The sequence below is a fragment of the Strongylocentrotus purpuratus genome, unplaced genomic scaffold (assembly GCF_000002235.5).
Source record: "Strongylocentrotus purpuratus isolate Spur 01 unplaced genomic scaffold, Spur_5.0 spur5_contig_823, whole genome shotgun sequence".
NCBI classification, from domain to species: domain Eukaryota; kingdom Metazoa; phylum Echinodermata; class Echinoidea; order Camarodonta; family Strongylocentrotidae; genus Strongylocentrotus; species Strongylocentrotus purpuratus.
Window position 1 is genome coordinate 15539 of NW_022145528.1, and position 72089 is coordinate 87627.

Sequence of the window (72089 nt, forward strand, 5' to 3'; positions counted from 1 at the left end):
GCTGTAGAACCAGAAACTCACTATTACCGGTACTATTAAAATTATATTGTTTTACAATTAGTGGCCAACAGCTAAGTGTACCAAGAAGCTTTTGTGATTTGCAGAAATTCAGTGTTGTGTCCGTCGCGATTCAATTGTTTCACAGCGTATAGACAATTGCGAAATTCATGATAAACGTTTCGCGCACGCAACAAGTGCTTGCGGTTCTACAGTAGGTCCATGCCAAAGGAAAATGAGATTCACTGTCGTGTAAATCTCGTCATTTTCTCGTGTTCGAAACTTTCGTGAAATTCACAAGAGATGTTTACCCAATAAGAGGTGCTGTCAATCACCAAAATTAGCGGTCAGTTTTATGACCAACAGGCCTTATGTAATGTACTGCGTTTTCCACCCTATCCCCCACATGGTAAAGTCATTATCTCACTTTTCCCTCACCCAAAGACTCTCCGAGAGACAAGGGTGGTATTTCTTGATTGGCCTACTGGTTCGCTGTGTGCAGTACTAGTACCTGTACACACTTCAAAGATTTGTATCCACCAAGTCTGGTGTCAGCGAATTATGGCCTTCTGCACATGGAAACTGACGAGTGACTCCCTTTAACCATGCCCCTCAAAGATGACGATGTTTGTGTACATGTACTATCACAGTCTATGTTCTTGCATTGTACAGTACTTAAATCCTGAGGACGGCATGTTGAGAATCTTAAGGAATAAGTCCTGTATAGATTGACTTCATACAAAATTACAAATTCATCTCTTCATAGGAGATCACAGATACTTGTACTCTAGCATTCTGGTTCTCCGTAGGGCAAAGATGGTCATTCAGCAATGCTGAATCCACTTGCAAATTATTGGTTTTGTAATTCATTCATTTTGCTTGATGGAGATTTCATTAATCTCAACTGGTGTATTTTGCGAAAGATTCATACTGGCAAACTTTTCAGGTCTTGCCATTCATTCATCAATATGGACTTCATGAATGCACGATAGTGAATTAGTACCGGTACATGATTACATCGTTTTGAAACTAATTCTCAAGTTAATAGCCATGTCTAACATGTTTTGTGAAAATGAGCAAAGGAGCTTTTAACCCTTACTGTACTGGGGGGGGGGGGGGGCCTGGGAGGCCCCCCCCTCGACATTTTCGGAGATTGCGCCGCAACCGCTTGGAATTTTTAATTGTCGTTTCATGACTTTTTTCCCTCAACTCTTACGCACATTTTGATAACATTTTCGTCAAAATCGGATATACCTGTGAGGCATTACATAACAATTAGTATGCGCATGTCATCAAAAAAACAAAAAAAAATGAAAATCGCATCAAAATTTGCATAAATTATCATTATTAATTACATTAAAATAACTTTTTGTGTTAGAAAAGAAGTTTCATATGAATAATGAGTTTTAACATTCAAAAAGTGGAGTTTGACACGTTTTCGGTAAAATGCATAAAATTAGCGCATTTTGCATAATTAATTAGGCTAACGACAAAAATTTGCATATTCGGAAAAAAACTAATTATACCATCTTGTTCCTTACATAAATATCTACAAACATGCAAATTTTCGTGTTCATCGGACAATCAACGGTCGAGATCATAGGGGGGGGGGGCCTCCCAGGCCCCCCCCCCCCCCCCCCCCCAGTCAGTGGGTGCTCAAAATAGCCCAGTACAGTAAGGGTTAACATATTTTCAAGGAAAGTGCCACATCATCTGTTTAGAAATTGAAGCAGCTGCCAATGACCCGTATTTCATCGCTTAAATTTATTTTATTTTTTTCACTGTAGTCTATTATTTCATTCATTGTGTTTAATCACACTTGGCTCCTACTATAGATTTTAAAAGTATATATCTGTATAATTATGTATGTGGTGAATATATAAATACATCGATTGTCAGGTAATCACGAACCACCTCATGTAAGGTTTGTAATCATGCCATGTATATGTGTATGTGGTTATATGAATACATCATTGTCGATCACAATATACATGGACAGTATAGACCGCCCTCTGTAAAATGTTTTTGTATCCATATACAGATGGGTCCGAAAGTTTGCACACACTAGGGCCCTGTTGCATAAAACTTACCATTGATGCTAACTTTGCCGTCAATGGCAACTACCATGGCAACAGGGCTCAACAACCAATCAAAATCCAGGTTTCCATGGTAGTTACCATTGATGGCAAAGTTACCATTAATGGTCAGTTTTGTGCAAAAGGGCCCAGGAAGGAAGAGAAAAATGTAATCTCATTTTCACATCTGCACTCCATCCTATCAGGGAGATGTTTCATAAAGCTGTTCGTAAAGTTACGCATGACTTTACGAACGACTTGTATATGAAGTGCCAGATAGGACGACCAAAGTTTTTTTCTGATATTTTCAATAACCTCAATTAAATTATGGCAAAAATATCCTTTGCATTAGAAATGTTTGTTATCATAAGAATGTTAATCTACATCTGCACAGTTCAACTTTAGTTGATGTATTTAATAATGATTGAGCATCCCATTTGGCTTTTCATATACAAGATGTTTGTCAAGTCATGCGTACCTTTACGAACAGTTTTATGAAACACCTTTATGAACTTTATGAACAGCTTTATGAACAGCTTTATGAGTCACATAGATAAATCTCTCAGAGTGATTAATGATGTTAAAGTACACTTACTACATACATTAAACAGGGGGTGTTTCACAGAGCCTTTTTCGATGACAAATGACCCCCAAAACAGTGACAAATCTGCTGATAACCAATCAGAAGCAAGGATTTCAGTAGCTTATAACAAAAATCGTCATTTGTCACTGATGACAAGTTTTGTGAAACAGGGGCCTTGAAGTGAAAATTTGGCAGGAATTGGTGAAGTTGTGATAATGTATATTGTTCGGGCCAAACTGTACATGTGTGTAGTTTAACAGTCAATGATCAGTAACGGCATAGACTCCTTGCACTTTAAAATTGGCTTTCCTGCATGTAGCCAGATCTTAGTCTGCAAGCACAAACCCTGGTCAGTCGTAAAAGTGAGTCTGCACTATAAGACTACCATAGGCCATGAACTGTAGCTGCTCCTGATTGAAACAACCAGTAGGTAGGTAGCTGGGCTAGACTTCTCTCAAGGCCCATTATTTTTGATAAAGTGTCAAATTAGGGTCTGTGCTTGCAGACTAGCCAGACCTTGTAATAACAATTGCTGGTATTCATACAAACTGCAAACTTAAATAGAGGTTTAAAACCGTGACTGATGAAGTAAAGTTAAGCCTTCTTCAGATATTAAAGGTACTATGTCCCATTTGCAGGCTAAAAAAATGAAAAGGTTAATTTCCAACGGCATTTTAAAGATATTACTAATTTAGAACTTCCCTAAAAAAGTTGGGACTCGGAAATGTCTTCAAGTGGGAAAATAATGACTATTAGTTGTCAAATCGACTTTAGGGCTATAGAGCCAATAAGTAATAGTCTTGATTTTCAGACCATTGTACCGAATGGTCATACGTTTTATGCTGCGCAAAGATTCAATCAGTTAATTTTTGGCCATCACAAGAAGTGGGTTATTGATGTAGACAAATGCTCATGTACCCTTTACAGCTCATTTTATATATGTTATTACCAAAGAAAAAAAAAAGCCAGTCGGTCACTCAATAGTGTCTGACAGTGAAGTCTAGCAAGTAACGGGTTTCCTTGCATAATTTGAATATTAGGACACTGCTAACGTTTAAATTTCACAGATAGGACATACGTGACATATTCATAATTCCTGCAAAGTTCTACAGAATTTGAGGTTGGCTGCAAAAGGGACATAGTACCTTTAAAGCCATAGTCAACTGTAGCATTTTATGTTTGTTTTTGTTTTTAAATGACACGAGTGTAATATGCATCACATTTTTGTGTCTCGTAACGTAGAGCTAGGTAAATATGCATAAGAACTTCAATGTTAAAAAAGTCTTGGTTTACTGCGGAATATGTGAAAACGTCTTAAGTACCTAGTTTTATGGTTCGCCAAATGTCAACCTCTTACTGTAAAAATAAATCACCTAAACCTGCCTTAAGTTCATTATTTATAGAGCACAGCCACTTTTTCTAAAGAGCGCATCCATTTATTACACGATGCATAGGATGATCTAGAATGGGCACCTATAAATCTCCAAGTCACAAAGATTGATTTTGGGTAGGGGTATAGAGGTCGATTGATCAAAGGTTCACCCATGGCCTTTGTGGCCTTTAATTAATAATTAATTAAAGATATCATAATACATGTTCAAAATTCACAAGCACATGAAGCTCACGTAATGTCAATCTTTTTATTTAATTTCTAATTTGTATTTAATGACAGGATTTTGTTTTGATTATTCATGTAATCAAAGAATAACATGTAGAGTAAAATTTGTACAGTTAAAGACAGTTGATGCTTGGTGCTGCATAAATTAACCAGGTTCAACTTTGTTTGCCTCTGTGACACTATGAATATGACGGACAAAGAAAGAGGACAAACTATACAGTTCCTCATTCTACCCTCAACAATTGCTGTGGTAGACAAAGGAACATCCCTTCACTGCTATTATGTATAAATGTGTAGAACAGGTGAATATGTATGTGACACCTGTTCTACACATTTTTACATAATAGCAGTGAAGGGATGTTCCTTTGTCTACCACAGCAATTGTTGAGAGTAGAATGAGGAACTGTATATTTTGTCCTCTTTCTTTGTCCGTCATGTTCATAGTGTGAGTTTCAGGTAATCTCTATAATTTTGCCTGGAATCATGTGGAATGTATAGTAATGTATGACTTTAATCTTGGTCGCCAATCCTGTATGTAAAGTTTTAGTCCAGTTTGTACATTATCCTTTTTTTATAATAAAAACAAATCAATTAATGGATACCTAAAGGAAGATGGTGTTTGTTTTATTGCATCGTTATGTCATCTGAATGTGTTTTTCCGTTTACCAATAGGCTATTTTCGTAATGTAACAAAATTTAATGCATAAGTCTTTGTGATGTGCCTCAATACAAATTATTTCATTCACCTGATAAGAATAATAGTATTTCAATAGTCAGAATGCAAACTGCATATATTAAGTGTTGCTAGGTAGGACAAGCCATAATGTTTGTCCTTCCTGGCAACAATTCATGTATGCAGTTCAGATTCTGTCTATTGAAAAAATATTATTCTTATGAGCTGAATGAAATAATTTGTATTGAGGCACTTCACAATGACTTATGCATTAAATTTGGTTACATTATGAAAATGGCTTATTAGACAGCAGAGGTTTTTAAGTTTGAGAGGGCCGGGGCATGATGTTGTGTATTAAGTCAGCATTATGGTGATAGATAGATTGTAGAAACTATAATTTCTACAGCACGACATGCTTTGGGGGAACTGAGAATGAGCGAAAGTCGATAGTGAAAAAGAGATGTAAATGAATTTTGGGGAGGGATCGAGAGGCAAAATGAAAGAAACTTAAGAAAGAATAGAAAACATGCGAAAACTACATTTTTAATAATAATACTACCGGGGTAATAATAATTACATTTATAGGGCGCTTTATACAGGTGTTTCTCAGCGCACATGTGGTGCTGTCTAACTTAGTATAATTATTTAACATGTTCAATAGCTTAAAAGCAACAAAATTTAAAAAAATATTACTAATACAATCTCTATTTTTTTAAAGAAATAAGATCAAATTGTTAAAAGACAAGATTTGAGGGGGAAAATAGGTTTAACAAATATTCGAAAGATGATTAACTAGAATAGAAAAAGAGAAATGATGAGGATGACTTCTTTTTCCTTCCCACAAAAGACATTTTCAAGCCCTTTCGTTTTGAGGGAAGTTCTAAATTAGTATTATCTTTCAAATGCCGTTGTAATTTAACCTTTTTCATTTCTTTGGCCTGCAAATGGGACTATATAGTACTTTTAACGAAGCCGCATGCCTCGATTTCCGTCTAAGAATATGGTACAAAAAGAGTTTTATTTTGTTTTTTTTACAAAAAGTGTTCCTTTCCCATTTCTATCACAGAGAAACAACAGTTTACGTTAACGTTAATTTGTTATTAAAATGTAGAGTACAGCCCTTGGGCTTAGGCCTAATTTAGGTCGTAAGTGTTACTGTTTGAAAATCTAAAGTAAAATTAGACGGTTTTCTCGGTTAGACCAAGTAATTGAGAAAAAAAAGTTTACAAGTCACTCAGACCAGGTCAAGCAATCTTCTAGATCCATTATTAGGGTCTAACGTTAGTAGATATAAGGTAGATGCAGGCGCGGATCCAGTGGGGCGAGCGGGCCTTTGCCCCCCCCCCCCCCCCCCTGCAAAAAAAGAGAGATAGAGAGAGAAAGAAAGGAAGGGAAAGGGAAAGAGGAGAGAAAGGGAAAGAAAGAAGAGGATGAAGAAAAGAAAAGGGGCAAGAAGGAGATCGGGGGGGGGGGGCGTCCCCCCAATCAAAAAAAGAAGAGAGCAGGAAGGAAATGGAAAGAAAAAAAGGAAAAGAGGAGATAAAGGGAAGGAAGTTTGAAGAAAAGAAAAGAAGGGGGATATCAGATCAGGGGAGGGGGCACTGGCGTACTGATCGGGGAGGGGGTTCGGGGGAAATAAAATTCAAACGTGATTTATTTCTAATTCCATAACGGGGGTTTACACATTATGCTGAAATGACATAATTTTCCGTGATTTTTTAGTAAATTATACTTTTTTTACGTGTTTGTTGTAAAATGACAAATTCCTAAATTTACAGCCAGGCAAGAAATATGCTTCTTGAGATGCCTACATGCCAGGGCCTGCGAAACAGCGGGGATCGGGAGCTCCTCGAGCCCCCCCCCCCTCCACTTTTGTTGAAAAAGGATATTAAGGAAACAAAAAGAAAGAGAGCAAGAAAGAAAGAATGAGAGCAAGAAAGAAAAAATAGTTGCCAGTGTCGCAACAATATAAGGTATACAAAAATGCTCATCTAACCGTAATTCGCATAAAACCCCTGAGCTTCCGGGGGCTCTGGCCCTGTACCAAACCGAGGGCCCTAAGGTGCGCCCCTTGATACTCATCTGACCGTAATTTAGTGCCCTTAAACCCTTGAGCTTCCGGGGGCTCTGCCCCCTGGACCCCACCAGGGGCCCTAAGGCGGTCCCCTGAATGCTTATCTGACCGTAATTTATTGCCTTAAACCCCTGACTTTCCGGGGGCGGACAAGGTATCAAAATATGTTCATCTGACCGCAGGCGCGTAGCCAGGGGCGGTGGGGGCGCCCCCCAAAAAAAGCCGGCCAAAAAAAGAGAGGAGAGAAAAGGAAAAGGAAGAAAAAGAAGTAGACAGAAATAATTTTTGAAATTCAGACAAGGATTAAGAGTCGAGAACGGTACAACAAATTTTTTTTCAAATAATTTAATGAAACGTCAAAACTTCCGCGCTTCGCGCAAGAGGGACTGGATTAAGACAACGATTAAGAGTCGGGAACGGTACAACGAATCGTCTTCTTTCTTTAATGATTTAATGAAACGTCAAAACTTCCGCGCTTCGCGCAGTAGGGGAGGGGGGAAACTGAATTCAGACGAGGATTATTTTCGAGAACGGTACAACGAATCGTCTCCATTCTCTATGATTTAACGAAACGTAAAAGCTTCCGCGCTTCGCGGGGGAGGTGGAAACTGTATTCAGACGTGGATTATTTTCGAGAACGGGACAACGAATCGTCTTCTTTCTCTAATAATTTAACGAAACGGCGCTTTGCGGAGGAGGGAGGGGTGAAATCGCCCCTCCCTGCACCCCCCCCCCCCATCCATTACGTCAATGCTGGTCACCATTACGTACCAATATTTGGGTCGCATAATTTCAAATTTGGGCCCCCCTCCCCCTAAGAAATCCTGGATCGGCGCCTGTATGTTTCAGAGAATATGGGACCCATGTGGGTCCCACATAGGCTTGCTACCTGGGTTATTATCCTCTCTTTGCATTTTGTCGCTCTGCAGTTTTATGATGCTGTTGATTTAATAAATTGAATAAATTCATCAATTCCTGATGAAGCCGTATGAGCGAGAATTCAATTTATTTTTGTCTCATATACGGTTGTCTCATTTACTTCGTTTTCTATTTATATATGTATATATTATTAAAATGAGATAGCAAAATGTGTATAGCGCTGGTCATCTTGCGAGTAATAACCATCAACTACTCTCATCGGGCTCTCATCATTATTGTTCTCTTCATTTTTTTGTTGATGGTGAATTATTGGGGGTGGGGGTGATTGTACAGGCCACCCCCCCCCCCCCACCTGAAATATTTGGGGGGGGGGGATATATCTCTATTTGATCTATCTCCCCCGTTCAATCTTACATTGCTCCCCAACTCTTAATCAGACACTCACCCACACACTTGCTCTTTCTCTATTTCCCCTCAGTCTCTCAACCTCTTTCTTCTTTAAAAAGCGTTCCATCCCCTTCTCTTTCTCCCTCTCTATATATATTTCTTCTTCCACCTTCCCTCTCTTAACCGATCTCTGTATTTTTCCCTCGCTCTCTCTCATATTTTTTTCCTCTCCACTTTTTCCACATTCTATTTCTATCAAAAGTTTCTCTCCCTCCCTCTCTCTCTCTCTCTCTCTCTCTCTCTCTCCCTCCTCTCTTTCTCTCTCCATCTACTTCGACCTCCTGAATGGATGAAGAAATGGAAATAAAAATGTAGACAATCGATATACATGTATGATAGTTTGTAGAATACAGGCGAACGTGAGAGAAAGAGAAAGCGAGGAAGCCTTATAGGGAAGGAGAGAGAAAAAGAGAATTAATGTTAGAAAGAAAGATATGAAGTTTAATCTAAAGAGATAGAAAGATAGAGAGGAATCAGACGGAACAATGTCGATGTATACAGAAACGGGACATTTCAGCTGATATATATCATACTACTTGATTTTATTCAGGGATAATTAGGCAATGCATGACACTGGATAATATTTCTCATATAAATGCCTTTTAATGAATGAAATTCGTTGATAAGCTTTTATCCCACAAGAATAGATAGATGTGATGAAGTTAGATGCCCCCCCCCCCACCCATCAATGCATGACCCAGTTAACAGACCAACATTAAACGTATGACGAATTGACTCTTTATAACCCTTCCTTTGTGGGTCGAAAACTACAAAATAATAATATTAATAATAATAGCTAGTTCTTATATAGCACTTTTCAAGACCGAAGGCCCTCTCAAAGCGCTTTACAGATATATATATTATTACCCCGATCATCGGATTCAGGCTTACCCGCACACAATGCATGCACATTCTCCACTCCCTGGGGAGCATTCCAGCCAGGCGTCATTTTTACAAGCGCACACTTGCTAATCTAAGCACATTAGCTTTCGCATCCTACCGGGTACCCATTTAACACCATTTGATATCATTAAATATTTAATATCTCCTCAGTAAATACCTTCAATAAGATGTACAAACAAGTATTTGGTTTCAGTAAAGTCGCATATGACAGTTTATCTCTCTGTTTTCATTGGAATTTATTATTTCTTTTTTAACTGCATAATATATGGTGACACCGTTTACATTGGTTGAAATTTGAATAGTCATACCCTTAGGCAATATCAATGACAGATACGAAATTGTGAACAATACCATATACCTAAATGTAATCAAATAAGTTGTCATCTATTCCAGACAAGAAGAAGAAGAAGAATAATGAAATTGAATTGCAATGTCAGATGATTGAGTTAAGTCCATTTAGTCCCAGGTGCATGTGCAAGTGTTTGCGTTTGAATCTCCAATACAAGATGCTAGCGCTCCTGTAAGATAAAGAAGATGTTTATTGGTTATCGTTTCACGGCAACCATGTCTCCACTCCATATTCATTTCTATTCGAGACATTATTCACATCGTAGTGATTCATTAATAACATTATTTAAAATAACTATTTGTCTGTTTTTGTTTGAAGAAGCATTCATCATTAGGTCTCGAAGTAGGCCTACTTAACATTTGTGATCATGTTTTTTTTAGCGAAACATTTCAAGTGTAGATTACTCTTTTAATCGAGCGAGCGTAATGAGCGAATTAGGAAAGCAAATTCATGCTTTAACGATCGAAAAAACAAAAGGCATTACTTTCCTAATTATAGTAACAGAAATAAAAAGGGATAAAAATAAATGGTCATTAAATCTTGGCAGGGGGGGGGGGGGGCAATAGCTTGCCCGGGCACTAAAATCCCTTGATATTATTTTAAGCCACATCGGCACTTGCTTCCATACCCCACCCTATGGCTTTATTAGTGGTTCCATGCTTTTCAATTATGTTTAATGTATAATTTATCGTTTGAAAGAACGTATAATTTAAGGATACCGGTCATCATTGTATTCCTGACAGAGTCCAACACACCAACATTACGTACGAATATCAAAGGGTTCAACGCGACCGTTATGGTTTACACGACCGTGCATGGTTGTCGCACGAGACAATTTTCAGGGCCTAGAATGTTAAATATTTTATATCTCTCACTTGTTAAATATAAACAAAGAGAACAAAATCATAAAGACTTACTTTATATCTCTTTATCAACTAACCATGAATGAAATCTAGCAAATTTGTGGAGCCTTATAACAAAACCGTACATGACTTTATAACTCCATCATTAAAATTCACATCATTAAAAGCTCACGTCGCCATAATACAAACGCAACTTTTTTCTCGTTGCAAATGCTATGTAGGCCTATGTGTTGTTTATTGCTTCCTAGCTATATCGCTCGTGAAGACTTAGAGTCATTACCAGAACATCTTTAATGTTAATACTAACATTCTCCAGGAACACTTATTGAAGCCGTATCAGCAGTCGTCATCAAAGCCGGCGTTCATGCATGATGGAGCTGTTGAATAATAATATTGAGGACAAAGTCGAAATTTGGTACATATGTGTCATTCCACAGTTTTAACTTAAAAAAGAAGCATAACTTAAAAAAGAAGCATAACTTGGTTTGATTATTGATTTTTATGTCATGATATCTTTTTACCAGTTGTGAAATCACGGGACAAAAGGAGTTGTTGCATTAAAGATGGCCTGTGCGCGCATATTTTTTTTACACAACTGTTTAGCCATTTTCGCGAAAAAATTCCAAGAAGTGCTCCGGTGAAAGAGTCTAAGTCGTCAACGTACTATAGGTGGAAGCACGTTCACCCAGGGAAGGGAATAGGGGAAAACAAGGATAGTTAAGAGGATGGAGCCGGAGGAAAAACAGGGAAATACATAAGGAAAGCGAAGAGGATAAGTCAAAGGAATAACATAGAAATACATAATTGAAGAGCAAAGAGGATCATAGATCTAGACTAAGGAAAAACAGGGAAGTACATAATAGAAGGAGAAACTGGAATCTATCAGAAAACAATGAGAAATAGATGACGAAGGAGAAAAGGATAGATTGAAGGAGAAACAAAGAAATACATAAAACAAAAGAGAAGAGGATAGATTGAAGGAGAACACAGAAATACATAATGAAAAGAGAAGAGAGGATAGATTTAACCCGAAACAAGATAACGAGTATGTACACATGTATAGCTCCAGCAATCCAACAAAACTGCTAAGGGTAATGCTAGACTCTGTCTCTAGTCGTTTGCACAGTATATTTGACTGAAGTGGCTAAACAGTTGTGTAAAAAAAAAACATATGCGCGCGCCCCGCGCCGTGACACAAAATAATGTGTGCAATATTATTGGTTCCGCCAATGTGCCTCCCTTTCCGCCGGCTGGATCCGCCCAAATAAGGGTGATAAAAAGATTGCTAAATCCAATTGTAGAAAAAGAAATTGTTGTAGTCGATTATGGCTGCACGGGAATGCAGTATCAGAAGTGTGAGTATTAAAAATGTATAGCTAATAAAATGTTCACAAATGTCTCTCCTTGATTATTATCTCCAAATAAAATAGGAACAATAAATAAAAGCAGTACGTTGCACATTAAATAAACTCATTCTTTCACCCAGTCTTATGAATTTATAATGAATTGTGAATTCCAAATTCATTGCTTACCAGGGTCAGAGTCCGGAGTCTCATCATCAAAGCCGGCGTTCAAGCTGTATGGAGCTGTTGAATAATAATATTGAGGACAAAGTCAAAATTTGGTACAGATGTGTCATTCCACAGTTTTAACTTAAAAAAGAAGCATAACTTGGTTTGGTTATTGACTTTTATGTCATGATATATTTTTACCAGTTGTGAAATCACGGGACAAAAGGAGTTGTTGCATCAAAGATGGCCTGTAGTTAAGATGTGGGCCCCGTGACACAAAATGTGCAATCAATTGCAAAATGGTAATAGCCAATCAAGATCAACGTTGCATGCACATATTGTTGACCAACAAGGCTGACTACTGACCAATCAGAATCGTTATTTCAAGTTTGAAATTGGTCTCAAACCTTTGTGCCACGTAGTGGCGGATCCGGGGGGGGGGTGGGGAGTGGGGGTGGGAGGAGCCCGGCCAAATAAGTTTGGTAGTTTGGTAGTGAGCACTAATTTTTTTTTTTTTTTTTTTTTGGGGGGGGGGGCCCTCGAAAATTTGAAAAATTGCACCCCTTGAGCGCCAGGGGGGGGGGGGGCATCTCCAGAAAAGGTAAAAATTAACGTTAAAAATGTAAAAATACACATCCCCTCTTGGTTCCGCCACTGTGCCTCCCTTCCCGTCGGCTGGATCCGCCCAAATAAGGGTTATAAAAAGATTGCTAAATCCAATTGTAGAAAAAAAGTGAATCACATTATTATATGCTCTCAATTCAGAGCGGGCGTGGGGAGGTGCCAATCACCACCCGCATATAATTATATACTTGAAATTAAATCAAATAAAATTAATTCCGTAAGCATGAATGAAAAAGAAATTGTTGTAGTCGATTATGGCTGAACGGGAATGTAGTATCAGAAGTGTGAGTATTAAAACTGTAAAGCTAATAAAATGTTCACAAATGTCTCTCCTTGATTATTATCTCCAAATAAAATAGGAACAATAAATAAAAGCATTACGTTGCACATTAAATAAACTCATTCTTTTACCCAGTCTTATGAATTTATAATAAATTGTGAATTCCAAATTCATTGCTTACGAGGCTCATCATTAGTCCCATCTTCATTCACCATGTCATCATCACTTGTGAGAGCCTCCATGGCCGTGCCTAACGCGTTGTCACTTTCATTCCCAGAGTTAGCCATGGCACTCGCCGCGGCTATGAGAGCGACGAGAAGGAGCAGGGCGGTAATGGTCTTCCACGCCATGATGAGCTTAGCTTAACGAAAGGGAAAATGATCGTAATGAGCTCTAACTGTAAGCCTCACGAATAATTCTTCAAAGTTGTCATTTTAGGCTTTGATCATTCTATAATGTTTAGAGCGTGTAATTTTTTCATTGTGAAAAATTACGGAAACCTGACGTAAACATTGTACTACAGAGTGAGTCAGAAAAAATGTCCTACTTTTTAAAAGTTGTATTGTCCCGGTACACACACACTCCTCCCGGTACACACACACACACACACACACACAAACTCACGCACCACCACACACCAACAAAATACATAGCCAACGATTGATAATGTACCTACGTACTGAGAAAGCACATTGGATTCATGTGCACTTCATGTTGATGATGTTCATGATGATGATGATGATAATGATGATGATTATTATGATGATGGTAGTGGGAAAGATTGTCAGGGAAATGCCACTTAAAAGTTCAGCGATCTTGATAAAAATGAATGCTTAATCAGAAAAGGGCAAATTATGAACAATCGTAATTACCGTGTGTGCTGTGTGTGTTTGGGTGCGTGTGTGCGTGTGTGTGTTGGTGTGTGTGTGCGTGTGTGTGTGTGCGTGTGTTTGTCTGTCGGGCTGTCTTTGTTGAAAACACTACGTCATTCCTCACCCAGCAACTTGGCGCAAGTGAGATCTGGCAGTCTTGTAAAGATTGTCTGATGTTCAGTCATGCATGCAGAGATTCAAATGAAAATGGTACCTAAATGTACCGGGAGGATAACTCTATCAAGACATAACATGAAACCCATTGTTAAATATTAATACTTCAAACAATACAACTTTTAAATAGTGGGACCTTTTGTCTGACTCACTCTGTATTTTATTGCTTTCCTCCATTCCTAGACAACTAATCACATTGTATTTTTGGATATAACGCCACCATTGATGTTATGTTGTTATTATGTTTTATAATCTGTATAATTTTGTACCTTTTTTGTAACACACCTGTACCAGCGAACAACGAATTTCCATTTTTTATGGACAATAAATCAATTCAATTCAATTAAATTATTCTGTTAAAGATATTTAAACATGCGCTCAGAAGTGCAGTCAAACGTGTCCAAGTGCAAATGATAAGTATGCTGGGACACAGGGTTAATATGAATAAGGAACTGAAAAGGGTTTTTGACAAAATCAATTGATATGTTTTAGCGTTCCTACATACAGGAAGAATTTTTTTAATGGATCATTTTTTGTTGAATATGCATGATTTCATCACGACTGTTGTGTTCGATAAACCAATGAACATCCCAAAATTGCAGATGTGAGATGCTTGAAGGATACTTTACAGGACAGAATGGGCATGTTGGCATTGAAAATGGCACACACCAGCGCTCAAAATACACGGGGGCGATGGGCGATTCGCCCCCGTGAGCTCCATAATCGCCCCCATCAGGTTGTCCACGGGGGCGATTGCAAAATTAAATATCGCCCCCGTGGAATTATAAAATAAAGATTTTCAGCGAATTGAATAATATTGAAAAGGATGCAATTCATGATGTACTCAATAATTCTCACTTAACATATTCTCTCTCTCTCTCTCTCTCCCTGTCTTGCATAAAGAAAATGTGAAAATAATATTTTGCTTGAAAATTTTATCAGTATTAAACAGGGAGAAGGAAAGGGGAGGAAATTAATCAAAACAAACATTGAAGAATCCAATTCAGTGTTCTTTCGTGATGCATAAGAATGAAAGTACATTAAAAGGTGAAATAATAAATTGGAGAGCAATTATGAATCACTTCTTTGACGTTGATTGATTGAATAAAAAATAATGAAACAATATGGTCTGAGGGTCACATATCTTCGAATATTAGAAAGTTTCATCCACCATCGTGTTGTTGAACACTATTTGCAATTTAATTTTAATGCGGTGACTTGTCAGTTACGAGCAGAAGGTCATATCAGGCTTCTATATTCTATAATACTATCAACAGATATCTGGATAGAGACACTTCGTCACATCAAGCTACGAGAAAGTATATCATCAACTCACAGAATTCTACTCGAACACCGCATCGAAATTCTTTTCACCCTCTTTTTTTCTTCTTCCTTTTTTTGGTCCCTTTTAGCTCTCCTTTTTTCCTTTTCCTTCCTTCTCTCTCTTTTTTTTAGCGGGGGCGGGGGGAGGCAAAGACCTTTTGCCCCATCCCCATCCGCAACTTGTTGGCGGGAAAATTGCAACTGCATGATATCCCCCTTCTTTTCTTTACTTCTTCCTCAATTTTCCTTCCCTTTATCTCCTGTTTCCCTTTTTTCTTTCCATTTCCTTCCTTCCTTCTCTCTTATTTTGTTTTATTGGGGGGAGGCAACGCCCTTTCGCCCCCCCCGATCTCCTTCTTCCCCCTCTTCTTTTCTTCTTCCTCTTCTTTCTTTCCCTTTCTCTCCTCTTTCCCTTTCCCACTTTTCCTTCTCTCTCTCTCTCTCTCTCTCTCTCTCTCTTTTGGGGAAGGGAGAGGGGGGCAAGGCCCGTTCACCCCTGCTGGATCCGCGCCTGCATCTACCTTATATCTACTAACGTTAGACCCTAATAATGGATCTAGAAGATTGATTGACCTGGTCTCAGTGACGGGTAAACTTTTTTGTTCTCAATTACTTGGTCTAACCATGAAAACATCTAATTTTACTTTAGATTTTCAAACAGTAACAGTTACGACCTAAATTAGGCCTAAGGCCAAGGGCTGTACTCTACATTTTAATAACAAATTAACGTTAACGTTAGACTTAACTTAAACTGTTGTTTCTCTGTGATACAAGTGGGAAAGGAACACTTTTTTTTTCCAAAAAAAAAATCTTTCCCCTCCCCCCCCCCTTTTTTCCAAGGGGGGGGGGGGCGGGAAAATTGCAACTGATATCCCCCTTGTTTTAATTACTTCTTTCTCAATTTTCCTTCCCTTTATTTCCTCTTTAGTGACTGATCCCTCAGAAACTAGTGCTAATCCAGTCACAGAGAAATCATGATTTCAACTGATGCCTGTCAGTGCATTGTAAATTTGATTTTTCTTCACATTTCATTTGAAAATCTTTTCATATTTGATAAATATGGTGCATTGGCATATGGGCTATGGTTGGAGCGTTGGATGCGTTGAACAGCGTTGGTGTATTATGTGGATTTATCATATTCATATTCTGAATATTTTCAGCGAATTGAATAATATTGAAAAGGATGCAATTCATAGTTGTACCCGATAATTCTCACTTGTATTCTCCTTCTCTCTCTCTTCCTGTTTTGCATAAAGAAAATATGAAAATAATATTTTGCTTGAAAATTTTATTGGTATTAAACAGGGAGAAGGAAAGGGGAGGAAATTTATCAAAACAAACATTGAAGAATCCAATTCAGTGTTCTTTCGTGATGTATAAGAATGAAAGTACATTAAAAGGTGAAATAATAAATTGAAGTGCGATGATAAATCAATTCTTTGACGTTGATTGAATGAAAAATAATGAAACAATATGGTCTGAGGTTCATATTTCTTCGAATATTAGAAAGTTTCATCCACCATCGTGTTGTTGAACACTATTTGCGATTTAATTTTAATGCGGTGACTTGTCGTTTACGAGCAGAAGGTTATTTCAGGCTTCTATATTCTATAATACTATCAACAGATATCTGGATAGAGACACCTCGTCACATCAAGCTACGAGAAAGTATATCATCATCTCACAGAATTCTACTCGAACACCGCATCGAAATTCTTTTCACCCTTTTTTTCTTCTTCCTCTATTTTGGTCTCTTTTAGCTCTCCTTTTTTCATTTTCCTTTCTTCTCTCTTTTTTTTTTAGCGGGGGCGGTGGGAGGCAAAGGCCTTTTGCCCCACCTCCATCCCGATCCGCAACTTGTTGGCGGGAAAATTGCAACTGATATCCCCCTTGTTTTAATTACTTCTTTCTCAATTTTCCTTCCCTTTATTTCCTCTTTAGTGACTGGCCCCTCAGAAACTAGTACTAAGCCAGTCACAGAGAATTCGTGATTTCATCTGATGCCTGTTAGTGCATTGTAAATTTGATTTTTCTTCAAATTTCATTTAAAAATCTTTTCACATTGATAAATAATTTATGGTGCATTGGCGTATGGGCTATGGTTGGAGCGTTGGATGCGTTGAACAGCGTTGGTGTATTATGTGGATTTATCATACTCATATTCTGAATATTTTCAGCGAATTGAATAATATTGAAAAGGATGCAATTCATAGTTGTACTCGATAATTCTCATTTAACATATTCTCTCTCTCTCTCTTCCTGTTTTGCATAAAGAAAATATGAAAATAATATTTTGCCTTGATTAAGAAAAATTGAAATTTTATCAGTATTAAACAGGGAGAAGGAAAGGGGAGGAAATTAATCAAAACAAACATTGAAGAATCCAATTCAGTGTTCTTTCGTGATGCATAAAAATGAAACTTATCTCAACGATCGATGATGTTGCTAGAATACTTGACCGGGGTAACTCGGTACACATGGCCATCTTGGACTTTGCTAAAGCGTTCGACAAGGTTCCACATGAACGACTACTGGAAAAGCTTCACTACTACGGGATTAGACACCATACACATCGGTGGCTTAGGAATTTCTTGACATTCCGAACCCAGAGAGTGACTTGTGAAGGTAGTATGTCATCAACAAGCAAAGTTCTATCCGGGGTGCCCCAGGGGACAGTGCTCGGGCCGTTACTGTTCCTGATGTATATCAATGACCTCCCAGACCTGCTGAAAAGCCAGACCAGACTATTCGCAGATGACTGTTTGGTATACAAGGAAGTAGAGAACGAGAGGCACACAGACTCCTTACAGGCGGATCTTACATCTCTGGAGTCGTGGCAAGATAGGTGGAACATGAAGTTCAACGCTTCCAAGTGTTCAGTGATGATCATCTCGAACAAGAAAAAACCTCGGACAAGGGATTATATCTTCTGTGGACAATACTTACAACAGACAAATTCTCATCCTTACCTGGGAGTAGAAATAGACAGTAAACTGACATGGGCGAACCATGTTGACAACACAGCCATGAAAGCCAACCGCACGTTAGGATTCCTCAGGAGAAATCTATGGTTTTGCCCAGGGAATGTGAAAGCCCTCGCATACAAGACCCTAGTGAGACCAGTGTTAGAATACGCAAGCTGTGCCTGGGACCCATACAGGATAGGGCAGATTAATAAACTGGATGCAGTTCAAAGGAGGGCAGCACGCTTCGTAACAGGGAACTACCAAAGGGACAGCAGTGTCACACAAATGCAGACCTGCCTTGAATGGGAATCACTCGAACGCAGGAGGGAAAAGAGTCGTTTGGTTATGCTGTACAAAATCTACAAGGGAAAGGTGGGCCTAAAGCAAGAGGACTACATACAAGTATCAACAGGGTCAAGGTTAAGAAGAAACCACCAACACTCAATAGAAATCCCCTTTGCCAGAAAGGACGTATACAAATTAATACTCCTTTTTTTCCAAGAACTGGACGAGCATGGAATCGACCAGCAGTCCGTAATAGCTACATCAGTTGATAATTTCAGAAACACACTCTAGCATGCATTACCTGCCATACAAGTTAGCGACATGCGGAACACCGCCCTGCTGACTACAATTTCAGAAGGTTCAGAAGGAAAGTACATTAAAAGGTGAAATAATAAATTGAAGAGCGATGATAAATCAATTCTTTGAAACAATATGGTCTGAAGGTCATATATCTTCGAATATTAGAAAGTTTCATCCACCATCGTGTTGTTGAACACTATTTACAATTTCATTCTAATGCGGTGACTTGTCGGTTACGAGCAGAAGGTCATTTCAGGCTTCTATATTCTATAATACTATCAACAGATATTTGGATAGAGACACCTCGTCACATCAAGCTACGAGAAAGTATATCATCATCTCACAGAATTCTACTCGAACACCGCATCGAAATTCTTTTCACCCTTTTTTTCTTCTTCCTCTATTTTGGTCCCTTTTAGCTCTCCTTTTTTCATTTTTCCTTCCTTCTCTCTTTTTTTTTAGTGGGGGCGGTGGGGCAAAGGCCTTTTGCCCCACTTCCATCCCGATCCGCAACTTGTGGCGGGAAAATTGCAACTGATATCTCCCTTGTTTTAATTACTTCTTTCTCAATTTTCCTTTCCTTTATTTCCTCTTTAGTGACTGGCCCCTCAGAAACTAGTACTAAGCCAGTCACAGAGAATTCGTGATTTCATCTGATGCCTGTTAGTGCATTGTAAATTTGATTTTTCTTCAAATTTCATTTAAAAATCTGTTCACATTGATAAATAATTTATGGTGCATTGGCGTATGGGCTATGGTTGGAGCGTTGGATGCGTTGAACAGCGTTGGTGTATTATGTGGATTTATCATACTCATATTCTGAATATTTTCAGCGAATTGAATAATATTGAAAAGGATGCAATTCATAGTTGTACTCGATAATTCTCACTTAACATATTCTCTCTCTCTCTTTCTTCCTGTTTTGCATAAAGAAAATATGAAAATAATATTTTGCCTTGATTAAGAAAAATTGAAATTTTATCAGTATTAAACAGGGAGAAGGAAAGGGGAGGAAATTAATCAAAACAAACATTGAAGAATCCAATTCAGTGTTCTTTCGTGATGCATAAAAATGAAAGTACATTAAAAGGTGAAATAATAAATTGAAGAGCGATGATAAATCAATTCTTTGAAACAATATGGTCTGAAGGTCATATATCTTCGAATATTAGAAAGTTTCATCCACCATCGTGTTGTTGAACACTATTTACAATTTCATTCTAATGCGGTGACTTGTCGGTTACGAGCAGAAGGTCATTTCAGGCTTCTATATTCTATAATACTATCAACAGATATTTGGATAGAGACACCTCGTCACATCAAGCTACGAGAAAGTATATCATCATCTCACAGAATTCTACTCGAACACCGCATCGAAATTCTTTTCACCCTTTTTTTCTTCTTCCTCTATTTTGGTCCCTTTTAGCTCTCCTTTTTTCATTTTTCCTTCCTTCTCTCTTTTTTTTTAGTGGGGGCGGTGGGGCAAAGGCCTTTTGCCCCACTTCCATCCCGATCCGCAACTTGTGGCGGGAAAATTGCAACTGATATCTCCCTTGTTTTAATTACTTCTTTCTCAATTTTCCTTTCCTTTATTTCCTCTTTAGTGACTGGCCCCTCAAAAACTAGTACTAAGCCAGTCACAGAGAATTCGTGATTTCATCTGATGCCTGTTAGTGCATTGTAAATTTGATTTTTCTTCAAATTTCATTTAAAAATCTTTTCACATTGATAAATAATTTATGGTGCATTGGCGTATGGGCTATGGTTGGAGCGTTGGATGCGTTGAACAGCGTTGGTGTATTATGTGGATTTATCATACTCATATTCTGAATATTTTCAGCGAATTGAATAATATTGAAAAGGATGCAATTCATAGTTGTACTCGATAATTCTCACTTAACATATTCTCTCTCTCTCTTTCTTCCTGTTTTGCATAAAGAAAATATGAAAATAATATTTTGCCTTGATTAAGAAAAATTGAAATTTTATCAGTATTAAACAGGGAGAAGGAAAGGGGAGGAAATTAATCAAAACAAACATTGAAGAATCCAATTCAGTGTTCTTTCGTGATGCATAAAAATGAAAGTACATTAAAAGGTGAAATAATAAATTGAAGAGCGATGATAAATCAATTCTTTGAAACAATATGGTCTGAAGGTCATATCTTCGAATATTAGAAAGTTTCATCCACCATCGTGTTGTTGAACACTATTTACAATTTCATTCTAATGCGGTGACTTGTCGGTTACGAGCAGAAGGTCATTTCAGGCTTCTATATTCTATAATACTATCAACAGATATTTGGATAGAGACACCTCGTCACATCAAGCTACGAGAAAGTATATCATCATCTCACAGAATTCTACTCGAACACCGCATCGAAATTCTTTTCACCCTTTTTTTCTTCTTCCTCTATTTTGGTCCCTTTTAGCTCTCCTTTTTTCATTTTTCCTTCCTTCTCTCTTTTTTTTTAGTGGGGGCGGTGGGGCAAAGGCCTTTTGCCCCACTTCCATCCCGATCCGCAACTTGTGGCGGGAAAATTGCAACTGATATCTCCCTTGTTTTAATTACTTCTTTCTCAATTTTCCTTTCCTTTATTTCCTCTTTAGTGACTGGCCCCTCAAAAACTAGTACTAAGCCAGTCACAGAGAATTCGTGATTTCATCTGATGCCTGTTAGTGCATTGTAAATTTGATTTTTCTTCAAATTTCATTTAAAAATCTTTTCACATTGATAAATAATTTATGGTGCATTGGCGTATGGGCTATGGTTGGAGCGTTGGATGCGTTGAACAGCGTTGGTGTATTATGTGGATTTATCATACTCATATTCTGAATATTTTCAGCGAATTGAATAATATTGAAAAGGATGCAATTCATAGTTGTACTCGATAATTCTCACTTAACATATTCTCTCTCTCTCTTTCTTCCTGTTTTGCATAAAGAAAATATGAAAATAATATTTTGCCTTGATTAAGAAAAATTGAAATTTTATCAGTATTAAACAGGGAGAAGGAAAGGGGAGGAAATTAATCAAAACAAACATTGAAGAATCCAATTCAGTGTTCTTTCGTGATGCATAAAAATGAAAGTACATTAAAAGGTGAAATAATAAATTGAAGAGCGATGATAAATCAATTCTTTGAAACAATATGGTCTGAAGGTCATATATCTTCGAATATTAGAAAGTTTCATCCACCATCGTGTTGTTGAACACTATTTACAATTTCATTCTAATGCGGTGACTTGTCGGTTACGAGCAGAAGGTCATTTCAGGCTTCTATATTCTATAATACTATCAACAGATATTTGGATAGAGACACCTCGTCACATCAAGCTACGAGAAAGTATATCATCATCTCACAGAATTCTACTCGAACACCGCATCGAAATTCTTTTCACCCTTTTTTTCTTCTTCCTCTATTTTGGTCCCTTTTAGCTCTCCTTTTTTCATTTTTCCTTCCTTCTCTCTTTTTTTTTAGTGGGGGCGGTGGGGCAAAGGCCTTTTGCCCCACTTCCATCCCGATCCGCAACTTGTGGCGGGAAAATTGCAACTGATATCTCCCTTGTTTTAATTACTTCTTTCTCAATTTTCCTTTCCTTTATTTCCTCTTTAGTGACTGGCCCCTCAAAAACTAGTACTAAGCCAGTCACAGAGAATTCGTGATTTCATCTGATGCCTGTTAGTGCATTGTAAATTTGATTTTTCTTCAAATTTCATTTAAAAATCTTTTCATATTGATAAATAATTTATGGTGCATTGGCGTATGGGCTATGGTTGGAGCGTTGGATGCGTTGAACAGCGTTGGTGTATTATGTGGATTTATCATATTCATATTCTAAATATTTTCAGCGAATTGAATAATATTGAAAAGGATGCAATTCATAGTTGTACCCGATAATTCTCACTTGTATTCTCCTTCTCTCTCTCTTCCTGTTTTGCATAAAGAAAATATGAAAATAATATTTTGCTTGAAAATTGTATCGGTATTAAACAGGGAGAAGGAAAGGGGAGGAAATTAATCAAAACAAACATTGAAGAATCCAATTCAGTGTTCTTTCGTGATGCATAAGAATGAAAGTACATTAAAAGGTGAAATAATAAATTGAAGAGCAATGATAAATCAATTCTTTGAAACAATATGGTCTGAAGGTCATATATCTTCGAATATTAGAAAGTTTCATCCACCATCGTGTTGTTGAACACTATTTACAATTTCATTCTAATGCGGTGACTTGTCGGTTACGAGCAGAAGGTCATTTCAGGCTTCTTTATTCTATAATACTATCAACAGATATTTGGATAGAGACACCTCGTCACATCAAGCTACGAGAAAGTATATCATCATCTCACAGAATTCTACTCGAACACTGCATCGAAATTCTTTTCACCCTTTTTTTCTTATTCCTCTTTATTGGTCCCTTTTAGCTGTCCTTTTTTCCGTTTCCTTCCTTCTCTCTCTCTTTTTTTAGCGAGGGCGGGGGGAGGCAACAGCCTGGGAAGCAAGGCCCTTTCGCACCCCCCCCCCCGATCTCCTTCTTTCCCCTTTTCTTTTCTTCTTCCTCTTCTTTCTTTCCCTTTCTCTCCTCTTTCCCTTTCCCTTATTTTTCCTTCTCTCTCTCTCTCTCTCTCTCTCTCTCTCTCTCTCTCTTTTGCGGAAAGGGGGGGGGGGGGCAAGCCCGCTCACCCCCGCTGGATCCGCATCTACATTATATCTACTAACGTTAGACCCTAATAATGGATCTAGAAGATTGATTGACCTGGTCTCAGTGACGGGAAAACTTTTTTTTCTCAATTACTTGGTCTATAACCATGAAAACCGTCTAATCAGGTCCCTGGTCTAATTTTACTTTAGATTTTCAAACAGTAACAGTTACGACCTAAATTAGGCCTAAGGCCAAGGGCTGTACTCTACATTTTAATAACAAATTTAACGTTAACGTTAGACTTAACTTAAACTGTTGTTTCTCTGTGATACAAGTGGGATGGGAACACTTTTTTTCAAGAGCAAAAAAAATCTTTCCCCCTTTTTTTCCCCCCTTTTTTTTCCCCCTTTCTTTTTTACCCATGGATCTGCCACTGATCACGGGGATAAAAGTATACAGCTATGTAACAAGTAAATTTCTAAGAGGGAAAATGCCATGAGAAGGCTCACGGGGCTCTTTTTTTTTGGGGGGGGGGAAGAGCCCCCGTGGACAAAAAACTTAAACTCACTGATAGACCAGTTTAATGAACACATGAAGAATGTATCTCTGTGGTTAAAGGTAAATAAACTATCGCTTAATTTAGACGAAACCAAATGCATTCTTTTTAGAACAGCTCAGTGCAACAAAGAGAATTAACAAATCAAGTTCCACCATTATATATTGATCAAACAATTATTGAAAAAGTCTCAAATATTCAATTTTTAGGTATTCTCATAGATGAAACACTGTCATGGAAATCCCATATTGCCGTGATCTCTACAAAGATTAGTAAAACTACAGGATTATTGTCAAAGCTGAAGTATTATTTACCAGGAAATGTATTGTTTATGGTTTATAATTCATTCATCCTCTCTTATTTGTCATATGGTAACATCGTGTGGGCAAATTTAAGTCCTTCTAAGTTGAAACCCTTATTTTTACTTCAGAAGCCTTGTCTACGATATTGTACAAACTCTCATTATTTGGCCAATTCTAAACCTTTATTTAGACAGTTAAATACCCTCAATATTTATAGCCTAAATAAATATCAAAATGCTGTGTTTGTATTCAAATGTATTAAAGGTAATGCACCATCATCTCTTGCCATTATGTTGCAAACTATAAAATTCATTAATATAATACTCGAAATAGTCTAAAGTTACACATTTGGAATATTGATAAACAGTACATGCAACAATCGGTAAGATACACAGGGCCTACAGTATGGAATTCTCTTCCATCCTCTGTCACACAATATGTTTACTTAAACTCATTCAAGAAAAATCTTAAAATATATCCCTTTAATTTGTTTTAGTTTAATACCTATTTCAAAATAAAATATAATTTTGTAAATTACCATAAGAGATAAAGAAGGGGGAGGTGGAGGTGGTGGGGGAGGTGGTGGGGAGGAAGGGAGGGGTAGAAAAATCCATGCGCAAAACTCATTATTATGTTATTATATCTGTGTAATCGTTTGTTCATTTGAACGCCTGAATCAACAAGCTAACATATAAGCTTCCTACAGGGGTTCCCTTTTCCTTCTACTCATTTTCACAGTTTGTTTAAATTAATTTAACATAATGCTCATGATTTGTATATTTTAAACTGTCTGTACTTTATCACATGTATATATTTGTTCGCTTTTTAACGGAAATAAAGTCTTTTGAATTAAATTGAATAGAATTGTAAACAGGTAACATTAGGTTCTTGATTATGTGCATGACAATCAAACCTTTCTGATTATCATAATTATTAAAACTCCATATGGAATTGAATCGTAAACAGGTAACCTTAGTTTCTTGATTATGTGCATAACGATAACAACTTCATGATTATAATAATACTAAAAACACCTTTGTTTTACAATTTTTTTAGGTGCTCTTCAAAAAAAAGATTTGAGATAAATGAGGTAAAAGTAATTATAGTATAATTGTACAGGTTTTTATAGTATGATTGTACAGGTTAATGCACAGAGAAATTCAAGTCCATTGAATTGAAAGAGTGAATAAGCAGGCTTTGTAAGAAAGGTAATGAGATTATTATAGAAAGCATATCATCTAGGTACTCTGAAATGCAAAGACTCTCCGGAGTCATACATTTTCCACGATAGAAAAATAAAACAGGCATAACGTATAAGGGGTAGTTGGGCCTACCTGATTTCGATCCGGTGTTCGAGTAGAATTCGGTGAGATGATGATACACTTTCTCGTAGCTTGATGTGACGAAGTGTCTCTATCCTGCTTTCTGTTGAAGTACTGTCTAGATAGCTTCAAATTTATAGAATATCGAAGGCTGCCAATCTGCCATGATCATCTGCTCGTAAAAGACAAGTCACCGCATTTTTATAAAATTGAACCTTGGAACAAATTGTTCGATTTTTTTTTATTCAAACTTTTAATCATTGTCATAGTCACCACATTCATTTAAAATTGAACGAATCAATCAACGTAAAAGAGTTGATTTATCATCGCGTACACACTTACACGTACACAGAGGCGGCCGTCTGGGAGGGCAGGGGGGCACAGTGCCCCGCCCCCCACTTTTTCAGATACCAAGGAAGTGCCCCTTTTTACATAGGAAAAGTGCCTCTTTTATTTTGTAAGAAGTGCCCCTTTTACATAGGAAAAGTGCCCCTTTTACATAGGAAAAGTGCCCCTTTTACTTTGACAAGTGCCCCTATTACTTAGTAAACGTGCCCCTTCCCCCTTTTCACCTCTGACGAGTGCCCTTTTTATTTTTGACACGTGCCCCTTTTCCTTCCACATGTTCCCATTTTCCTTTGCAATAAGTTTCCATTTTCCATTCTCATAAATCTTGAAATTATCTTGAATAAGTGCCATTTTTAATCTCTAGTAAGTGCCTCTTTTCGGGTCCGAGAAGTGCCCCTTTTCACTTTTGATAAGTGCCCTATTAAAAACTGAGAGGTGCTCCTTTTACTTTGACAACAGCCCCTTTTTTCCTTTGTAAGAAGTGCCCCTTTTCCTTATGATAAGTGCCCCCATTAAAAAGAGAGATCTCCTTCCCCTTCTCATAACTACCCCTTTCCCTTTCTAATAAGTGCCCCTTTTCATTATGATAAGTGCCCCCATTAAAAAGAAAGAGCTCCCTCCCCTTCTCATAACTGCCCCTTTTAAAAATCTGAACGGTGCCCCCTTCTCAGCAAATGCACATTTTCCTTTATTATAAGTGCCCCTTTTACATTTTCATAAGTGCCCCTTTTCATATCTGGTCAGTGTCCCTTTTCACCTCTGATAATTCCCCTTTTAATAATGATACGTCCCCCTTTTCCTTACTAATAAGGGACCTTTCCCCTTTTCACCTCTTATAAATGCCCCTATCAAAATCTGATGGGTGCCCCTTTTCCGTCAACAAATGACTATTTCCCATTTTCGTAAACGCCTCTTTTTCATCACTGGTGAGTGCCTATTTTCAGGTGAAAAAATGCCTCATTTTCACTTCTTATAATTATCCTTTGTACTTTGACACGTGCTCCTTTTCTTTTCTAATAAGTGTCTTATCCCTTTCGATAATTGCCCCCTTTTCATGTAATCATTAAACGTACCCCTTATTTAAAGCGACTAAGAGCAATTTCCCCCAAAGTTCGCTTGCTGCGCTCGCTCGTATTTAAAGATGATAGTTATGTTACTTATCAAAGGTCTTTTCAGTCTTCCATTATGAGAATGTGCTTATAACCCCATCACGATTGGCTTTTTTCCTCTTTATAAGATGTAATTTTTCGCACTGCGACCTCACAGATCTTTAAAAAATTTCTCGCTCGTTTCGCTCGCTCGTAAATGCATATTCAGACATCACACCCAACTGTACAGTATGATGTTTAAGCGATATCTTGTATGATGCATGAAGAGAAACAAATAATGAAATCATCCCTAATAATGTAATCACAATGTAGGGGTATATACCAATGTCTAAAAAATGGTATATTTTCGCTCTGAGAATTCCCAGTGTAGGTGCCCTTTTTTCCAGAAAGTGCCCTTTTTTGTTGGTGCCCCCCCCCCCCACTTTGAAAGTCGCTCGACCGCCCCTGCACGTACACCCGATCGATCTCTACACAATATTGACCCGAGCAGATCGACCTGTTCGAACATGGATCCAAGGAGACTCGTGAATGAGTGGTTGCACAAAATATTATTGTCAGCTGGTCGTACAGCAGTGGCGGATCCAGGGGGCACAGGGGGCACGTGCACCCCCCCCCCTCCCCAGCCCAAAAAATATGTTAAAATCAGCCCTAAATTCGCCCAATATGTACTGAAAAACAGTCAAATTTAAAATTTTCGTGATCCCCCCCCCCCCCCCCGCTTATTCAGCGGCTGGCTGAGTCGTTGCGATTTTTTGGGGACTAATGAAATTTAAAAAAATAGTGTCCTCTTACCCCCCCCCCCCCTCCCTACCCTGCTTATTCAGCGGCTGGCTGAGTCGTTGCGTTTTTAGGGGGACTAAAAATGTGTTCTCTTTCCCACACGGTGCACCCCGTGTGCCCCCCGGCAAGAGATTCCTGGATCCGCCCCTGTACAGTACTCATTTTTGAACAGCGTTCAGTTCATCTCAGACACTCAAGAGATGTAAATCGAACAGTGACAGTTGTGGGCAGTGGCGGATCCAGGGAGGGGGGCGAGGGCCTGCCCCTAGCAACAAAAACAAAAAATGTGTGCTAAAGAAAGCAACAAAAAAGTCTTTCCCCCTCCCCCTAAAAGCCACTAAATGAAATCTGACGACGTCATTTTCCAATATCCGCCCCCCCCCAAGTCTCATCTAACCGTGATTAAATGCCTTAAAACCCCTAAGCTTCCGGGACTCTGCCCCCTGGATTTCACCTCGTGCCCAAAGTCAGGCACCTGGATGCTCATCTGACGGTAATTTAATGCTTTAAACCCCTGTGTGACGCCAAATGGTGGCCTGCCAGTGTCACAAATAAGGTATCAAAATATGTTGATCTGACCGCAATTAAATGCCTAAAACCCCTGAGCCTTTAGGGGCTCCGTCCCCTAAAGGTAATTTATGGCCCCAAACCCCTGAGCTTCCCGGGGCTCTGCCCCCTTGACCCCAGTGGCGGATCCAGGGGGAGGCCGAAACGGCCGCGGCCCCCCCCCCCCCTATTGGCGGCGCAAAAAAAAAAAAAAAAAAAGAGGAAGAAAAGAAGAGAAAAAAAGAAAGGAGAAGAGGAGAAGAAAAGAAGGAGAAGAGAAAAGAAAGGAAAAGGGAAAAGAAAAGGGAAGAGAAGAGAAAAGAGAAAAGAGAAAAGAAAAGATAAAGAAGAAAGCCCAACTCTCCCCCCTCTCACTCCCACTCCGGGGTCGGAGGAACCGAATTTGTGTTCCCAAAAATTTCCGATAAAAAGTTACTTTTCACGCAACAAAGTCCGGTCCGTAATACACAAAAATCCGGTCCGTACTGACTTACACCGGAGATAGAGGGGTGCTTACTAAGAGAGGGAACATACATGTGCCTACCCGATACTGAGTGGGTGGGGGGGGGGGGGGGGGGGGGGAGAAAACTCGTTGAGAAAGGGGGAAAGACAAGGAAATGGCGCTAAGTGACAGTAACGACGAATAAGGGAAAACTGTAATCGGGAGATTTGGGGTCATTCCAGAAGGTTTGGCAAACGTTATTGAATAGAGGGGGCCGGGCCGGCCGCATAAAATCTCGAGCCGCGGATTCAAAGTTAAACGTGAAAAAAAACCTGCGCTACAAAGGTCATCACTCTTTAGTGAGAAATTTGAAAAGGGCACAATATTTTGGATGTCTTTTAAATAGAAGCTATATACTCAACAGTCAAATTTTAAATTTCATTTCATTTCATTTAATTTCGTTTATTTCGATTTCCAATAAAATAAATAATGTACATGGGATTGCATTGTACATAGTAAAACAATGAAACTTAACAACATATTTGTAATTGGTCCACAGTGTACAATAGGCATATAAAACAGGTCGGTCATGGGGGGGGGGGGGACTGCTGAAAAGCTGTGCTTGTAGATTGCAGCCCCCTATAACTTATAGTTGCAAATACATAAACCAATTAAACATAACATAGAAGGAGCGAAAGGGACAGGGAAAGAAGGGAGACAACGAGAGAGGGCAGGGCTCTTACCTATAACACACACAACACGTCACGGACCGACTGGAATACGGATGACCAGTACAAAATGAATCAAAATATCCAAATGTATTTTATCGAGTTACATAAATTTAAAGAGAGAGAGCTAACGCATGATAATTACGCAAAAAATATTTTTTTAATTTGAATTTAAAAGAATTTAAACTGGGGGCATTCTTGATGCTAACATCAAGAATGGTCCATAGCTTCGGGCCTGCGTAAGTGAATATGGATTTAGCAAGTAAAGTTCTAGTTAATGGCAGATGAAATTCGTCAGATTGGCGCGTAGGGTATTTGTGTATAGTTTTATTTAAATTAACGGTAGGGCCGCTTCATAACTCTTATTTTGCCCTTCATTTAGATTCAGCTCATATCAACTCGCTTGTGCTTGTATTTGAACTCATGTTGGTAGTAATCACGGACAGGGGCGGCAATCCTGGGCCCGATAGGGAGACACGTCCCCCAGGAAATATGGAAATATAGCTAGAAAGAAATATAGCAGAATTTTCTAGAATGCATAATTTCAACATTGCAAAATCTCGCTTGGTCGCTACGCCCCAGCCCTCGCCCGATAACACAAAACTATGATATGACGCTCCCGGCCGTGATTTGGTTGGTGTAATAGATCTTTTTTTCCCTTTCATTACTACTAACCTAATTGTGTGCTATCACAATCATGATCGTTTCATTTTCCCTTTAAAGCAGGCGCGTAGCCAGGGGCGGTAGGGGTAGTAAGAGGACATAGGACGAAAAAGGAGCAGACAAAGAAAAAAATTGAAAATTCTGACAAGTCGAGAACGGTACAACGAATCGTCTTCTTTCTCTAATAATTTAATGAAATGTCAAATCTTCCGCGCTTCGCTCGGGAGGAGGGCAACTGAAATCAGACTAGGAATGGTAAAACGAATCGTCTTCTTTGTCCAATAATTTAATAAAACGTCAGAAGTTCATCTTCTTACTCTAATAATTTAATGAAACGACAAAGCTTCCGCGCTTAGCGCGGGAGGGGGGAACTCCATTCAGACAAGGATTAAGAGTCGTGAACGGTACAACGATTAGTCTTCTTCCTCTAATAATTTATGTAACGAACCGTCAAAGCTTACGCACTAAGCGCGGGCGGGGAAAAACTGTATTCAGACAAGGATTAAGAGTCGAGAATGGTACAAAGAATCGTCTCCTTTCTCTTATAATTTAATGAAACGACAAAGCTTCCGCGCTTAGCGCGGGAGGGGGGAACTCAATTCAGACAAGGATTAAGAGAAGTGAACGGTACAACGAATCGTCTTCTTTCTCTAATAATTTAATGAAACGTCAAAGCTTACGCACTACGCGGGGGCGGGGAAAACTGTATTCAGACAAGGATTAAGAGTCGAGAATAGTACAAAGAATCATCTCCTTTCTCTTATAATTTAATGAAACGACAAAGCTTCCGCGCTTCGCGGGGGAGGGGGAAACTCAATTCAGACAAGGATTAAGAGTCGTGAACGGTACAACGATTAGACCTTTTCCTCTAATAATGTAACGAACCGTCAAAGCTTACGCACTACGCGCGGGCGGGGAAAAACTGTATTCAGACAAGGATTGAGAGTCGAGAATGGTACAAAGAATCGTCTCCTTTCTCTTATAATTTAATGAAACGACAAAGCTTCCGCGCTTCGCGTGGGAGGGGGGGGGGGGGGAGAACTCAATTCAGACAAGGATTAAGAGTCGTGGACGGTACAATGATTAGTCTTCTTCCTCTAATAATGTAACGAACCGTCAAAGCTTACGCACTACGCGGGGGCGGGGAAAACTGTATTCAGACAAGGATTAAGAGTCGAGAATAGTACAAAGAATCGTCTCCTTTCTCTTATAATAAATTTAATGAAACGACAAAACTTCCGCGCTTCCCGCAGGAGGGGGGGGGGGGGGAAACTCAATTCAGACAAGGATAAAGAGTCGAGAACGGTACAAAGAATCGTCTTCTTTCTCTAATAATTTAATGAAACGCTATGCTCTCGCGCAAAGCGCAGGAGGGTAAAACTAAATTCAGATAAGGATTAAGAGTCGAAAGTGGAACAACGAATCATCTTCTTTCTCTAATAATTTCATTAAACTATGAAAGGCCAAAGCTTCGGTGCTTCGCGCGGTTGGGAGCTGAGGGGGGCTGAATAATAAGAGTCGAGAATGGTACAACAAATCTTCTTTTTTCTCTAATAATTAATGAAACGTCAAAGATTCCGCGCTTCGCGCTGGAGGGGTAAACTGAATTCAAACAAGGATTAAGAAACGAGAATGGTTCAACGATTCGTCTTTTTTCTCTAAAAATTAAATGTACCGTCAAAGCTTACGCGCTAAGCGCGGGCGGGGGAAAACTGAATTCAGACAAGGATTAAGAGTCGAGAATAGTACAAAGAATCGTCTCATTTCCCTTATAATTTAATAAAACGTCAAAGCTTCCGCGCTTTGCGCGGGAGGGGGGGGGGGGGGGGACTCAATTCAGAGAAGGATTAAGAGTCGAAAATGGAACAACGAATCATCTTTCTCTAATAATTTCATTAAACTATGAAAGGCCAAAGTTTTCGTGCTTCGCGCGAGAGGCGGGGGGGGGGGGGGGGGGGGGGCTGAATTCAGTCAAGTAATAAGAGTCGAGAATGCTTCAACAAATCTTCTTCTTTCTCTAATAATAAATGAAACGTCAAAGCTTCCGCGCTTTGCGCGGGAGGGGGAAAACTGAATTCAAACAAGGATTAAGAGACAAGAATTGTACAACGATTCGTCTTTTTCCTCTAATAATTGAATGAACCATCAAAGCTTAGGGGAAAACTGAATTCAGACAAGGATTAAGAGTCGAGAATAGTACAAAGAATCGTCTCCTTTCCCTTATAAGTTAATGAAACGTCAAAGCTTCCGCGCTTGGCGAGGGAGGTGGGAGGTGGGAGGGGGGGGGGGAACTCAATTCAGAGGAGAATTAAGAGTCGAAAATGGAACAATTATCGAATCATCTTTCTCTAATAATTTCATTAAACTATGAAAGGCCAAAGTTTCCGTGCTTCGCGTGGGGGGGGGGGGGGGGGGGGGGGGCTGAATTCAGTCAAGTAATAAGAGTCGAGAATGGTACAACAAATCTTCTTCTTTTTCTAATATTAATGAAAAGCCAAAGCTTCCGAGCTTCGCGCGGGAGGGGGAACTCAATTCAGAGAAGGATTAAGAGTCGAGAATGGTACAACAAATCGTCTTCTTTCTCTAACAATTAAAGAAATGTTAAAGCTTCTGCGCTTCGCGCGTAATGGGGGGGGGGGGGGCAGCGAGCTGCCCTCACATGAGTTTTTGATATTTTTCCTCGTTTATTTTGGTGATAAATAACACTTTCACAAAATACATATTATGCTCAAATTGTTGCTCACTCGCTTCGCTCACTATTTCGAATTGTGAAACCAGAAAATTACTTTTCGGACAAGAGGGTATAGTCCCCCCCCCCCCCCCCGATGAAAATGTCAAAAATTGTACCGGTATGGTGCTTCTAATATGACCTTGTCAGTATTGGTATGTTGAGTTGAAAAAACGGTCTGCGCAATTTTCAAATTTCCGGCCCCCCCCCCCCCCCCCCCCCCCCCCCTATTGGAAAATCCTGGGTCCGCGCCTGTTGACCCCACCCTAATTCGTGACCTAGTGTCACAAATAAGGTAAAAAGATACGCTCATCTGACGATAATTTAATCTATGAACCCCTGAGCTTCTGGGAGCTCCGCCCCCTGGACCCCTCACCAATTTGTGTCCTGGCAGTGTCACAAATAAGGTATCAAAATATGCTCATCTGACAGTAATTAAATACCTATTCCCCCTGAGCTTCTGGGGGCTCCATGCACCACTTGACCACCGCCGAGAAACGTTCAGCGGGGCCTGCATCAGTATGGGATGACGGGGGATTTTTTTTTTTCTCCCCCCCCCAAACATTTCTGTCACTGCCGGTGTCACAATTACGTACCAATATTTGGCTCGCATAATTTCAAATTTGGCCCCCCCCCCCCTAAGAAATCCTGGATCCGCGCCTGCTCCTTGATATGCAAAAAGCTTTTGATACGGTTATTAATCATTGCGTCTTACTGAAAAAGTTACAACTGATGGGTTTAAATAAGGCAAGTTTAGAGTGGTTCAGATCCTACTAATCATAATCGACACCAAGTAGTGGCCATTCATGATATTCGTTCCAAACTATAATGTCTATAACGTGCGGTGTTCCTCGGGGAAGATGACAGCGTATCCTGATCCTAAATATAATGAGGAAAAGCTCAGTGAACAGCTGTTTACTTGTGCCGATTGGATGATTGATAATTAGCTTTCTTTACACTTGGGAAAACCGAAAGCATTTTGTTTTGTTCTAAAAGTAGTTCTAAAAAGTCATTTGAATTACTTCAAAGTGACACACAACAATCAAGACATCAAGAGAAAAGAGTCTGGGAAGTATTTAGGCATTGAGTAATTGGCTACCTGCCTCCCCCTGCCCCACCCCCGGCCCCCTATGCATGTTCCCTCCTTTTGAAAACACCCCCCCCCCCCCCTAATAAGTCCGGTGTGTACGTATACGCGAGAACTATTAAAGTAAGAGAGCGGTACAGATCGACTGTACAGCACAACACCCACAGGTCGAGAGCACAGAACTGTAAAATATGTGGTCGTCGAGAGTGATCAAGTGAGCGTGGTGGCCGTGGCAGCCTGGCCCTGGTGAGAAAGTAGATTTGAATTCATGAATCACAGGTAATTTATCACTGTGTTTTAATATTTCGGCGCTAATTCAGGAATTAGCGCCAATATTTCTCATTGTAACTGATTTTCAAACTCTTGTAACGCTATTTACAGCCAGGGAGCTCCGATCCGAGGCCTACGCCGCGCTGCTCAGAAGGCGTCCGATTCCCGGCGGCGCGCGGCGTCGGAGCTCCCTGGCGTTAAGGCCTAGCTGCAATAATACTATCCTGGCGCTGGCTGTGTATTAAAATTCGTAAAAGCTGTTTTATTAATTCTCAACATTTCAAACACCACTGTACAAAACTCAACTGATTTCCCTAAAAATCGCTACTCTACTTTAGTGACAGTTGATGATGACACCTAGATCTAGGTCTAAATGGATCTCTAGATCTAGCAGTAGCACAATTGTAATTTGTAGCAGTAAAATAAAAATTTCAACTTTGAACTTAGTTAGAATAGAAGGAGGGAGTTTTCGGCCACCCACTTAGATCTAATTAGGCAAAATCCTATTTTTGGACTCTTTACTTCCTATTTATTATCATTTTTTTTGTTCAATCATGAAACCAATACTATCATTAATTTTAAACAAAAAAAGAATCCCAGAAAAAAATCATGAATTGCCATGGCAATTATTGTTGACGTTATTCAGCACAATAAACACCCTCATCATCCACCAACTGTCTATTTAAACAAAGGAGTCCTGCCAATGCCGTGTTATGATACCATGACGTTTAATGCGCAAAGCGCAAAGCAATGCACAATGACTGAACATCTGAAGCAAAGTGACGTGTATAACCTGAAGTGTGGTTCAATCTGTATATGAACAAACAAAACATAAACAATAAAATACCTTGCTTATAAATCAACAATCACAAGCATTATCCAATACTGCTCTATTGTAAGCCAAATAGCGGAATCTTATTACCACTTAACTGCTTTAATTAGCTTGACTTCATCAATATTCATGAACATATCATACAAAACGTCCATTTACACCCACTGACTGTCAATGTCATGAGTCAAATTCTACACAACTCAAAATTAACTATGCCAGTTTTGTGGCTAAATCGCCCTTTCACAATACTAAGTAATTTATCTACGGTTATCTTGCCTGTTAACCTCATAACATTTATATCCCTAACCTTACATGTCATTATTTATGTTTCATACGTGCCTTTATCAATTTACTCACATACATGTACAATCCTATGCACTTGTTTATACATGCTCATGCGAGCAGCCATTTTGAAATGCCCAACCATGTAGCTATTTCATAACCCTTTTCATCAATACAGTCACTAATAATCCTTAAATTATCACAAATTAATAATCATACTACTCTTTAACATCTTAACTACAGGATTTGACATGAATTAACACTTACAACATTGGGTCTCGACAGGATTGACTTGATTAATAGTCGGCGGAATCACTGGGTAAATCTTCCCACTCACAGAAGTATTTGCTGTGCGTAGTGGTTAACGCCCCCACCGGCCAAACTAAGTTATTACGAAAATGACGACAAAATTCTGTCCGCAACAGCAATATTGATTTCATTTTCACTGTACAAAGTCAATAGGGAGCGGCACCATATGTTGTTGTAGGCAGGCGCGTACACAGGGGGGGTGGGGGGGGGTTCGGGGAGTTAAACCCCCCCCCCCCCCCCTTTGGTAATTTTTTTGTATGTAAACCCCCCCATAACCCCCCTAAACCCCCCCCCCCCCCCCCCCCCTTTGGTTTTGGTTTTTTTTTAAAATTATTCCCATGGCTGACCTAAAAAAGGTGACCGTACCCCCCCCCCCCCCCCCGGGAGCAAAATGTCAAATTTTCAAATTTCGAGACCCCCCCCCCCCCCCAAAAAAAAATGTTCTTACCCCCCCCCCCCCCCCCCCCCCCCCCCCCCCCCCCCCCCCCCCCCCCCTCCGCTTATTCAGCGGTCGGCTGAGTCGTTGCAAATTTTTTGGGACTCCCAAAAAAAAAATAAATTTCGGCGCGATTTATAAATGTTAAAACCCTCCCCCCCCCCCCTTGAAAAAATCCTGCGTACGTGCCTGGTTGTAGGTAATAGTTTAATGGCGTTCATTCAGTATTGAATATATACGCCATATCTTTAATTTTATTAGAAAATCAGTTAAACATAAGAAAACTGAGGATAAAGATTTGTAATAAAATAATTAATAAATCAGTAACGCAATTTATTAGGAGTTTCTGGATGGTTTGCAACTTTGTGTTTCTGCTTTTTATAAAATTTAATCTGGTCAGCCCGGTTTCGATTGCATGGAAAACTAGCTTTGCCCGATTTGAAATGGGCTTCTCGGCTACTCGGCATGCGTGCGCAGTGATCTTTTAATTTTGTAACGCACGGTGCCTAGACCACTCAGAAACACAGAAACACTAAATTGAGATGCGTCGTTGATAGCTGATAAGTAAAGAAAACAGAATTTGCATTACAAATTAAATCAATTCAATTAACATTAAAACTTTGCGAATGAAAATAATACATGTACATAATTACAAATCACTTACAACCAAAATACAAATAGTTCATAAATTAATAGTATCCTACGTTAATCTACAAAAAATAAAAGGCAAAAGGTCAAAAGGGCTATTCAGGAACAAGAATTAAAGGGCCCATGACATCAAAATACAAGTTTATTCGTGTTGGTGTGCAGTCCTGCATACTTCTCATATTTTGATATGTAAACTTCTGAATTTGTTTCATACATTTTTAAATATTTTTTTAAATATTTGTTTTTTAAACTTGCTAAGCTCCACCCCAAAAACCTCCAGATCTCATTCCCCTTGTGACATCATCTGTCAGTCATCAATGAGCTAACTTGAGAAAGTGATATGTATCTTTGCCGAAGTCGACCACCTGTTACATTACTTAACACAAAAGCAACATACAAGTTGCTATGTCAGACATGCTGTAGCATCACCAGAAAGACAAAGGCAATGGTGATGTATTGTACATATGTATGGAAGCATGCAATTCTATTATGAACGTGTGCTAAGCTGGGGGAAATTACATACCATTGTCTATTCTAGAATATTAGTTTAGTCTGACATGTCTGACATAGCAACTTATATGTCGCTATTGTTTGTGGTATTGTAACAGGTGGTCAACTTTGGCAAAGTTACATGACACTTTCTCAAGTTAGCTCATTGATGACTGACAGATGATGTCACAAGGGGAATGAGATCTGGAGGTTTTTGGGGTGGAGCTTAGCAAGTTTAAAAAACAAATATTTCAAAAAATATTTAAAAATGTATGAAACAAATTCAGAAGTTTACATATCAAAATATGAGAAGTATGCAGGACTGCACACCAACACGAATAAACTTGTATTTTGATGTCATGGACCCTTTAAAGAGATTTGTTTGTACGATTCTGGTCCGTTTTTAGGCATTTCTTCCTTCCTTCCTATCTCCACTATATCTAGATCGTACAGACTTCTAACAAATTCTTTGAAATGCTAAGCTCCCTTTTCATGTGTAGCGTGTGACTTTATGATCTCAATACAAAGGTGTTGAGCTCTGACTGGCACTTCCGTAAATGCACTGTATAACACTCATACAGCGCATTTTACGGAAGCAGCACATTTACATTAAGGGATCTAAGGTGCATCGCTCTGGTAAGGTATTTGCTAAAATTTCGTTATATTTACCTCCGATTTAGCATAAGAAATAGAAGTGGCATAAAATTCATTAAGGCTGCTGACCAAGGTGTGACTTCGGACACATTTTAGGGTTTGTTTACATGCCTCTCTGCATGCTTGTATGGGAGCCGTTTAAGGCTTGGTGATATCAATATCATTAAAATATTATCACCTAGCTAGTTAGAGTTAGGGTAAAGTGACCGTTTTTGCAGCTTGGCCGAGTTAGCTTGTTATCAGATTTGGTTGTGACGGGGTTGTGCTGCTGAAGCCTCAAAACTTCTACCCATTTTTAAGGGTCATTTTGGCGGATTTTTTTTTTCAAAGTAAAGCCCATTTTCCAAAATTTTGGGGTGTTTGCATGGCAAAAACCCTGAAAATTTTGAAAAAGCGGACCCATATTCAGGGGTATTTTTGTTAAAAATGGGACCCATGTTTAGGGATTTTTAGGTGAAAAAGTTGCCCATCAGAGTGGCACACCCCTGTACAGTATGTCTTAATATGTGAGTAACTCCCCTATCCCCCCCCCCCCCCCCTCTGGGAGAGATGGCCTACATACTGGTAACTTAAAGGGATAGTTGAGTTCTGTTGCAGAGGGCGCTACATAATATAATTTTTTCGTGAGATAATGAAAAACTGAGTGTGAAATTTGAAAGAACATACAATTTAAATGACAACATCATCTTTGTTTGATCGAAATCGGTTGAGAGACGGCTGAAATATCCATAAATAGAACAGTTTCTAATACATGGACATGTAATTGTGTATCACCACAAATATTCAATAATTTGAAAAAGCCATTGAACAACGAAATAGCGCCTTTTACGTCGTATTTCAGCCAATGCCAATTGGCTTTTTCGTGTTGGTTATATTACCTACAACCAGTCGGCCCATGTATTGTTATTTTTAATCAATTAATTGATCAACGGTCACCTTATTTTTTTGAAGTAGGGCTGAATTGGTATGATCGTATAGGCTAAATTTCACAATTTTTGGGGTCTAAAATTACATTCATAGCAATTTCAGGTTCCAAAAGGGCACTAGAAATGTCATAGATAAGAATAAGAGCAATAACCATGCACTTTGAAGGCATTTGCGATCTGAAAACAGAACTCGACTATCCCTAAACGAAGGACAAACAAGATGAGTATGTCGCAATTCTTGTCTTTCTTAAAATAATGCACAAAGCGTGGAGGTGAGTGTGCGTGCACGACGGACAGAGAGAGAGAAATACAGAGAGATAAGAGATAAGAGATTGGGAGAGAGAGAGCAAGGTGAGAAACCCGGAGAAAGGAAACGCGAGGGATTAGAATAGAACAGTGAAAAGACAGATATTTAGGAGGCAAGGAGAGTCGAAGAGAGAAACAGAGTCGGAGAGTGCTTGAGCATGATTACGCCAACTGATTATCCGAAGAGCCAAGAGAAGAATAAAGTGTGTGAAATGTTGATAGTCTTTACGTGTAGTCGTTTAGAGATGAGAAGGAAAAAGAAATTATCTTCATCATTTCTCTTTTTCTATTGAAGTTAATCATCTTTCAAATATTTGTTAAACTTATTTTCCCTCTCAAATCTTGCCTTTTAACAATTTGATCTTCTTTCTTACTAAAAATACAGAATCATTTACTTTAAAAATACAGAATTATATTTGCCTTTAAAATGCAGTTTTCGCAGGTTTTCTTTTCTTTCTTAAGTTTCTTTCATTTTGCTTCTCGATCCCTCCCCCATATTCATTCACATCTCTTTCACTATCGACTTCCGCTCATTCTCAGTTCCCCCAAAGTTTGTCGTGCCATAGAAATTATGTTTAAAAAGCACAGATATTCCTGGAAGACTTTACACGCCCATGTGTTGTGTACCCACTCGATGACAATGATATTTAACGACAAGGCAAAACATTTTATCAAATATTGTTTCAAACACAGATAACATGGCGATGAAGCAAGAAATTGATTGTTGGACGTCTCTCTCAAGTGCAGATGGAGAAGGAGAGGGAACTCTTCAGTCATCACATGAACGTGATGAAGGTATGGTTGACTGGAGTGTGTCAATGTGCTGTGCTGTTTTTGGTAATGTTTCTGATGACTTTGACAATATAAGTTCAACATATATACAGTACTCCTTTTTATCTCAAAATAATTGCCCTGTGAGTGTGATTTCTTTTGTCTTTGTTTGTGTTGCTGTGAGACGGACATTTGTTTTCACTCAGTAATTATAACGTAATTAACACATACAAATTACAAAGGTGTGAAGAGTAGACCTATTGCAAGTCTGAAAAATTTTAAGGAGCTGGACCTTAAAGATGGTACCTCTAGTACATAAATTGTGCAAAAACAGTATAAGATTGCCACTGAAGAGATTCCTTAAACTAGTAAAGAAAGCTCTATCTTAAAAGAAAAGAATAATATTAAGGATACAGATAATATACACTTTTTTTTATACAGATTATTTCAACTCTGCGCTGATTTAAACAAAAATATTAAAGCTATATTCAATACACTTAAAAAAGTATTGTGATTCACGAGTGTAAGGCATGTGCAATTGAAAATGTAAAGGGAGATTGCTGGCAGTTTCCATGTGCCAAGGTCATAATACGCTGACATCAGATTTGGTGGAAATACCATTGATGGGTGTAAAAGTCCGCAAACAGCAAACCGTAGTCCCATCAAGAAATACCCCTAGCAGAGATGCCAAGTGTTCCATTTTTGCCGTATTTGTTCTTTTTTTTTGCTATGAATACTTCAGTATATTTTTTTAATGTTTTGTTTTATTTACCAAAAAAAAATATTGATGTTTTTCTTAATTCCCGATCATGGGCTTTGTGTTGTATGCCTATTATGCACCTATATCTTCAAAAGATACACGCAGTACGGTGATACAGGGCCCAAACTGCGCACGTTGCAAACAACCCACGTGTTTGATTTGTTCACAGTTTGTACGATTGTTCAAAAAGACAGCTGTAGTATAGCGAGATATTTTTTTTCTCAAAAATCCTGTTTTTTCCTTTTAAGAATATTTTTTGTTGATGAAGGTTGGCATCTATGCCCTAGTCTCTCAAAGAGTCTTCTGGTGTGGGAAATGAAAGATTAAAGATAATGGCTTTACCATATACATGTATGAGGATGGGTGGAATAAGCAGAGCATTACATACATGATGTAAGGCCTGTTGGTCATATTACTGAAGGCTATTAATCATGGTGATTGACAACACTTATTATTTGGTAAACACCCAAATGGTGTCGATTCCCCCAGTGAGAGCCCACTACAATGCATCTTTAGGTTGACCTTCATTCTCTCACCGTACACATCAAATCACGAAGAAGAAGAAAAAGAACTTCAAAACTTGTCAGTCCGCTAGCTCAGAATCAAGAATGTTTACAATATTTGCACCAATACAACCTCTAAACAGATATATAATACTAGTACATGAATATACAAAAACACAAGTCGCATATTCATAAATAACACAAGTATCTACTTCACTCTGTATTATAGAAATGATTAGTCTATAATGGTCAAGAGTTTTAATGATTTTTTATTTTTACATGTACAGGAAACATCTGCATCAAGGAGGAAGGAGAAGTTGAGAAGAAGACGTGTCTTTCCATTCCAAGTTCAGATCGTTTGATATATGAGGGTCAGCTTGTAACTCAAGACGGTATGCTATAGGTTCTTGAAGGAAAATCAAACATTGATAGCAAATCGTGGATTGGTGAAAGTTAGAACAAGATCGTACAAAAATAAGGAAGTCTATGAGTATTTAAAATAAGATATCACCAAGTCTCTGCAAATCACCAAATCGGCGATGTGGTTACTGGAATGTTTGTCGTACAAAAATACCATTACTTTCTGTTTTTCTCTTCAGCTCCTTCTCCCATGGGGTACTACTACAAATATATTGTGTATATAATGTTTTTAAGGTTCTCTAAAAGGAAAAGACACACCCGAGTCATAGATTTTGAAAAATTTATGTTTTAGTAATTTTTTGTGTTGGAAAAAATAGGAGGGTGGTCCAGCAGTACGTCATAATGAATTAACAGATTCAGCCAATTTGAAGTGCCCATATGTTTAGTAATAACAACTTTCTTAATTTTTGTCCGATTTGTTCCAACTTTCCCCCATCTACTTCTCAGATTTTTCTGCTCTCTTTTATACCCCCTTCACATACACCGATTTTTCTTACGAGTCCTTACGGATCGCACAAATTCACAGATCTTTCACGGATCCTTACGATGTGGCCACTTTTACGACCGGTTTAAGAGTTATTACGAACTATTTGCTGTTTATTACGGATCATTACAAGTTATTAAGATGTATTTACGGCAACAGTCCAAGGATTGTTACGACTTGTCACGGATAACTACGAGCAACTAACGTGTTAGTTACGACCTGTTTACGTGTTGTTACAAAGAGTTACAAGTATGTTTTCTTTACATTGTTATGTCATGATTTTTAGCCAAAAATAATAACTGAAAATGAAGTGTTCGAATTTGCAGCTTTTATACCTTTCCCCAAATCGTAAACAGTTTGTAAGCATACGTAAAGTATACGTATCTAGTCGTAAAGTACTCGTAATTACACTTAAAATGCTCGAAATAACCCGTATCAATCCGTAAAGCCATCGTAAAATGACCCGAATAAAATCTTAAACACCACGTAAGCACACGTAACCATCCTTAAACTGCTCGCAATAATCCGTAAATAATCCGTAAACTGATCGTAAACTTATCATAACGAATCGTTACAAAAATCTGTTACGAGTCATTTACGGATTCTTGCAAGCAGTTTACGGATGGTGGCGTGTTGTTGCGAGCGGTTGACGGATGGTTACGAGCTATTTACGAGCTATTTACGGACAAATCAATCCGTGGACAATCGTAAGAAGATTTTCGACATGTCAAATAATTTGCCTCTTCTTTCACGGATCTTTAAGAGTGTCTACGAGTTGTGACAATTATTTACGGATGCTTGTGATTGACTACGAGTTGGCGATCCGTAAGGACTCGTAAGAAAAATCTGTGTATCTGAAGGGGGTATTAGAGTAGTTTGCTATCAAGGTTGAATATCTGTTAAAAGGAAAATCAAACTTTAAATTGTTTGAGCCAGCCAGAAAATCCCATAGGAAAGTGAAAAGTATGCCGCAGACCTGCCGCAGACCTGCCGCAGATCTGCCGCAGACCTGCCGCAGACTTTTAGTCTGCGGCAAAGAGTATGCCGAAGTATGCGGCAGAAAGAAATTTTGCTGCAGACTTGCCGCATACCAGTATGCCACAGGAACAGTCTGCGGCAGATCTGCGGCAGGATGAAATTTTGCTGCAGACTTGCCGCATACTAGTATGCCACAGGAACAGTCTGCGGCAGATCTGCGGCAGGATGAAATTTTGCTGCAGACTTGCCGCATACTAGTATGCCACAGGAACATTCTGCGGCAGATCTGCGGCAGGATGAAACTTTGCTCCAGACTTGCCGCATACTAGTATGCCACAGGAACAGTCTGCGGCAGATCTGCGGCAGGATGAAACTTTGCTCCAGACTTGCCGCATACTAGTATGCCACAGGAACAGTCTGCGGCAGATCTGCGGCAGGATGAAACTTTGCTCCAGACTTGCCGCATACTAGTATGCCACAGGAACAGTCTGCGGCAGATCTGCGGCAGGGCGAAACTTTGCTCCAGACTTGCCGCATACCAGTACGCCACAGGAACAGTCTGCGGCAGGTCTGCCACAGGAAATCCCATTAAAGTCTAATAGGGCCAATTGAAACCAATCATCTCATGCATATTCATTATTACTTTACACGTGTGACAGAAAAATACATTTATCATGATTTGTTAAGCAAATTAAGACAATGCACATCATTTTTGTGATTTCTATTTTCCTTTTGCCATTATTAACCAATAGATTATTTTGTCTGATCATGTTACAATTACATTCACGTTTAAGCAATAGATATATTGATTACTAACCAAGAAACTATGATTACTAACCAAGAAACAATATACATATTTAGTATATATATGTGTACGAGCCTGTGTCACTTTAAATGTTACTCTTGAATACACTTCAAATGATCAATGTGATGAAGTTAATACAATTGAGAATAGAATATACCTAATTGGTAATATCGATATATATTGGTATTACCTAATTGGTAATATCGATATTGCCATTATTGATTATGAAGTATCAATCAGTTTATCACTGGTTCTTCTACATGCATACTTTATTGCCACGTACTGGATATGAAAGAGTATGCGGCAGGTCTGCAGCAGGTCTCTTCATCATACTGAAAGAGTATGCGGCAAGTCTGCAGCAAGTCTGCGGCAGACCTGCCGCAGACAGTCATCTTTTTCACATGCAAATTAGTTTTGCCGCAGACTTGCCGCAGACTTGCCGCATACTCTTTCAGTATGATGAAGAGTCTGCGGCAGGTCTGCAGGTCTGCCGCAGACCTACCGCAGACTCTTCATCATACTGAAAGAGTATGCGGCAAGTCTGCAGCAAGTCTGCGGCAGACCTGCCGCAGACTCTTCATCATACTGAAAGAGTATGCGGCAAGTCTGCAGCAAGTCTGCGGCAGACCTGCCGCAGACTCTTCATCATACTGAAAGAGTATGCGGCAAGTCTGCGGCAGACCTGCCGCAGACTCTTCATCATACTGAAAGAGTATGCGGCAGGTCTGCAGCAAGTCTGCGGCAGGTCTGCCGCAGACTCTTCATCATACTGAAAGAGTATGCGGCAAGTCTGCGGCAGACCTGCCGCAGACTCTTCATCATACTGAAAGAGTATGCGGCAAGTCTGCGGCAAGTCTGCGGCAAAACTAATTTGCATGTGAAAAAGATGACTGCGGCAGGTCTGCCGCAGATCTGCGGTAAGTCTGCCGCAGGAGTATGCGGCAGGCTCATTTCTTTCCTATGGGATATGAATGTTTTGTTGAAAATAGGGAGGATGCATCCTTGGGGCACATTCCTGCTTGCAAATTGCAATAAAAAACTGAAAATATCCTTATTATTAATACTATAGAACTAATTGCATACATCTATAAATGTCCTTCGATGTTCTTTTTCCTCTGTTTCAAGCAATGACATTCAGTCTTGCAAGTTATTGGAAAATTATGTTTTATTTGGTTACAAAATTCATGTGGTTATAAAATTTATTCTTCTCTTTGTAGCCAATAATAGGTAACCAGATCAAATTTTACCTCTCAGATAATATGAAAATATCTTAACTTTGTTCATATTAAACAGGTGTGGTCTTCACCACCAAGCAAGAAGGACAAGACCCATCGACCAAACAAGGTATCATGAAGTTATTAAGAGAATTCTATTGTACAATGGTGCTCAGGGTGGTAAAAATTAAAAATTAAAACAAAATGTAAAATTGAAACATGAAAGGAGTATAAACTGATGCATGAAGTCCAATTTTCTGGGCTCTAGGGTTTGTAGATGCACTCTGGTTAAATGTGCTCCTTATTTTGAAGCATTTCAAACAAATTGTTGTACCTCATATTATTGAATGATTTTGGGAACGAACATTAATCTATTACTGAATCTGTTAAAACTAGGATGTCTGATCGCGCACCCGATGTTGTGTGCTAAAATCCTTCCCATAGAGATTGCACGCATCCCTATGCAGTCTACGTGCATTGTGCGCTCATGCAAAATTGGTCAATGATTGTATGAGAATTCCTTTTTTACCAGAACTCAAGTTTATCTTTAAGGTTAGATTTTATTTGGATGGTGGGGGTGGGGTTGGCTTGACACAGACAAAAAGTATAAATGAAGATAACTAGGCCTTTATTTAGAAGGAAGGAAACAACTCAAGTTTATCTTTAAGGTAAGATTTCATTTGGATGTTGGGGTGGGAGTGGGGTTGGCTTGACACGGACAAAAATATCAATGAAGGTACAACTAGGCCTATATTTAAAAGGAAGGGAACAACTCATAAGTAAATAGCATTTACTCTCTATGTTCCAGGTTAATATGTTGAACATCAAGTTGCACCACAAGAATTGACATGGTCTGTAAAATAGACAAAGTGATGAAGAATAGCTCAAAATCTTCAAATAAGTAGCATATGCACAGCTATTAAAAAAGAGAGATGTTGAACATTTCTTCTTGATTTCTTATAGAAATGATCTATGCCACCATAAAGCAAGAAGATGAAGAAGAGATATTTGAACCTATTACAACTCGAGGTGAAGGAGGAGGAGAAACTGAGCAATCAATTCCTGAAGGTATGATCAACATTCTTTTGTCTTTAAGGCAAATCAAATTCGTAAAGGGGAAGTTCATCCTGATATTGAGGTGGTTTTCACGAAAGTAGAAAAATGAGAGAAACAAATAAACATAAGTTTAAGCAAAATCTGATTAAAATATGAAATTCATGATATTTTTTAAAGTTGTCATCATTGAATTGCAAATCAGAAACACTGTGACGTATCTTGCCAGCTCCTCTTCCATTTGCTCTCGATCTAAGAAAATTCATGAACTTTTATTTTCTTCAGTTATTGATGACAGTATAGATTTGTATCATACAGTGCTTGTATAGAAACATATTTTTAATTATATTACCGGTTTAACATGATTGTGTGATTGATAATTTTCTAAAGGGAAAGTATGTATTAAAGGTACTATGTCCCTTTTGCAGCCAACCTCAAATTCTGTAGAACTTTGCAGGAATTATGAATATGTCATGTATGTCCTATCTGTGAAATTCAAATGTTAGCAGTGTCCTCGTATTCAAATTATGCAAGGAAACCCGTTGACTTGCTAGACTTCACTGTCAGACACTATTGAGTGACTGACTGGCTTTTTTTCTTCTTTGGTAATAACATACATGAAAAGAGTTGTAAAGGGTACATGAGCATTTGTCTACATCAATAACCCACTTCTTGTGATGGCCAAGATTAAACTGATTGAATCTTTGTGCAGCATAAAACGTATGACAATTCGGTACAATTGTTTGAAAATCAAGACTATTACTTTTGGGCTCTATGGCCCTAAAGTCGATTTGACAACTAATAGTCATTATTTTCCCACTTGAAGACATTTTCAAGCCCCACCTTTTTAGGGAAGTTCTAAATAAGTAGTATCTTTCAAATGCAGTTGGAATTTAACTTTTTCATTTTTTTGGCCTGCAAATGGGACATAGTACCTTTAACTATTATTGGTTTTATAGTACAGGGCAAATGGGAAGAAAGGTCACAAGATATGTCAAAGAGTTGCCAATTTGTGTTTGATTGATTGCAAAGTCATCTTTCCTATTTTTCATTGGTTTTTGCTCAAATTTTCACAGGTCTGTTTCTATCAAATTCAACTTAATATGAGAGTGGAATTTCCCTTCAATGATTAAAAAAAACAAAAATCAGTGCTGATAGCAAAAAAGAATCATTATCAGACCAATGACAGTTTAAAGAAATAGTATGGACAATACAACAGTTTTTAATTGTTGAAATAGATATTCACAAAGTATTATAAACAGGAATGTCACACAAGTTTATTTTTAATGACAACACATTGATCAAGGAAAATGTTAGTCTTTTGTAATTTGCATGATTGAGCTGCAATTTCTTAAACAGTGCATATAAATAAAAGTATACACCACATTTTGGTAAGTAGCTCCTAATTCAAAAGTCACAATCACTGTGACCTTGAAATCTATCCCATAATAAAAAGTAACCTGTTTTGTCGTCTGATACCCTATTCATTTTCTTTTTCTGCTATGGGTTCCAGAGTACCAGGGTCTTTGAGTGTTGTTAAAATCTCCTTGCACCGAGTTTGGGCTGATCCAACTATTAATGTGGATCAAGCCATATACATTGCGTCCCAGAAAAAAACAAAACCCAGATTTATCAATGTTTTATTATAACTTAATCACAATTATAATTGATAAAAGACGCATGTTTGGAAAGCTTAGATCCTCCTCTTTCATTTGATGCAACTCATATAATGCATATTTCACGCATGAGTGATTAAAATGAATTTGAAGAGAGGAAACCAAAAAGTCATTTGGCAGACAATATCTGAATTTCAAAGAGAAAATCACATTTCTAGAAAGTTGAGTTTCTGCCCTTTAATATGACACCTTAGATAGGAAAAATGAGCTAGTAATAACAAAGTTCTGTTTGTTTAAAGTAGTGCTTGCATTTCCATAATTTCATTAAACGAATTCGTTTTCACTGGCTGCCTGCCATAGCAACCAACAGAATTAACAAAAGACTTAACTCCGTTTTGTTGACAATCAGCCATGCATCAAGTCTTTCGTCTACCACCGATTGTCAACAAAACGGAGATAATAAGTCTTTTGTCAATTCTGCTTATTGCTACGACAGGCGGCCAGTGAAAACGAATTTGTTTGATAAAATTATGGAAATGCAAGCACTACTTTAAACAAACAAAACTTTGTCATTCCTTGCTCATTTTTCCTGGTTGAGGTGTCATATGAAAGGGCAAAAGCTCAACTTTCTAGAAATGTGATTTTCTCTTTAAAATTCAGAAACCGTCCGCCAAATGACTTTTTCGTTTCCTCTCTTCAAATTCATTTTAATCACTCATGCGTGAAATATGCATTATATGAGTTGCATCAAATGAAAGAGGAGGATCTAAGCTTTCCAAACATGTGTCATTTATCAATTATAATTGTGATTGAGTTATAATAAAATATTGATAATTCTCGGTTTCATTTTACCTGGGACGCACTGTACATGTGTCACTTGGTCTTAAATCTTTAAAAAAAACTTAAATTCTTCTTCTTGCTTAAGTGCTTCATTGTTTAAAGCAATGCAATGAACCCAAGCTTTCAAGAGACCATGTTTCAACCTTTCAATCCATAAGATCACCTTACTTTATTTTCAACAGCCGACTTATTGCTTGTCTCGTGATGTCCAATTAAGATCTCTCTCTACACACTTGTCCATTGCGTCATTCCACACACATTAGGTACATAAGGCATTTATCTTAAATAGCACATGAAAACTCAAAGGTAACTAAACTCAAATGCAAAGGAGAATGCATATGTTGAATACTCCTAAAGAACAGTAGACATTCATGAAGGAGGATAGCATCCCAAATTAACCTTGTCCAGTTTGAATTTCTCAATGAAGGGGCTTACCACAGACAAGGGATGACAATTATACAAAGATTGCGTCATCACAACGAAGAGAACATTATAAATGTTGCTTGCAATGAGTCTTTCTTTGAGTTTGATTCAACATTGTTCATGAAGTAAATAGTTGGATAATAGGATTACTGTATATTTTCCTCCCCAGATAAAGAGTTGGACAATGGAAAGGACAAGATACACCCACATATAACAGGATGCAGTGGAGAGAAGTCCCATCTTTGTAAACATTGCAGTAAGGCATTTACTGATGAGAACACTCTGATACTACATCAGAAAACACACCAGGGCGAGTATGAGCATACTCACCACCTTAGAACACGAACAGGAGAGAAACCTTTCAAGTGTTCCCAGCGTGATAAGGGTTTTATTCATATTAGTAAACTAAGTGGCCATTTACTAACACACGGTGGAGAAAAGCCTTTCAAGTGTTCTCAGTGTGATAAGAGATTTTGTCATAGAGTTTCCCTAACCTGTCATTTAAGAACACACCATGGTGAAAAGCCTTATAAATGTTCCCAATGTGATGAGGTATTTTGTTACCAAAGTAATCTTACTACCCATTCAAGAACGCATAGTGTAGAAAAGCTGTATCGGTGTCCCGATTGTAATAAAGGATTTTCTCAAAAGTCTAGTCTTTCTAGCCACCTTAGAGTACATACAGGACAGAAACCTTTTAAATGTTCTCATTGTGGTAAGGGTTTTTTCTCACCAAAGTAATCTTACCTGTCATGTAAGAATGCATATAGGAGAAAAGCCTCATCTTTGTCCTTATTGTGATAAAGGATTTTCTCAGAAGACTAAGCTTACTATCCACCTTAGAACACATACAGGAGAGAAACCCTTTAAGTGTTCTCATTGTGATAAGGGTTTTTCTCATCAATGGAATCTTATCCGTCATGTAAGGACGCACACAGATGAAATGCCTTATCAGTGTCCTTATTGTGAGAAAGGATTTTCTCAAAAGTCTAGTCTTTCTAGCCACCTTAGAGTACATACAGGAGAGAAACCTTTTAAGTGTTCCCAGTGTGATAAGGGATTTTCTCAAAAGACTATGCTTACTTTCCACTTTAGAACACATACAGGAGAGAAACCCTTTAAGTGTTCCCAGTGTAATAAGGGTTTTTCTCACCAATGTAATCTTATCCGTCATGTAAGGACGCATACAGGAGAAATGCGTTATCAGTGTTCCCATTGTGATGAGGTATTTTGTTACCAAAATAATCTTACTACCCATTCTAGAACGCACAGTGTAGAAAAGCTGTATCGGTGTCCCAATTGTGATAAAGGATTTTCTCAAAAGTCTAGTCTTTCTAGCCACCTTAGAGTACATACAGGAGAGAAACCTTTTAAGTGTTCTCATTGTGCTAAGGGTTTTTCTCACCGAAGTAATCTTACCTGTCATGTAAGAATGCATACAGGAGAAAAGCCTCATCAGTGTTTTTATTGCAATAAAGGATTTTCTCAAAAGACTAAGCTTACTATCCACCTTAGAACACATACAGGAGAGAAACCCTTTAAGTGTTCTCATTGTGATAAGGGTTTTTCTCATCAATGGAATCTTATCCGTCATGTAAGGACGCATACAGGAGAAATGCCTTATCAGTGTCCTTATTGTGAGAAAGGATTTTCTCAAAAGTCTAGTCTTTCTAGCCACCTTAGAGTACATACAGGAGAGAAACCCTTTAAGTGTTCCCAGTGTGATAAGGGATTTTCTCAAAAGACTAAGCTTACTATCCACCTTAGAACACATGCAGGAGAGAAACCCTTTAAGTGTTCCCATTGTAATAAGGGTTTTTCTCACCAATGTAATCTTATCCGTCATGTAAGGACGCATACAGGAGAAATGCCTTATCAGTGTTCACATTGTGATAAGGGATTTTCTCAACAGACTAAGCTTACAATCCACCTTAGAACTCATACAGGAAAGAGTCCCTTTAAGTGTTCCAAGTGTAATAAGGGTTTTTCTCACCAATGTAATCTTATCCGTCATGTAAGGACGCATACAGGAGAAATGCGTTATCAGTGTTCCCATTGTGATGAGGTATTTTGTTACCAAAGTAATCTTACAACCCATTCTAGAACGCACAGTGTAGAAAAGCTGTATCGGTGTCCCAATTGTGATAAAGGATTTTCTCAAAAGTCTAGTCTTTCTAGCCACCTTAGAGTACATACAGGAGAGAAACCTTTTAAGTGTTCTCATTGTGATAAGGGTTTTTCTCACCGAAGTAATCTTACCTGTCATGTAAGAATGCATACTGGAGAAAAGCCTCATCGGTGTCCCTATTGTGATAAAGGATTTTCTCAAAAGACTAAGCTTACTATCCACCTTAGAACACATACAGGAGAGAAACCCTTTAAGTGTTCTCATTGTGATAAGGGTTTTTCTCATCAATGGAATCTTATCCGTCATGTAAGGACGCACACAGATGAAATGCCTTATCAGTGTCCTTAATGTGATAAAGGATTTTCTCAAAAGACTAAGCTTACTATCCACCTTTTTTTCAAGATTCAAGATTTAAATTAATAATAATAAATTACATACTGTAAAATATTGCTAGCGAAATTGAGTAAATGTTTAAATCAAAACAAATAAAATAAAATGCATACAGATACGGGAATTTAATTAACTGTAACGTAGGAAAAACTGTGATTAAAATGCAATACAAATTTCATTCAGATGGTGTAATAAATATTAAAAAGTATTAAAATTGGAGTATTGGCAGTGTGGTAATCACAAGTGTGACATGAATACAGTACATGTATAAGCATATTGCACATAAGAAAAAATAGAAATCCTTGGATATCATTGGTCACAGTAACAATGGCAGATGATTAAAGAATGTTGTACTGTGAAACATCATCAGAAGAGAAAGTGTTGGAGAGGAGCAGGGAGAGACAGGAAGTGAGACAGAGAAAAACAGAGAGGAGGAAGGAGAGATGACGGGAGAAAGAGGAGGAGGCAGAGACAGCAGAGAGAGAGAGAGACAGACAGAGAGATGAGAGAGAGGGGGTGGGAGTGAAATTTTTAAAAGTAGAGAGGAAAGACCAGAAGTAAAGAAGAGAAAAGGACATTTGAAAAGTAACTAGTTCAAATAGAGAAAAGGGATGAGAGAGTGAGAGGAAGGATACAAGTACATGCAATATCAAAATACGAGTGAATGTGAGAACCTGCCGTGCCAATCATCATGACAGTTGATATTGCATAATTGCACATAATTATATTGCTGAAATACATGATATGTAACATGCTGATAATTACCTAAGCCTCTATTTATTATTATTTAAGGAACGATTGAAAGATGGGATGGGAGAATTTCGGTACCTCGAAGTTCTCATCTTAGGCAAGGACAAATCAAGTGCATTTCGCGGGGTACGGCTACAGTTATTGACTCTGCTCTCAGGCAGGAGATGTCGATGAACTTTAGATTGGAGGAGTGATTTTGCAAATCTTAAAAAAAGGGATGTGCGTCTCTCTTTAGGAGAGGAGACGCCAAGATGAGATTGCAGTTCATCATAAGTTCTGGAGTCGGGGTAGCTAATGATCCTGAGAGCGATCTCCTCTGAACTCGCTCGATGCTTACAGAGTGGATGTTTGTGATCCCTGATGTCCAAACAGCTAGGTGCTGCAAATTCTAGCACTGGCCTGATCGATGTACAACATGATGTAGATAGTAGCAAGATCCTTGGTGGTAACACCATTCCTCCGAAGCTTAGTCAGGAGATAAAGTCTTCTGGAAGCGTTAGAGATCAAACGGCTGTCCTGCCCATCCCATTTGAGATCATCCTGAAGGAAGACCCCTAGGAGCTGATGGGATGAGACAGCTTCCAGTGTGGTAGAGTTGATGTCAAGAACGAGGGGTGGGGGGGGGGGGGACTGGCAAAGAAATGAAATGAAAGACCCATCGACCAAACGAGGTATCATTAAGTCATCAAGAGAATTCTATTGTACAATGGTGCTCAGGGTTGTAAAAATTAAAAATTAAAACAAAATGTAAAATTGGAACATGAAAAGAATATGTACTGGTATTGAAGTCCAATTTTCTGGGCTCTAGGGTTTGTAGATGCACTCTGGTTTAATGTGCTCCTTATTTTGAAGCATTTCAAACAAATTGTTGTACCTCATATTATTGAATGATTTTGGGAACGAACATTAATCTATTACTGAATTTGTTAAAAAATAAAACCCCTTGTGGATCTGACTAGGAAGTATAGTAGTAAAGATACAACGTAGACCTATATACTCAGAACTGGGATATCGTTTCACAAAACCTTCAATGGTGCAAGTTCACTGACATCCCCTTGAAATACATGTATGTGTTAAATTCAATACCGGTACACACATTTTGATGGGTTGTCTACAAACCTCCATTTATTAAAGTTTTGTAAAGCGCTGCCCTGTTTTCTGTTTTGAATGAATTAATAATTCATTGTCGTAAGATGTGGACTCTGGTACCCTCTGGAATTTTTCAAAAAGATTGTTTGCTAGGTTGATAATGACAATATTTTTTTTTAATAACACATGATTTTAAAATTTCTCTGTGGTCAGTATCATACACCAACCAACCAAACTCCAATCTTGGACCAAACACTATAACCTGAGTCTGACTCTTACCCTAATTCTTACCTCACCTGAATTTCAATTGCAACCTTAACCCTAATCCAGAGTCTGGAGTAATTGATATTGGAGCATATGTCGGACCACCCCATTTAATCGTGGTGGTGGTTATTTTACCTGACTGCTAAAAAAGCATAAATGCTTGTAAGTAAGCAACCAGACAGCCGACGACTTTAGGTCCTCTCCGAGGGACCTGGTAATGAAGATTAATGCCTTACCAAAGGGCACTATAAGTGCATCGACTTGGTTTCGAACCCGGGTCACTAGATTACAAGACCACGGCTCTACTGACTGAGCTATCGCGCCTCCCCTTGTCAGTTACTTTGAATTTATTAACTGATTTATTATTTTGTCTAAAAGTAGTTATGTTTAGAGACAAAGTTGAGTTCTGGTCATGCGATTGCATTGTGAAAGAAAAGGTGTGGAATGGATCAGAAAAAGTTGATCATGTAGCATGTAAGTATTGTTGTGTACTGCAAGGTTCTAGAGTCATCAAAATCATAATAAATTTGGCCCAGTCTTGGTAAAGTAACAAGCACTATACACAGAAAGATGTATATGGGACTACACAAATGGTGTTGGGCCTACTTGTCTTGATTTTCTTATCTTTCTATATTCATTCCTCAGCCAGTATACATTTTCTACCAAAATTATTTGGCAAATGACATTTATTTGTAATCTTGAACATTCAGTGTAAGCTTCGTTTGATTCTGTGAGAATTCCTTTTTTTTTTTTTACCAGAACTCGGTTTATCTTTAAGGTAAGATTTTATTTGGATGTTGGGGGTGGGGTTGGCTTGACACAGACAAAAAGTATAAATGAAGATAACTAGGCATTTATTTAGAAGGAAGGGAACAACTCAAGTTTATCTTTAAGGTAAGATTTTATTTGGATGTTGGGGGTGGGGTTGGCTTGACACAGACAAAAATATCGATGAAGATAACTAGGCCTATATTTAGAAGGAAGGGAACAACTCGTACATGTAAGTAAATAGCATTTACTCTCTATGTTCCAGTTTAATATCTTGAACATCAAGTTGCACCACAAGAATTGACATGGTCTGAAAAATAGACAAAGTGATGAAGAATAGCTCAAAATCTTCAAATAAGTACATGCACAGCTATTAAAAAAGAGAGATGTTGAACATTTCTTCTTGATTTCTTTTAGAAATGATCTATGCCACCATAAAGCAAGAAGATGAAGAAGAGATATTTGAACCTATTACAAGTCAAGGTGAAGGAGGAGGAGAAACTGAGCAATCAATTCCTGAAGGTATGATCAACATTCTTTTGTCTTTAAGGCAAATCAAATTCGTAAAGGGGAAGTCCATCCTGATATTAAAGTGGTTTTAACGAAAGTAGAAAAATGAGAGAAACAAATTAATATAAGTTTAAGCAAAATCTGATTAATATGAAATTCATGATTTTTGTTTAAAGAGAAGGTTGAGTTCTGGGAAGAGGGGAAAAATAATTTGTGAGCGTCATCATTCTAATTATGCAAGTGTGAAAGAACATCAGATAAGACATGTTCCTTGAAAAGCATGGCTCTTCAAATGCCTTCTAAATATGTCATGTAACATATATCGTAAAACTTGGGGGGTAGGATTTTTACGCCACGTGTTCGTGTAGTCCCATATACATCTTTCTGTGTACAGTGTTTGTAACTTTATTACCAAGACTTGGCCAAATTTCTTATCATTTTGATGATTCCAGAACCTTGCAATACACACAAAGTCTTATATGCTAGATGATCAACCTTTTCTGGTCGATTCCACACCGTTTCTTTCACAATGCAATCGCATGACCAGAACTAAACCTCATCTTTAAGTTCTCATCATTGAAATGCAAATCAGCAAAACTGTGACGTATCTTGCAAGTTCCTCTCTCATTTGCTCTCTACAGAAAATTCATAAACTTTTATTTTCTTCAGTTATTGATGACAGTATAGATTTGTTTCATACAGTGCTTGTATAGAAACATACTTTCAATTATATTACCGGTAAACATGATTGTGTGATTGATAATTTTCTAAAGGAAAAGTATGTATTAACTATATTGGTTTTATAGTACAGGGCGAATGGGAAGAAAGTTCACAAGATATTTAAAAGAGTTGCCAATTTGTGTTTGATTGCAAATTCATAACTTTCCTATTTTTCATTGGTTTTTGCTCAAATTTTCACAGGTCTGTTTCTATCAAATTCAACTTAACCACTTGACTGCTATTGGCTTAAAATGCATTCATACCCCCGGTGCTACTGCATTTTTGTACTGTACAAAAACCTGACAAAAACTGCACAAAAAAGCTGGATTTTTTGGGTAGAGCGTTATCTACTGTTCAAGACCTGTATAACATCATTGCAGTGCTAATTACACAGTAGGGCGTGGCATTATGCAGTGCTACGGTCTTGGAAGTGCAATGCCCTAAGCACGTAAATGTACGTGGGTAGCAGTCAGGTGGTTAATATGAGGGTGGAATTTCCCTTCAATCATTTTTTTTTGAAAAATCAGTGCTGATAGCAAAAAAAAAATCATTATCAGACCAACGACAGTTTAATAAAATAGTATGGACAATACAACAGTTTTGAATTGTTGAAATAGGTATTCACAAAGTATTATAAACAGGAATGTCAGGCAAGTTTATTTGTAATGACAACACATTGATCAAGGAAAATGTTTAATAGTCTTTCGTAATTTGCATGATTGAGCTGCAATTTCTTATACAGTGCATATGCGGTAAATAAAAGTATACACCACATTTTGATGAGTAGCTCCTAATTCAAAAGTCACAATCACTGTGACCTTGAAATCTATCCCATAATAAAAAGTAACCTTTTCTGTCGTGTGATACCCTATTCATTTTCTGCGATAGGTTTCAGAGTACCAGGGTCTTTTAGTGTTGTTAAAATCTCTTTGCACCAAGTTTGGGCTGATCCAACTAATGTGGATTAAGCCATATACATGTGTCACTTTGGTCTTAAATCTTTAAAAAAACTTTAAATTCTTCTTTAGCTTGCTTAAGTGCTCCATTGTTTAAAGCAATGCAATGAATCCAAGTTTTCAAGAGACCATGTTAACCTTTTAATCCATAAGATCACCTTACTTTATTATTTAAAGCCGACTTATTGCTTGTCTTGTAATGTCCATGATCTCTCTACACACTTGTCCATTGCGTCCTTCCACACACATTAGGTACATAAGGCATTTATCTTGAATAGATAAAGAGTTGGACAATGGAAAGGACAAGATACACCTACATATAACAGCATGCAGTGGAGAGAAGTCCCATCTGTGTTTCCATTGTGATAAGCGTTTTATTCATATTAGTAAACTAAGTGGCCATTTACTAACACACAGTGGAGAAAAGCCTTACAAGTGTTCTCAGTGTGATACGAGATTTTGTCATAGAGTTTTCCTGACCTGTCATTTAAGAACACACCATGGTGAAAAGCCTTATAAATGTTCCCAATGTTATGAGGTATTTTGTTACCAAAGTAATCTCACTACCAATTCAAGAACGCATAATGTAGAAAAGCTGTATTGGTGTCCCGATTGTGATAAAGGATTTTCTCAAAAGTCTAGTCTTTCTAGCCACCTTAGAGTACATACAGGACAGAAACCTTCTAAGTGTTCTCATTGTGATAAGGGTTTTTCTCACCAAAGTAATCTTACCTGTCATGTAAGAATGCATACTGGAGAAAAGCCTCATCGGTGTCCCTATTGTGATAAAGGATTTTCTCAAAAGACTAAGCTTACTATCCACCTTAGAACACATACAGGAGAGAAACCCTTTAAGTGTTCTCATTGTGATAAGGGTTTTTCTCATCAATGTAATCTTATCCGTCATGTAAGGACGCATACAGGAGAAATGCGTTATCAGTGTCCTTATTGTGAGAAAGGATTTTCTCAAAAGTCTAGTCTTTCTAGCCACCTTAGAGTACATACAGGAGAGAAACCCTTTAGGTGTTCCCAGTGTGATAAGGGATTTTCTCAAAAGACTAAGCTTACTATCCACCTTAGAACACATACAGGAGAGAAACCCTTTAAGTGTTCCCAGTGTAATAAGGGTTTTTCTCACCAATGTAATCTTATCCGTCATGTAAGGACGCATACAGGAGAAACACATCTATTGTTCCCATTGTGATAAAGGATTTTCTCAAAAGACTAATCTTACTATCCACCTTAGAGTACATACAGGAGAGAAACCTTTTAAGTGTTCCCAATGTGATAAGGTTTTTTCTCAAAGAAGTACCCTTGTTAGACATTTAAGAACACACAGTGCAGAAAAGCCTTATCGATGCACCCATTGTGAAGAGAAATTTTGTCGTAGCTATACCCTGACCAGTCATTTAAGAACACACAGTGAAGAAAAGCCTCATCAATGTCTCTATTGTGATAAGACATTTTCTCAAAAGACTAAGCTTACTATCCACCTTAGAACACATACAGGAGAGAAACCCTTTAAGTGTTCCCAGTGTAATAAGGGCTTTTCTCACCAATGTAATCTTATCCGTCATGTAAGGACGCATACAGGAGAAATGCGTTATCAGTGTCCTTATTGTGAGAAAGGATTTTCTCAGAAGTCTAGTGTTTCTAGCCACCTTAGAGTACATACAGAAGAGAAACCCTCTAAGTGTTCCCAGTGTGATAAGGGATTTTCTCAAAAGACTAAGCTTACTATCCACCTTAGAACACATACAGGAGAGAAACCCTTTAAGTGTTCCCAGTGTAATAAGGGCTTTTCTCACCAATGTAATCTTATCCGTCATGTAAGGACGCATACAGGAGAAATGCCTTATCAGTGTTCACATTGTGATGAGGTATTTTGTTACCAAAATAATCTTACTACCCATTCTAGAACGCACAGTGTAGAAAAGCTGTATCGGTGTCCCAATTGTGATAAAGGATTTTCTCAAAAGTCTAGTCTTTCTAGCCACCTTAGAGTACATACAGGAGAGAAACCTTTTAAGTGTTCCCAATGTGATTTGGTTTTTCTCAAAGAAGTACCCTTTGTAGACATTTAAGAACACACAGTGGAGAAAAGCCTTATCGATGCACCCACTGTGGTAAGAGATTTTGTCGTAGCTATACCCTGACCTCTCATTTAAGAACAAACAGTGAAGAAAAGCCTCATCAATGTCTCTATTGTGATAAGACATTTTCTAAAAAGAATTATCTTACTAGCCACTTAAGAACACATTCAGGAGAGAAACCCTTTAAGTGTTCCCATTGTGATACAGGTTTTTCTCACAGAAGGATATTATTAGTCCATTATTGCTTTCAAGAGAGATGGACGTGTTTTTCGCGAGCTCCTGAAAATTGCACTTTTCTGCAGCCAAATAATGGACTCAAAGAAACTTTTTATACCAAACTGACGACGAAAGGACGGTGGTGAGATTTGTGTAATTCATTTTTCACAAATTTTTAGACTTTTAAAGATTTTGGCCATTTTATACTGTTATTTTGGTCAATTTTTAAATATTTATTTTCTTGATTTTTGAACATTAAGCGCAATATAAACACTTTACGCAGAATTCATCTTGGATACAGCGCAAGTGAGCGCAAAGATACAACGCAAGTGTGCGCTAGTGAGTTATCTCAGTATTTATTACGCACTGATGTTAACGCAGTACTTTTCAGCAAACAGGTGAACAATTATATTAAATGACGTCACAATGACCATCGTTAACGTAAGAAGTCTCCGTGTGAAGGAACTCAAAGCTGAACTGCAGAAACGTGGTCTAAATAAAAATGGTGTAAAAGAAACTTTGGTAAATAGGCTGCAAAGTGCAATCAATGACAATATCCATCAAGCGAGTAATGACAAAAGAAATCAGGAGACGAATACTGAGCAAGCTGATCTCTATGACCTATTCAATCTAGTTTTGTCGTCAGTTCATGAACTAGCCGACAGGCTTCCATCTTGAAGCTAAGTTCGATAGTGCTGATCTGGTAAAGGAGAAAATAGATCTCAATGAGATAGTGGGAACTATCTCAAGCGTTAATCCCGCGAGGTATGATAATCGACCAGGAAATGTTTATACCGTCCCGACGAAGAATAGGTTCGATGTCCTTGCGGATAATCATGTCACTGACGCTGAGCCTGCTACTTCGATGTCGACTAGTGACCAGATGAAAGAGTACCGAGATGGGCATCGCCAGCGCCGCTTGTCTGAGCTACATGAATCTGTCCTCGAAGGCACAGACGTCGAGCCTCCTACTCCGATGTCGACGAGCGACCAGATGAAAGAGTACCGAGATAGGCATCGCCAGCGCCGCTTGTTGGAGGTACCTGCTGCTGTTTTCAAAGGCACTGACGCAAAGCCTTCGACTTCGATGTCGACGAGCGACCCTGCAATGAGTACCGACAAGGGCATCGCCAACGCCGCTTGTCTAAGCTACCTGATGTTGTCATCGAAGGCGACTCGATGATTAAGCACATCGAGGGCCGACTCCTGAGCCGAAAACATCGAGTAGTCTGCCATCCGAACCCAGGGGCAACGGTGGCTGATATCTCCTCTAAGAAGGCTACTGAGGGTGTAAAGGCGAAAGGAGACGTCATTCTACAAGTTGGGTCAAATGACTTGTCGAAAGGTAATGGTAGTACATCCACCGCCGATGACATCATAACATTAGCAGACGTGATTGCAGCAAAAGGCTGTGATGTATGCTTGCCTGGTGTTATACACCGCAGATGGGAATCGGTTCACCAGAGGCGCAGTGTCGATGGGGTTAATGGGCGATTGAGAAGAGCTGCCCGTGAAAGGAGATGGGGTTTCGTTGACAACGAAAACATAGGTGACAGGCACCTCGGCAGAGATGGGGTCCACATCAATAAGGCAGGACAAGCTGTTCTTGCCTCTAATCTACGCCACTTTATTGAGCGACCTCAAGGGCCACCTACACCTACTCAGCAAACGTCCTACGCTGAAGTTGTTGGATCTTCAACGCAGGATTTCGAGATGATTGCTCCGAGAGGAAGGCTAAAGTCTGCACCTGCTCTTCCAATGTTTCCACTGACAAAAGCTCAACAGGGGTGGGACGAGCATCTACGTCTTGTCATGGCAACATGCTGTTAAACTCTGTCTCTGATACTGGCATACTACATCATAATCTTCAGGATCAATGTCATGAACTGAATAAGAGTAACATTAAACAGTTGGAAGGTGGTTCAGTTCCTCCGTTTAGAAACAGGGGCTTAAAATTTGCCCATTTGAATATTCATAGCTTAGTTGCTAAGATTGACGAACTTAGATTACTTCTGAGAAATGCATCATTTGATGTTATTGGTTTAAATGAAACATTTTGCGACTCCATGATTGATGATTCTGAATTGTATATAGATGATTATATTTTATTACGTAGAGACCGTACGAGACATGGTGGTGGTGTGGCTGTATATATATCCAAGAGGTTCAATTATAAAAGAAGGGATGATTTGATTTCATCTACTTTAGAATGCCTTTGGTTTGAATTGCATTATCCAAATAAGTCTCCCATCCTGGTTGGAGAGTTTTACAGACCTCCAAATTCTCACGTTGATTTCTTTGAAGAATTAGACGAAAATTTGGACTCTGCTCTCTCGGAAGATATGAGCTGTATTATTTTAGGTGATTTCAATTGTGATTGTATGCCACACCAACTTGATCTGAATGCTGAAAAGTTAATGTTTTATACAAATATGTACGGGCTAAGTCAGCTAATTGATACTGCCACAAGAGTTACAAATACCTCTTCTACTTTAATTGATTTGATATTTGTATCAGACAAGGAACTTTACAATGAATGGGGAATATTTGAAACTAGCATAAGTGATCATTATTTGGTGTATACGGTTCGCGATTTTAGTGCAAAGATCCATAACAAATCTGAATACGCAGAATTTCGCTCGTTTAAAAATCTTGACGAGGAGAAATTTTACAATGAATTGAGAAGTACTCCTTGGCAGGTCATAAAAGATATAGATAATGTTGATGTTGCGTGGGATATGTGGTTGACTCTATTCAATAATATAATCAACAAGCACATACCAGTATGTAAAAAGCGGATAAGAAAAAAGGCATGTCCATGGATATCTGACGAGATTGTTAAGCTTATGACGGAACGTGATAAAGTTCTCAAAGCTGCTAAAGCTAACAAAAGTGATGATCTTTGGGACACCTACAAATATCTAAAGAATACAGTTATTCATCTCATGAGGAAAAGAAAAAGAGAATATAATGCAGACCAGATCTCGCAAAATCATAACAATAGTAAGCAAATGTGGAGATGTTTGAGAAACCTGGTGCCTAAGTCATTACCTATATCTCCCAATAGCATAAATGTTGATGGTGCTAATGTGTCAGACAATGCAAATATTGCTGAAGCTTTTAATGACCTTTTCATTTCTAATGCTACTAAGATTACAAAGGACCTGCGAAGGAATAAGTCTCAACTGAGAGTAGACGAGGACAATAATATTGGTCCAACTCATTCGCAATTTAATTTGAATTTGATTACTGAGGATTTTGTATTGAAACAGATTGATAATCTGAGTATAGATAAAGCAACTGGTGAAGATCACATCAGCTGTAAACTTTTAAAGATGACGAAGAATGTTATCGCAGAGTCTCTTTGTGATATCATTAACAAATCCCTGTCTACAGGAGTTGTTCCACGTGAATGGAAAAAGGCTCGGGTAGTACCAATATTCAAATCGGGAGATATTTCTTCTTTGAATAATTACCGCCCCATTTCAATATTACCTATCGTGAGTAAAATTATAGAAAGGGCCGTCCACCAACAACTCAGTGAATTCTTGGACGTGAATCAATTATTACACCCTAATCAGTCTGGATTTAGACCTAAACATTCAACAGCTACTGCCCTTGCAAAACTTGTAAATCAATGGTCGTTGAATATTGATAACAAAAAAATTTCTGGAGTTGCCTTCATAGATCTTCGTAAGGCTTTTGATACTGTTGACCATGAGCTACTTCTACATAAACTAGCTTGTATAGGTTGTAGTAATAGGACTATTTATTGGTTCAAATCATATTTAGGGGATCGACAACAAGTGACCCAATTCAAAGGAGCCAAGTCGCATCCATCAACCATCAAATTAGGTGTGCCACAAGGTTCAATTCTTGGTCCCCTTTTATTTTCAATATATGTTAATAGTCTACCTGAATGTACTCCTGAAGGTATCATAGATATGTATGCTGACGATACGACACTTACCGTCAGTGCAAATGATGCAACTGTTGTGGAAGAAAAATTAACTGTTGCGTTAAACAGAGTCATGGCATGGATTAAGGAAAATCGTCTTGTTCTTAACACTGAAAAAACTTGTGTCATGTTAATAGGCTCTCCTGCTAATCTCAAGAAAATTGAATCTTTTACCATTTCATTAAACGGCAATTTGATCAAAAGAGTTCAATTCACCAAATGCTTAGGACTTTTGATAGATGAAGAATTGAAATGGTCTAAACAAATCGAAAACGTAAGTAAACTTACCCAGAAAAACATTAGCATGATAAAGAGAGCAAAACGTTTTTTGCCTCAAAAATCCTTAAAGTTACTTTATAACAGTCTAGTGTTGCCACGATTAGATTACTGCTCTGTTGTATGGTCGAACCGATTTCATTCTCATACAACTAAGCTGCAAAAAATTCAAAAGAGGGCCGCAAGAATAATATTGAACAAGACATATGACACACCGTCGGCTGATTTGTTCACAAGTCTTAAATGGATGACACTAGACAAGCGGTTTGAGTTAAGTCGCGTTATGATGATATATAAATGCGTTCATAACTTAGCACCTTCTTACCTTCAGGTAGGCTTAATCAATCCTAATGATGTACATGAGCATCATACAAGGCAAATAGACAGTGGATGTTTACGTGTGCCTAGATTTCACACTGATTGATATAAGTGTAGCCCAATTGTTTCTTCCATATTTGAATGGAATAAGCTAGATAATTCATTGAGAACGGCTTCCTCTGTCAATTCATTTAAGAGATTGTTTAAACAAAGTCGTAATTTGTGAATGGCTCAGCCGTACATACACTACGTGCATGTTCTGTAATATTTACATGACTTATTCACATAATTGCGACTTAATTAATATTTTCCTATTGACATTACTGTTTACTAGGTTAATGATTATATTTATTTTGCAAACGAGTATTATTTTTGTAACTGTTCTGTATAAATGTTATAAACGATGTAAATATGTTCATTCAGGGCCCCATGGAAGACCACTACTTGTTGGTGAATGGGCTACCCTGTCAAAATATTAGAAATAAATAAATAAATAAATACATAAAAGGACCCTTTTAAGACATCTTAGAACACACATTGGTGAAAATCCTTATAAATGATCCCTTGTGATAAGAGTTTTTCTCAAAGAAGTACCCTTTTAATACATCTTAGAACACACATTGGAGAAAAGCCTTTTAGATGTTCCCATTGTGATAAGGGATTTTCTCAAAGAAGTACCCTTTTAAGACATCTTAGAACGCACAGTGGTGAAAATCCTTATAAATGATCCCTTGTGATAAGAGTTTTTCTCAAGGAGGTGATCTCAATCGTCATATTAGGACACAAACATGTTCTAGAAAAAGAACCTTAAAAATGTGCTAATTGTAATAAGATACTTTCTTATAAAGGGGATACTAGCTAACTTAGGAAACATACAGGATTAAACCCTTTAAAGTGGTATGTGTGCACTTGCATAATGGCACCTGGCTCGGATACTGCTCAGGGAGTGGAGCATGTACTGATCAGCAATTGCATCCAATGACTGGCGTATCAATAATGACAATGTCAGTAATGTACTTAAAACTTAGTATACAAATGTGACTATTATTATTAAGGGTTTTTTATCTAGAGGAAATCTAGCCCTGTTGGAACTTTCATACATTTTATTTTTTTTAAAGTTAAAAAAAAAATTGTTTTAGAAACAAAAGCCGACCGTAGATTTCAAGATTTATGAGTCGGTCAAAGGGCAATACAACATTAGGCCTTGCATGTGAGCCGTTGACTGATTGCAAGATCATGAGCCTTATTGTGTAAATGTCATGATGTCCATGGACTTCTAGGAATGCTCATATTTATATTTGTTCAATCAAATTCATATTCGTGATATATCTTTTCATGAGTAGTTTGTATGTCCAGCCATTAGAGTATATAAAGCTGAACCTCTTCATTATATCAAATTCTTTGTGATTTTTTTTGTTTTTTTTGTAGTAGCTCTATACAGAGCGAATTTATTTTTCATTTCTTTCCACATAATATAAACAATGACAGACAATAATAAAGGTAATGATATAACAGAAGTGAGCATTGAAATATCTTTGACATTGTTTTTGGTCATTGTAATGCAAAAATATTTGGTTACAGGAAATGGAAAAAAACGAACCTACTTGAAAGCAACGCTTGTTGGGTGTAGGTTCGCACATTATACATTTATTTGAGAAAAAAATTAAGGAATCAAAAAACATGACAGACAATAAAAAACAAATGATTAAACGAGACCAAAACAATTCTGAAACAGTAATAGGAAGACAAGATGAAGATGAGGATGATACATGAAGAAAATAAGAATGAGAGAGTGACAAACAGAAGAAGGGGGAAAGAGAAAGAGAAGACAGAAAAAGAGACAGAGAGGAAGAGAAAAAGAAATGGTGGCCATAGAGGAATCATTTTTAATTAGCATTATATGGATACAAATCATATTATGCAAGTCACAGTTACGATGTGAAAAATGCCTTGTAAAAAGAAAAAAAAGAGAAAGAAGGAAGGAAAAGGAAAAAGGAGAGCTAAAAGGGACCCAAAAAGAGGAAGAAGAAAAAAAGGGTGAAAAGAATTTCGATGCGGTGTTCTAGTAGAATTCTGTGAGATGATGACCTACTTTCTCGTAGCTTGATGTGACGAGGTGTCTCTATCCAGACATCTGTTGAATATAGAAGCCTGAAATGACCTTCTGCTCGTAACCGACAAGTCACCGCATTAGAATGAAATTGTAAATAGTGTTGAACAACACGATGGTGGATGAAACTTTCTAATATTCGAAGATATATGACCTTCAGGCCATATTGTTTCATTATTTTCTATTCAATCAATCAACGTCAAAGAATTGATTTATCATCGCTCTTCAATTTATTATTTCACCTTTTAATGTACTTTCATTCTTATGCATCACGAAAGAACACTGAATTGGATTCTTCAATGTTTGTTTCGATTAATTTCCTCCCCTTTCCTTCTCCCTGTTTAATACTGATAAAATTTCAATTTTTCTTAATCAAGGCAAAATATTATCTTCAAATTTTCTTTATGCAAAACAGGAAGAGAGAGAGAGAGAGAATATGTTAAGTGAGAATTATCGAGTACAACTATGAATTGCATCCTTTTCAATATTATTCAATTCGCTGAAAATATTCAGAATATGAATATGATAAATCCACATAATACACCAACGCTGTTCAACGCATCCAATGCTCCAACCATAGCCCATACGCCAATGCACCATATTTATCAATATGAAAAGATTTTTAAATGAAATTTGAAGAAAAATCAAATTTACAATGCACTGACAGGCATCAGATGAAATCATGAATTCTCTGTGACTGGCTTAGTACTAGTTTCTGAGGGGCCAGTCACTAAAGAGGAAATAAAGGGAAGGAAAATTGAGAAAGAAGTAATTAAAACAAGGGGGATATCAGTTGCAATTTTCCCGCCAACAAGTTGCGGATTGGGATGGAGGTGGAGCAAAAGGCCTTTGCCTCCCCCCGCCCCCGCTAAAAAAAAGAGAGAAGGAAGGAAAATGAAAAAAGGAGAGCTAAAAGGGACCAAAAAAGAGGAATAAGAAAAAAAGGGTGAAAAGAATTTCGATGCGGTGTTCGAGTAGAATTCTGTGAGATGATGACCTACTTTCTCGTAGCTTGATGTGACGAGGTGTCTCTATCCAGATATATGTTGAATATAGAAGCCTGAAATGACCTTCTGCTCGTAACCGACAAGTCACCGCATTAGAATGAAATTGTAAATAGTGTTCAACAACACGATGGTGGATGAAACTTTCTAATATTCGAAGATTATATGACCTTCAGGCCATATTGTTTCATTATTTTTTATTCAATCAATCAACGTCAAAGAATTGATTTATCATCGCTCTTCAATTTATTATTTCACCTTTTAATGTACTTTCATTCTTATGCATCACGAAAGAACACTGAATTGGATTCTTCAATGTTTGTTTCGATTAATTTCCTCCCCTTTCCTTCTCCCTGTTTAATACTGATAAAATTTCAATTTTTCTTAATCAAGGCAAAATATTATCTTCAAATTTTCTTTATGCAAAACAGGAAGAGAGAGAGAGAGAGAATATGTTAAGTGAGAATTATCGAGTACAACTATGAATTGCATCCTTTTCAATATTATTCAATTCGCTGAAAATATTCAGAATATGAATATGATAAATCCACATAATACACCAACGCTGTTCAACGCATCCAATGCTCCAACCATAGCCCATACGCCAATGCACCATATTTATCAATATGAAAAGATTTTTAAATGAAATTTGAAGAAAAATCAAATTTACAATGCACTGACAGGCATCAGATGAAATCATGAATTCTCTGTGACTGGCTTAGTACTAGTTTCTGAGGGACCAGTCACTAAAGAGGAAATAAAGGGAAGGAAAATTGAGAAAGAAGTAATTAAAACAAGGGGGATATCAGTTGCAATTTTCCCGCCAACAAGTTGCGGATTGGGATGGAGGTGGAGCAAAAGGCCTTTGCCTCCCCCCGCCCCCGCTAAAAAAAAGAGAGAAGGAAAAAATGAAAAAAGGAGAGCTAAAAGGGACCAAAAAAGAGGAATAAGAAAAAAAGGGTGAAAAGAATTTCGATGCGGTGTTCGAGTAGAATTCTGTGAGATGATGACCTACTTTCTCGTAGCTTGATGTGACGAGGTGTCTCTATCCAGATATATGTTGAATATAGAAGCCTGAAATGACCTTCTGCTCGTAACCGACAAGTCACCGCATTAGAATGAAATTGTAAATAGTGTTCAACAACACGATGGTGGATGAAACTTTCTAATATTCGAAGATTATATGACCTTCAGGCCATATTGTTTCATTATTTTTTATTCAATCAATCAACGTCAAAGAATTGATTTATCATCGCTCTTCAATTTATTATTTCACCTTTTAATGTACTTTCATTCTTATGCATCACGAAAGAACACTGAATTGGATTCTTCAATGTTTGTTTCGATTAATTTCCTCCCCTTTCCTTCTCCCTGTTTAATACTGATAACATTTCAATTTTTCTTAATCAAGGCAAAATATTATCTTCAAATTTTCTTTATGTAAAACAGGAAGAGAGAGAGAGAGAGAATATGTTAAGTGAGAATTATCGAGTACAACTATGAATTGCATCCTTTTCAATATTATTCAATTCGCTGAAAATATTCAGAATATGAATATGATAAATCCACATAATACACCAACGCTGTTCAACGCATCCAATGCTCCAACCATAGCCCATACGCCAATGCACCATATTTATCAATATGAAAAGATTTTTAAATGAAATTTGAAGAAAAATCAAATTTACAATGCACTGACAGGCATCAGTTGAAATCATGAATTCTCTGTGACTGGCTTAGTACTAGTTTCTGAGGGGCCAGTCACTAAAGAGGAAATAAAGGGAAGGAAAATTGAAAAAAAGAAGTAAATAAAAGAAGGGGGATATCAGTTGCAATTTTCCCGCCAACAAGTTGCAGATCGGGATGGAGGTGGGGCAAAAGGCCTTTGCCTCCCCCCGCCCCCGCTAAAAAAAAGAGAGAAGGAAGGAAAATGAAAAAAGGAGAGCTAAAAGGGACCAAAAAAGAGGAATAAGAAAAAAAGGGTGAAAAGAATTTCGATGCGGTGTTCGAGTAGAATTCTGTGAGATGATGACCTACTTTCTCGTAGCTTGATGTGACGAGGTGTCTCTATCCAGATATATGTTGAATATAGAAGCCTGAAATGACCTTCTGCTCGTAACCGACAAGTCACCGCATTAGAATGAAATTGTAAATAATGTTCAACAACACGATGGTGGATGAAACTTTCTAATATTCGAAGATATATGACCTTCAGGCCATATTGTTTCATTATTTTTTATTCAATCAATCAACGTCAAAGAATTGATTTATCATCGCTCCTCAATTTATTATTTCACCTTTTAATGTACTTTCATTCTTATGCATCACGAAAGAACACTGAATTGGATTCTTCAATGTTTGTTTCGATTAATTTCCTCCCCTTTCCTTCTCCCTGTTTAATACTGATAAAATTTCAATTTTTCTTAATCAAGGAAAAATATTATTTTCATATTTTCTTTATGCAAGACAGGAAGAGAGAGAGAGAGAGAATATGTTAAGTGAGAATTATCGAGTACAACTATGAATTGCATCCTTTTCAATATTATTCAATTCGCTGAAAATATTTAGAATATGAATATGATAAATCCACATAATACACCAACGCTGTTCAACGCATCCAACGCTCCAACCATAGCCCATACGCCAATGCACCATATTTATCAATATGAAAAGATTTTTAAATGAAGTTTGAAGAAAAATCAAATTTACAATGCACTGACAGGCATCAGTTGAAATCATGAATTCTCTGTGACTGGCTTAGTACTAGTTTCTGAGGGGCCAGTCACTAAAGAGGAAATAAAGGGAAGGAAAATTGAAAAAAGAAGTAAATAAAAGAAGGGGGATATCAGTTGCAATTTTCCCGCCAACAAGTTGCAGATCGGGATGGAGGTGGAGCAAAAGGCCTTTGCCTCCCCCCGCCCCCGCTAAAAAAAGAGAGAAGGAAGGAAAATGAAAAAAGGAGAGCTAAAAGGGACCAAAAGAGAGGAAGAAGAAAAAAAAAGGTCAAAAGAAGGGAGATAGAAAACCTAAAAGAGAGAGAAGGAAGGGAAAGGAAAGGGAAAGAAGAGAGAAAGGAAAAGAAAAAAAAAGAGAAAGAAAAAACGTAGGGGAGATCAGTTGCCAACAAAGTGTAAAATTAATCAGGGGGGGGGGCACTGGCATACTGATAAACGTGGTTTATTTCTAATTCCATAACGGTGGTTTACACAATAATGCTGAAGTGACATAATTTTCCGAGATTATTTAGTAAATGATACTTTTTTATGCGTTTGTTGTTTGTTAAATTCCTAAATTTACAGCCAGGCAAGAAATATGCTTCTTGAGATGTTTAGGGGCCTACACATCAGGGCCCGCGGAACGGCGGGGATCGGAGCCTTGAGGTCCCTCCCCCCCCTCCACTTTTTTTGAAATAGTATATAAAGAGAAATGGAAAGAAAGAGAGCAAGTAAGAAAAAATAGTTAACTGCCAGTGTCACAACAAAATAAGGCATTAACCGTAATATAACGCCTAAAATCCCTGAGCTTCCGGGGCTCTGGCCCTGGACCCAACCGAGGGCTCTAAGGCGGGCCCCTTGATACTCAGCTGACCGTAATTTAGTGCCTAAAACCCTTGAGCCGAGTCGAGAACGGTACAGCGAATCGTCTTCTTTCTTTAATAATTTTAATGAAACGTCAAAGCTTTCGTGCTTCGCGCTGGAGGGGGGTGGAACCGAATTCAGACAAGAATTAAGAATCGAGAATGGTACAGCGAATCGTCTGCTTTCTCTAATACTTTAATGAAACGTCAAAGCTTCCGCGCGTTTTGTGCAAGAGGGGGTGGGGCTGGCTTCAGACAAGGATTAAGAGTCGAGAACGGTAAAACGAATCGTCTTCCAAGTTCTCTAATGATTTAATGAAACGTCAAAGCTTCCGCGCTTCGCGCGGACGGGGGGGGGGGGGGGGGGGGGGGGGGCAAATGAATTCGGAAGAGTATTATTTTCGAGAACGGTACAACGAAACGTCTTATTTCTCTAATAATTCAATGGAATGTCAAAGCTTCCGCATATCGCGCTCGAGGGGGAAACTGGATTCAGACGAAGTTTATGAGTCGAGAACGGGCAACGAATCGCCTTCTTTCACTATAATGATTTAATGAAACGTCAAAGCTTCGGCGCTTTGCGGAGGAGGGAGTGGGAAAATCGCCCCTCCCTGCACACCCCCCCCCCCCCATTACGTCAATGCTGGTCACCATTAGGTACCAATATTTGGCTCGCATAATTTCAAATTCCCCCCCCCCCCCCCCCCCACCTAAGAAATCCTGGATCCGCGCCTGCCCGTGATGACATTCTCTCTATTTCTTCCCGTTCTGCACATAATGTCCTCCTGATTATTCGGAGCAACCTTATTTACAATCTTTCTTTACTTTTAGTCTTTACCATATCCTTCCAAAACACAGGGGCGGATCTAGCTTTTTGCTAATTAAGGGTGGGGGGGGGGGGGGTAAACCAAATACGATGTGGAGCATCGTCCATTAGCCGCATAGCGGCGAGGCGATTTTTGTTGTTGCTATTTTGAACCCTCGTACATGCGTAAGTGATGTTTTCCTGGCATCTACTAACATGCGGAGCATCGTCCACGAGCTGCGAAGCGGCGAGGCGATTTTTTGGTGCTATTTTGAACCCCCGTTAGTGATGTTTTCCTGGCATCTACTGAAATCTACTACTACTGTGTAGGTCTATGCACATCACATTTTCACTTGGCAGCCCAAGGGGGATCGGGGGATTAAACCCCCTAAAACCGCCTAGATCCGCCCCTGCAACATCTTTGCTGATCTTCTTCTCAATATTGATTTATTGGTCGAGTTACATTATTTGCTGGTCTTTTAGAACAACCAGATTTCAGAGGATTACTTTTCACAACGAAAAACTTCTCCATGTTTCAGTCCTTCTCCAGCTCCAGCAGATATTGGGCGTCAGCGTGCACACCGGTACTACCGGCGCAGTATGACGGCCGCATTAGCTGTGCACTGCGAGCTTCCGTTGTTTGTATCGGTAATAGATGGGAGGGAAAGCGCCATCTAAGTTCCATTTCATTGGTTTAAGGTTTGAAAATTGATACTCAATATTGTGTTAAAATTATATAAGAAAAGATAATCTTTTTTTTTTATAATTCCACGGGGGCGATTTTTTATTTTGCAATCGCCCCCGTGGGCAACCTGACGGGGCGATTATGGAGCTCACGGGGGCGAAACGCCCATCGCCCCCGTGTATTTTGAGCGCTGCATGTAACAGTGGTGGTGATGCGGATTAACACTTTCACAACATTATGCTCAATTTTTCGCTCGCTTGCTTCGGTCGCTCGCGAAATTGTTAACCCAGAAAATTAATATTTTAGCAAGTGCATTTAGCCCCGCCCCACCTGATGAAAATGTCAAAAATCTTGCTCGCGCATAACTTAAACTCGAGGAATGTTGATATCGGACAAGAGA

The 72089-nt window shown here is 38.3% G+C and overlaps 2 protein-coding genes and 1 long non-coding RNA gene across 3 annotated transcripts; all 3 read left to right on the forward strand.

The window, feature by feature from the left end:
• The first annotated feature begins 3089 nt into the window (after window positions 1–3089).
• Window positions 3090–4321, forward strand: LOC115922649. The gene is made up of 2 exons (XR_004063529.1): window positions 3090–3273; window positions 3809–4321. It is a non-coding gene; the product is annotated as an uncharacterized LOC115922649 (long non-coding RNA).
• A 29891-nt stretch (window positions 4322–34212) lies between these two features.
• On the forward strand, window positions 34213–51804 carry LOC115922651 (zinc finger protein 271-like). The gene is given in 7 exon segments (XM_030981940.1): window positions 34213–34332; window positions 39899–40000; window positions 41527–41631; window positions 45220–45270; window positions 46104–46208; window positions 49242–49807; window positions 49809–51804. Coding segments are annotated over 6 exon segments (2664 nt in total). The 5' UTR covers window positions 34213–34332; window positions 39899–39903; the 3' UTR covers window positions 51549–51804.
• A 5343-nt stretch (window positions 51805–57147) lies between these two features.
• On the forward strand, window positions 57148–60139 carry LOC115922720 (gastrula zinc finger protein XlCGF57.1-like). Its single transcript, XM_030982200.1, has 4 exons — window positions 57148–57185; window positions 57224–57838; window positions 57978–58695; window positions 59615–60139. The coding sequence occupies exons 1-4, from the start codon at window positions 57148–57150 to the stop codon at window positions 60137–60139; spliced, it is 1896 nt and encodes a 631-aa protein (XP_030838060.1).
• Window positions 60140–72089: the final 11950 nt, after the last annotated feature.

What these genes read in the sequence shown, in the direction of transcription:
- LOC115922720 (XM_030982200.1), top strand. Translation starts at nt 57,148, where the DNA reads ATGGTGAAAAGCCTTATAAATGTTCCCAATGTTATGAG. An exon ending in ACAGGAGAAACACATCTATT is followed by an intron (nt 57,839 to 57,977) that starts GTTCCCATTGTG and finishes TAGACATTTAAG; the next exon opens with AACACACAGTGCAGAAAAGC. An exon ending in AGTGTTCCCAATGTGATTTG is followed by an intron (nt 58,696 to 59,614) that starts GTTTTTCTCAAA and finishes TTCATGAACTAG; the next exon opens with CCGACAGGCTTCCATCTTGA.